The sequence below is a fragment of the Phoenix dactylifera genome, chromosome 3 (genome assembly GCF_051530095.1).
Source record: "Phoenix dactylifera cultivar Ajwa chromosome 3, Ajwa_hap1_PhDact_Kaust_v1.1, whole genome shotgun sequence".
NCBI classification, from domain to species: domain Eukaryota; kingdom Viridiplantae; phylum Streptophyta; class Magnoliopsida; order Arecales; family Arecaceae; genus Phoenix; species Phoenix dactylifera.
This window is the reverse complement of record NC_143192.1, coordinates 32,171,593-32,243,681: the sequence shown is the minus strand read 5'-3', so window position 1 is coordinate 32,243,681 and position 72,089 is coordinate 32,171,593. Positions and strand designations below refer to the sequence as shown.

General features: G+C 38.0%; 2 protein-coding genes, 1 non-coding gene and 1 pseudogene across 8 annotated transcripts; 1 reads left to right on the top strand and 3 right to left on the bottom strand.

The window, feature by feature from the left end:
- Positions 1–20,724: 20,724 nt before the first annotated feature.
- On the bottom strand, positions 20,725–24,191 carry LOC103719382 (disease resistance protein RPM1-like; annotated as a pseudogene).
- Positions 24,192–39,549: 15,358 nt separating this feature from the next.
- TRNAL-AAG (transfer RNA leucine (anticodon AAG)) lies at positions 39,550–39,630 on the bottom strand. Its single transcript has one exon. It is a non-coding gene; the product is annotated as a tRNA-Leu (tRNA).
- A 4,551-nt stretch (positions 39,631–44,181) lies between these two features.
- LOC120103871 (Pectinacetylesterase family protein) lies at positions 44,182–56,227 on the top strand. 5 transcript variants are annotated; one of them, XR_015976212.2, is made up of 14 exons: positions 44,182–44,833; positions 44,948–45,030; positions 45,109–45,238; positions 49,855–49,934; positions 50,859–50,945; positions 52,390–52,514; positions 52,615–52,675; positions 52,864–52,920; positions 53,003–53,080; positions 53,246–53,351; positions 53,859–54,004; positions 54,157–54,257; positions 54,403–54,501; positions 54,579–56,227. XR_015976212.2 is itself a non-coding variant. In XM_039118790.3 (14 exons), exons 1-13 carry the CDS (start codon positions 44,686–44,688, stop codon positions 54,457–54,459), a joined length of 1,269 nt encoding a protein of 422 aa, XP_038974718.3. In that variant the 5' UTR covers positions 44,182–44,685; the 3' UTR covers positions 54,460–54,501; positions 54,579–56,227. The 5 variants fall into 5 exon arrangements, 3 of the variants coding, with proteins under 3 accessions (XP_038974718.3, XP_038975998.3, XP_038974717.3); XM_039118790.3 differs by having other exon boundaries at positions 54,147–54,257; XM_039120070.3 differs by having other exon boundaries at positions 54,147–54,257; positions 55,720–55,894.
- A 1,165-nt stretch (positions 56,228–57,392) lies between these two features.
- LOC103719371 (uncharacterized) lies at positions 57,393–70,802 on the bottom strand. 2 transcript variants are annotated; one of them, XM_008808579.6, is made up of 3 exons: positions 70,489–70,799; positions 62,160–62,214; positions 57,393–58,074 (listed from the first exon to the last, which is right to left on the bottom strand). In XM_008808579.6, exons 1-3 carry the CDS (start codon positions 70,687–70,689, stop codon positions 57,761–57,763), a joined length of 570 nt encoding a protein of 189 aa, XP_008806801.4. In that variant the 5' UTR covers positions 70,690–70,799; the 3' UTR covers positions 57,393–57,760. The 2 variants fall into 2 exon arrangements, with proteins under 2 accessions (XP_008806801.4, XP_008806802.4); XM_008808580.6 differs by having other exon boundaries at positions 57,620–58,074; positions 62,160–62,205; positions 70,489–70,802.
- Positions 70,803–72,089: the final 1,287 nt, after the last annotated feature.

The window sequence follows — 72,089 nt, the reverse complement described above, 5'->3', positions numbered from 1 at the left end:
AATTTCCTAGGAGTTGCTTCTCTTTGAAACCATTTCAGCCTTAAAATAGCACCTGATTGTACTTGAGAGGGGGAGAACGCATGAATGAAATTTGAGGGTTTCTCTTATGTGAGAGCTTCACCTTTGTTCTTGGATTAGAACTTGATAGTGTTGGTTCTACCGGCAGGTCGCGGTTAGGGTCACGCTTCTTTTGATAACTTTGGTTCTACCGGCAGGTCGCGGTTAGGGTCAAGTTCCTCATTCTCTACCTGTTTCCAGGACGGTCCGAAGTGTGCTCTTATCACTATTTGCCTTAAGTCCCCTATTTTTTTTCTAGTGCCAGCGATCACCGCATGCTGTCGAGGCCAACATCGCGCTCCTGGCATACCCTGAGGCCTCATGACAAGGCAATGGTCGTCGATCGGCGAGCCGACCATGGATTGAAGAAAAACAAGTAGGGGGCTGAACCCTTCACCCCCTATTTTCTTCTTTTTCTTCCTCTCAACTACTCTTCACTAGTCGACCATAGTTGCCGATGATGCCCCAGCCAAAAGACGCCCTTAGCCACCACCATCTGGACCGAGATGCCCTTGCCCGCTGCCACCTGGATGGAGCCTCCCGTGGCCTTATTTTGAGAGGGAGAGAGAACGAGCTTTCATACCTCTCTTGTTTCCTCTCTCTTCTTTCTCTTTCTCTCTCCTCTCTCTACTTTTTCTCTCTTCTCTTTTGTTTTCCTCGCTCACTCTTCCTTTCTCTCTCTTTTCTCTCTAGTTGATCCAAACATTTGGTAGAAGGGATTCAAGGGTAAAAGATGGACCCCAAATGGACTCCAATAGAAGGTCTAGGTAGCAGATATTCGCTATATAATTTTCTTTTGGTGTTTGGGTTTGATTCTGCAGAGAAAAAGTTGTTTGTGCAAGAAGGCTTTGAGCAAGGTATACAACACCCTGGTCCGTAGGACATAATGCGACTATACTTACTGTGTTAAGTCTGTCTCAATAGATTTAAGAATCCATCAGCACAATCATCTACATGATTATGGATAATTTTGCATCTAGATCTATTCTATATTCATGATTTAAATAAATAATTTGCATTATGGTTTTCAAGATTACGAGTATTGTACGTATAGGTGTGTGTATTATATGCTAATGATTTCATGTTGCATTGATTATAATGTTACTTAGACTAGCTTTGTATAAAACTTATTAATTGGTGCTTAATTATAAAAATCGTATAGAGTGTAAAAAAAATAAAGAAAATTATGACTTTGATATAATGGTATGATGGGACATGGGCGGCATTTGGATTGGTCGGGTATGCAAGAAACATGGTGCATATGTTGTATCATTCTTGGACTGAAGTGCCGCATTGTATTTGGTCTACCATGGGCTGGAATGTGGCTATAACTAGTCCAATGCTGAAAAGTTAATTTTAGATAATAAATTGCATTTAATCATAGTTGTGATGTAATTAAATTTAATTTTGCATAATTGTAAGAGCGGGGAAGAAATGAGGTATCTAGATTGGCCGGCTATGTGTGAAACATGGTGTATCAGCTGTGTGGATGAGATATGATATTATGGTTGCCGGTCATAGGCGAAAGCATGGAATATGTTTGGCCTGCCATGGGCTAAAGCATAATTGTGACTAGTCTAATACCAAAATCAAATCAAGATGATAAATTGTGTTTAAAATGAAATTTTACATAACTACATGATCGGAAAAAAAAAAAGAAGCATTTGGCCTAGCCATTATGTGTGAAATGTGGTATATATGATATCAGTTGTGGTTGATATGCGTTATTATGGTTGGCGTCCACTGGGGAATATGGTGTATCTGCTTGGCCTGCAATAAGTTGGAGCATGAGTGGGACTAGTCCAAATGATAATGTTGTAAAGATCCAACTTGTATTAACTATTTAATGAAAAGCAGTCTCACTAAATTATTGTTGAACAAAATTAATTGCTAATTTGTGATGTGTACGTTTAATTGAACTGTGGTGATATATGACATGCATCTCAAGACTTCTATTATAGTGATATATATGTAGCTAAATTGATATATGGTTAAAACTTGACGTGTATGCTAGCAATGCTTATATGGTTGTTTTATAAATTATATACATTTGATTTGTTAAGCATTATTCAATTATCAGATTATTGATATATGAATCTTATTATTTTTCTATCAGCCATATATATTTGCTAAAAATTGTTTTTACATTTATGTTGGTGTGTGCATGGAAAATTCTTATGGAACTATAAAGCTAATTTCTCTAGGATGCTTAGTTTTGGAGGGTTTGGACATGAATTCAAGCAATTGAATTGTTAGTTAGCTAGTTCATTTTTTGATACCACGTAAAAAATTTCAAATTTTGTAATCGAATAAACTTTGCTATTTGAAGTAGATTTAATCAGTTGAATTATTATGGCTAAATCTTATGATTTTTTTAGTATTATGAGAATTATGTTTGCCTTATAGGCGTTGTATGTTCTCTAGGGTGCATGCAACCATATTATCGGGTCGACTCCATATGATGAGTTCGGGGTACAACAAAGTTGGACAATCTATTTACCGGGAAGTTCACGATCATTGTAGATGCTTCAGCATCTTATTACTTGTTGTTGTTTTTTTTTAGCCTTTCATATTTCACTAGACGGCTGTGATTTGACTTTTTAAATCGATCAACTCGCTGCAGATTGTGGTGAAAGGATTGGTCTTGATGTAAATATTTAATAAAGAAAGGGACTTTATTAACTCTGTTGAGACCTACGGATCTATCCTTCTCGAAGAACGACGAATGTAGTGCATGGCTCGCCACCTTGCTCCTCCAAGATTTTTAAAATCGGATCGGACAAAAAATCAGCAAGCTATCATTTCCAGGGTGTACCAGTCCGACTGGACAGACCAATCATTACGGTGCTCGTGGGGTTTTTTGCCCGACGTCGTAGCGCGTCGGTGGAGAAGAAGACCTGGAACCCCTCCTCTCCATTGTGATCTTGCAGTAGAGGTGGTTGGTCATCACCTTGGTGACGATCACCGCCTCCACGCCCATCCTGGACAAAATTTCCTCTAGCTCCATCTCGTCAAAGATGCTGTAGAAACTTTTCTCGACCCCTTGGTTGCCAGGACGGCGGCCTAGGTTGCCAGGATGAGGTCGCCGGCCCACCGCTCTCAGAGCATGGCGTAGTCCACTAGTTGGTGAGAGGGTGGTGGCGGTGGCAGGTGACGAGGGTGCCAGCGACGTGGTGGAGGGCGACGGTGGAGCGGAGGGTGGGGATGATGGGGGCGGCCATGGAGGCGAAGAGTTCTACATGTTGACGATGAGGACGGCATTGGCCTGTCTTACCACCAGAACTTGCACTTGGCTCCTACTCTAGCACCAGTACAGCAACCCGCGGTTTGGTATCTTCGAAGTGTGAGAATAGGGTCTTAATGGGCTGAAGTCGGCTGGCCCAGCCAGCTCCAGCCCTTTGCCCAATAGAAGAAGCAAAACAGGGGATCGTTATCGCAATCCCCTGCTCTACCTTTCTCGGGTGAGATGGAGCGGATGCGCCACGGGCGCTCCATGGCAGCCCTGCAGCTGTTTTGCGGCCACCCCATGGCCGCCTGAACGGCTGCCGATTCCGCTCAACCGCCCCACTCTGAGGTATTATGTTGCTTATTAAGCTAGTATAGTTAATTATTAATTAAAGAAAGAGAAAATTCAGAAATTTGTCATTGTTTTGATATGATCTGCAACCTTGCATGCCTGTATGGTCTGCCGTGCAGGCATGCGACGTCTGTCGTGCTCCGGGCTCGAAGTGTGACAGATTTAGTGGTATCAGAGCTTAGGTTTAAGATCGCTAGGGATCGTAATTGAAACAATCATATTTGAGCTTAAGTTTTAGGATCCTTAGGATTCGTCGAAAAGTTTGAGAGATGAGTAGAAATTAGGCAAGAAGATAAATATCTTTGTTTACTTTTGTTAGGGGTAAATTTGTGTTATCTTAGAATAATGTCTTTGATTTTGACTGATATGGATATTATTGTGTTATTAGTATGTTCTTCTATCTACTGTGAGAAAAAAAAAAATCTAACATCTCAAGTCTAGAATTATTGAAATGTTGGTTCCTGCATTAGCTGATCTTGGATTTGGAATGTTTTAGTATTGATCTCTTTTTTCTTAAATTTATAGTTATGCTTTTGAAAGAATTTAAGAATAAATATCAATCTTGAAGAGTTGATTTTATTGGAGATTGTAAAGTATTCATCTCGGTGGATTATTAATAATTTTAATTATCATCTTTGGATCCAAATAATAGATCTTATTCATGTCTATTGGAGATTATGTGATGTATATGAAACTTCAATTTAAAGTTTGAATTTATAAGTTGATCTAGGATCTCTTGTCAATATTGTTGAGGTTGCTGATAAAATCTAGTTTTGCATAAAGAATTTGAATTTTAGAGGCTTACATGGTTATGATGGAAGATTTTTGATAAATGCTAAAGATCTCGGTGAAGAAAACTCTAGGAGAGATGATTGAGTCGGTTTTACTCACTTGTATTGATTTAATTAGGACTTTTCACTTGGTGGAGCAATGAAAAATTTCTTCTAAATGTTTTTACTTATAAGAGTTGACTTGGAATCGTTTATTTGAATTAAGATTCAATTCATTTTGAATTATAGTAACCAGCCCATATGAGGGTTTTGAATATATTCATTGACTCAAGGGTAATTCTAGATAGATGTGCTCGAGGTAAAAAAAAGGAGCGAACTATTACAGAAAGGATGAAATATTTAATGAGTTTATGGTGTTTTGAGTAGGTTCTCTATGCTTAGTAGATTTACAGGATCCCGAAATATTTGCAGTATTGAAAATAAAAATATTTTACTTATTTGAGGAATCTCAATATAAAATAATAGAGCTTATATCTTGGTGGAATTTTCTGTAAATCTATAAACTAGATTATTAGATTTTTTGTGGAAAAATAATTATATCTAAATCAAATCCATGAGTTGATTATGGAGTTTGTATCACCATAGGAGAAATGTTAGAGAGATAAGATTCATGAAGGCCTCAATGAGTTTAATCTAGAAGATAAGATTCATGAAGCTTGAATGTGCTCATGACTAGGTTAATCTAAAATTTTTAATTCATCAGAGCATAGAATAAAAATTCTTAAAAGAGAGATAAATATCAAATTGCATAATGGAATTGTCAAGAAATCTAGAGATGTTTTAGCTCAAATTGGATCTAGAATATGATTACTTGAACATACATGGTGCAAATATGGCAATTATCTCAAGGGTTAATCATGTTCTAATATGCTTGGAAAGTAAGAATAAAAATTTTGCTTGAATTTATAAAAAAAAATGATGAGGACCTGGGATCATTAACAAATTTTGGAGAATACTGATTAGAGTTGTACAGCGAAAGTATGGTGAACTGAATCAATTTAAATTGATCAAAAATATTGACTGTGTTTTGTAATATGTTATGATGGAAGACTAGATTTTTCAATAATGAAGGCTTTTGTTAATAAGGAAAGGTACATACTGTTGATTCTCAGGTCAATCTTGATATGACTATATTATTTTTCTGATAGATTCTGCTATTTTTGATATTCTAAAGAAACATTTTTGAGCATTCCATGACTAGGGTGAGTTGATCATTGATTAAATATGATCTAAATTTTTAAGAAACCAAATAAGTCATATGTTAATTGCTCCCTCTTTATGATTTATAGATTTAAGCAAAATTTAAATCCTTGTGACATATTGAATCATGGTATCAATATTTTTGCTTTCTCGAACTTCCTCTTGTGATTTGTTGCTAATCATTTTCGAGATAGACCATTGCTGTCTAATCACCATCATTACATGTTCATTTTGTGAATCACATTCCTAGTCATATAATGATTTGACTCTAAGGTTGGTCATTATTCTTTGAGAGATCAGCACACTATCATGATAAGTGTATGAGATTTATTTCATTTCAAGTTCTACCCAGAATACAATTAATCCTATTGATCCTATTATGAGATGATCCCAATCTAATCTGGACTGAACTTGCATTAAGATGATGATTTCAATCTGAGATATTAGTTAGCCACTTATCTAGTGCTAATTTTGTTAGTTTATATGAAATTTTGGAAAAATGATCCAAAATTATCTATCACACTAATTTTGATCGAGGAGAATGAGATTTTGGATTTATGTTTCTTAATAGGCTGAGCATGTCTAAATTTGGAAGGCCTAGATCTCTAAAAATTCAAGAACGAAATTCTCTTAGGGGGAAGAATGTGAGAATAGGACCTTAATGCGCTGAAGTCGGCAAGCCCAGATGATTCCAGCCCTTCGCCTAATAGAAGAAGCGAAACTGGGGATCGCACTACTCTACCTTACTCGGGCAAGATGGAGCGGAGGCGCTGCGGGCGCTCCTGGGCAGCCCCGCGGCTGCCCCTCCCGGCCGTTCAGGTGGCCACGAGAATTGCGGTGGTGAATGAGCCAAAACCCACCTATAAATTCCTCTGTCGTTGAGCCACCACTGCTGAGCCTTATCTCCTCTATCTCTTCCTCTTCTCCTCCTCCTCCAGTGGCTGGCAAGCCACCTCGTCCGAATGCCATCCAAAGACCTTTTCGTGATCCATGTTTTCCTCCATTTAAGATCGGCTTCGAGCCACCGCGGCCGCCACCGTGAGATCTGCCGCTTGACCGCCGAATTGAGCTACCCTTGGCCGAGATCCATTCCCTCCATAGACTTGCCGGTGAGCTCCCCTTCTCCTTATTCTTTTATTCTTAGAATATTTGTTTCGAACCCAACCGAGATTGTTCTCGGTCTTCCTCCCCGCCGGCCCACCGCAGCAGCTGCTGACCGCCTCTATGCTCAAGTGGCCGGAGGTCGACGGCCACCTAGGTCTGGCCACCGTTGGAGCTCCCTTCCTCTTTCCCCTCTACCTTCTTTCCTTCTTCCTTCCTGTTTTCTTAAAGGGATGAAGGACACCCCCTGTTACCCATAGTGGGTCGTGATGGGCCATAAGCATTAATATGGGCCCTATTCATATATGGACCCACTTCAACCATTTTGGGCCCTCTTGGGCCATACCTATTGTGGGCCAAGCTTGGGCCCAGTTCAACCATGTTGGGCCATTTATCCATTTGGGCCGTGTTGGGTTGTACCCATTTGGGCTGTGTTGGGTTGTTTACTCATTTGGGCTGTGTTGGACCGTATTCCATTTGGGCCTTGTTGGTCCCTATTTGCCTATTATGGGCCCTATACATCCATTATGGGCCAGGCCCGTTCATCCATTGTGGTTCCGTTCATTCGCTGTGTCCTAGTTCATCCGTTGGGGACCGTTCACTCATTGTGGTCCCGTTCATCCATTGTGGTTCCGTTCATTCGTTGTGTCCAACCAAGGAATCATCAACCGTAAATGCTAAATTTAACATGCCCAAGATTCTTTCAAAAGTTGTCAACAATAGAAGAATCCACTGGTGAAAATTACATAGCTACCTTTAGATCATCCATAGAATCAACAACATTCTCCTGAAACTAACTCAAGTATTCCATCGTAATGCCTTTTTGATCAAATATTAATGATCTTAACCAGGTTCAAAATAAGTCAAACCACTACACTTCCGCTGCACACTCTGATTTAATTCATTTATATCTCTAAAGTCACAAAATGATTTCTGACTAAAGTATCACTTTGCATTGAGACTAAGAAACTCCAAATTTCAAATTTCCAAGTAGAACTAGAGCAAAACCTCTAGATCTTTTTGTCCTCAATTTATATAGAGTGTACTTACCATAACTAACCCCCGATCCTTTAGTCAAGTTTAAGGTCACTATGTGATCTCCACAACCTTTTTAGAATCCAAAATATCTAGGTTTAATTTAAAGGGGGTAATTCTTGTATTCCCTTTGCAATTTAATTAAAAAAAATCTACATTGATTTTCCTTCCAACAGAATTTACCTCAAACTCAATGGGTTAGAACTATTGAGCCAATATCACTATGAGTAGGAATTAACTCTATCAACCTCCAAATCCTTCTTTACCAAAATTCTTAATGTCTATGATCAATGCTATACATAATAACTCACATGAGCATCTCAAAATCGAAATTTCTACTCAATTTTGTATTTTACAATGACAAAGATTTCTAGTTAGATCATAAACCGAGACTTGAGTTCAAATTAACACATCCAATAGTCTCCAACAATTATAAGAAAAATTCAGTAGCCCAATCTGAATATACAAATTCAAGTAATTAGAATTCTCCACCAATTTGCTTACTAGGCTTAAAAATTTAACCCACCAATAGAAATACATCTATTTAAAATATCCAAACATATCAATACCAAATATAATCTCATATACAGATTTAACCTCGAAGAACAATCTGCTTTAATATTATGAAAAATCGTTCTTAGCTCACTCCAATGCTATAATAGATCCATGCACAAACTCTACTCTAATAATTACCAACAAAACCAAAAGTACTATTACATCTGCACCCATATCATGTTTGAACTTTCAGGTCACTTACACAACATCTAAACAACAACATTCTCACCGGATCAACTCACGACGAGGACTACCCATGCCATCCGGGCTGAAGCGCTTCCCTAACTAATATGCCAAGGCTAACCTTCCTATACTTGCCTTAGGTCTAATCCTCTTTTATCATGATCAAAGACAATTTATCTAGTCCTTCTATACTTGTTGATTATCAAACCCAATATTTATATTTTATCACAATGCCTAGTGATCTTATACATAAGCATTGAATTTAATTCTACTACTTTTGTCATATCCCAAGTGATCATAACCTTAAGCTATGATATATTTCCGTCATGATCCCTAATGATCTTAAACATCAAACTCTAATACCACTAAGGCTACAGTCCCTAATGGTCTCAAACCGTAGATTATAATATCATTCATGTCACAATCTCAAATGATTATAAACCAAATCTCTGATAGTTTTTTATCATAATTTCCTACTCACACTCACCTGAACCAAAATCCTAGGATACCTTAACCTTAAGCTCTGATACCACTCTGTCACGCCCCGAAATCCATCACCCGGGTCCGGCACGCGACCGGCCGCATGAGCCCTAGAGCAGTGCCCTAAAGATCATGCAAGGCCTAAGATAAACAAATAATTTTCAATAATTCCATAAATGCCAAAATTAATGATTAATGAAGTTAAATCAAATCCAACCAAAATGTACGGAATTATTACATAATTTTTCAATGTCCATAAACAAAAGATAAATTAACTTTTATCTATCTAGTAGTCAGACTCCATGCTAATCTTATTTTTCGTCCCACCCAATGGACTCTACAAATCCAGTGTCTCTGAAAAAGAAAGTAAGAGTAATATGAGCTTTTCCAGCCCAGTAAGAATCCCAACAGCCACACACAAAATATTAATAAAATAAATCAAGCATCAAATAAATGCTATTTCATCATTCAAAAAGCTCAACAAACAATAAGCGTATATATCAGTACATATACATAAATCCTCTTTCACATTATGTGATCCATTCACATATTACTTTGATTTCCAAGTTTAAAAGTTTTTCACTTCTGGCATTGGACTAACCAAGTTCATGTCCCAGTCCAAGACTGCACAAATCCCACGCATAAGCTCGTGGCAGCTATCCCACGCGTAAGCCCGTGGAGGCTATCCTACGCATAAGCTCGTAGAGGCTATCCCACGCGTAAGCTCGTGGAGGCTATCCTACGCATAGCTCGTAGAGGCTATCCCATGACAAGGTTAGTCCAACCCAATTTACATGTCTAGTTTTATACGTTTAATTAAATTCCAATCACACCACATATTTTCATAATTTCTCAAAAATATGTTAATTCTTCCCAATTTAATTATTTCAATATTTCCATAGCAATCAAAATGCACATCTCATATGTGTCATACAAGCTCATAAAATTAATATCAACATACTGATAAAAAATATATCCAAAGATAAAATTCCATACATGCATAAAAAGAGGTACTCAGTTGTAGGGATTCTTACAGAAATTGTAGACTGACGTTACCACGGATCTGAATCACAACCTACACGCTGGGGTGCTGAGTCCCCTGATCAAAATCTCCTGGCACCGCTGACTCTTCCCCTACAACATTAATTATAAATCACAAACTAAATTATTTAATATTAAAATATTCTGAACCATAATTCTCATTTGTTATGGGGTCCATCATCAGGTGCCCAAACATCTCAATCCTTCCAGATCTAGGACAGTCGGGATAGCCCGACTCCCACCTTGTACCACCAGCCTACGTCGTCGCCAGCCATAGCCACAGCCACGCCGCGACGATAATCGGTCCCGGTGAAGAGACCAAAAAGAAGGGGTGGATGAGAGAGAAGGGTTCTTCCTCCACCTCTTCGGTCCAAGGGCAACAGCCAGGGTGGCTGTGCCCTCACCTTCCCCACCCTCGGCCACCATTGGCCGAACCATCGCCGGCTGGCGATGGTGGCTAGCCAAGAAAAAGAGAGAAGAAGAGGTCTCCTCCTCTTCTTCTTCTTTTTCTTCTCCTTCTTCTTCTTCTTCTTCTTATTCCACCGACACTGTCCCCTCCCCCTTCCTCCATTCCTTCCGAAGATCCACTGGCAGTGGCTCGGCCCCCACCCGACAGCAACCCCAGTGGCCCCCGACCGCCACCGCTGTCGCCGCCGGTGGCCAGCCGACGCGAGAGGAAGAGAAGAAGGAGGTGGAACCGTGCGGGACGCCCTCGGTCCACCATCCCCATCCCCAATAAAACCCTAGAAATCCCTCACCCATCTCCATACAACCCGATCGACGCCCAAAACCATGGATCCCGGCCAATCCCGACGGTCGGCGGCGGTAACAACCGGAAAGAAGAGGCCGAAACAGGGGTACCCTGTTTCGGGCTCTTCTCCGACGATTCACCGGCCAAAACCTCGATCCAACACAACCCTATCCCTACCAAAGGAAACACAAGAGAAAGATCCAAGCTTACCTCGGTCCAATGGGTGCTCCGACGGCCTTTCTGGCGGGAAATCGAAGGAGGAAGACCTTCGGATCCCCAAGCTTCTTCGCCCGATTTATGAGGAGTCTTCACGAAGGGAAGAAGTCGCTTTGCGGCCGGCCGGATCTCCTCTCTGGTGCTCATCTCCTCCGGCGATCGACCTCACGCCGGACGCCGCCGCCCCCCCTCTAATGCCCTCTTTGCTTTTCCCCTTCCACGACCGTGCCTAGGGCACGATCGTATTTGATAGATGGGCCCGGCTTCTTCGGGCCAGCCCATCAATCCACACATTTTTTTTTTATTTTTTTATTTTTTTTTGGGGGGGGGTATTACAGTTTTGATATGATTTGCAGTCTTGCATGCCTGTACGGTTCGTCATGTAGGCATGCGGTGTCTGTTGCATTCCGGGCTTGGGGCGTGACACGAAGGACAAAGTAAAGAAGGAACTCACAATGCTAGACCTCATCCTAGAACAGCATGAGCCAGATCAAGATTGACTTGGGAGGATAGGAGCGACCGGAGTAGGGGGAGAAAGGCTCGAGATAGGAGAAAAGGGCGCAGAAGCTAGGGAAGCATGAAAAGTCAGGGATGACCAAAGTAGGGGGAGAACGACCGGAGAACATGGTGCTCGCCAAGAAGCATGGAAAAAGAAGAAGCTACTTCGCTTCTTAGGGTCTGTTTCGAATAAAAAAAAAGTCAAACTAGACCAGATCAACTTGTCTGACCAGTTGGTAAGGTTCTTTCAGGTTTGATCAAGCTTTGACCAATTCTAAATTTCTCTTAGAACCGAACCGAATAGACGACCGGATCCCAGTTCAACCAATCGAACTGACCGGTCGGATCTAGTTTAAAAATTCTTGTTCTCTCTGCAATTTTATTTTGTTGATTTGGATCTCCCTCCTCATTGTACCAGCTCTCTATCTTAACTCCCTTGCCCATCTGTTTTTCTTTCTTTCTTTTCTTTTTTTTTTGCTGGAATGGAAGTATTATACATGTTTTTCGCCCGAAAGAAGGATTCACCTTCTTTTGCATAAATCGTGTAAGTCATCAGAAAAAAAAAGTAATAGGTGTACAGTATCTTGCTTCTTGAATTCAAGTCCAGTCAGTTGGAGTATGCAGATTTAAATTAACAGATAAGATGGTTAAATTAACAAATAACGACTCCAATTTTACCCAAAAATATTACAGTACCATGCTGATTAATGGTACCAAATAACAAGCTATAATTCCATACAAGTGCATTTTTATTGGTAGTCTCACCAAGTACAATAAGATGTTGTAATATTTTACTTTCTAGCATACACACACACATAAAGATATCCACACGTTCACGTACACATACGCATATATACACTACAAGAATAATGGTCATTAGCGACGCTTTTTTTGGCCTTTAACGACGCTTTTAAGCGTCGCTAAAAACCATCCCGACGCTTTCGTAAGCGTCGGCAAAGCGTCGCCTATGCTACAGTGGAGAAAATGTATTCCGACGCTTTGAAAAGCGTCGAGAGATTTACCGACGCTTTTTAGCGTCGGCAATTGCAAAATTAGCGACGCTTTAAAGCGTCGCTAGCTGTAATTTAACGACGCTTTAAAGCGTCGGTAGATAGCGACGCTTCAAAGCGACGCTAATTGATTTCTGGTCGAAATTTTAGCGACGCTTTAAAGCGTCGCTAATTAATTTCTGGTCAAAATTTTAGCGACGCTTTAAAGCGTCGTTAGAATATTATTTTTTTTTTAAAATAATTTTTAAAATTTCTAAATATTATTTTTAGAAATTTCTAAATTTCTGTACCAATCGCGAATTTACACATCTACATAGGGCACAAATTGCCTTTTGCACCAGTTCACAAATTTGCTCAAAATTGTATACAAGCACGACAAATAAAAATAGAAACAGCAGCCACAGTAGCACTTCTAGGTTGCCGTGTGAATGCATCAATGATTGGCTTTAAGCCGTCAGTATTTCAATCCATGCCGTTCCACGACTGCTCACAAATAGTCAACCCTGAACCGAAATTGAGACTGAATGCTTTTGGTGTTTTAAGATTTCGGGAAGAGTCAAACCAAAATAAATCAGTACCAAAAACCATGTATCTTTCTAGCAAAATGTGTTCTAGTAGTATCATGCGATGGCTGTGTTCTGGTGGGAAACCAAAAAGCAAAGAAAGAAAGAAAGAAAGAAAAGAAAGAGAAGCAAAAGAATGATAACATGAACGAGAATGAGATTTAGAAAAAATATATCAACGAAAACTCAAGAATTGCATTGTTTTTAAACAAATCAACAACATAAAAGGATCATATTTATACAAGCAAAAGTGGCCCTCAAAAGCCTTGGACATAGGAACAGTAGGATGGCTGTAGAAGATTAGTGGTGGTATGAGAAAATCAAGATGGGAGTTCAAATGACAATTCAGAGGATATGCTTGACAAAAAAAATCTTGTTGATAATAGGGATCGATAAAGAAATTATGAGCAAGCCAATGCAAGAGAATGGGTAGGTCTCATAATGCTTATGGCATCACACCTCCATAATTTCCTCAAGACTGTTATCATCAACAAGTAATAAAAGCTTGGTCACAGAATAAATGAACATCATGCTGTAAGCCAAACTGTGTATTAAGCTGTGTATTTTCTGATAATTTGGGGTCATCTCCTGCCTACCGCTGCTGTGTGCTGATATTTGTCACATTCAACAGTAAATAAACAACCTGATACCAAAAACTCAGCTATATATAAAGCAGGAAAAGAACGTTAGAGTTGTAGTAGTAACATGTGTTTATGTTATTATAGTGCATGACATTGTAAGGCATGCAATTATTATATACTACCATATTTCATCACATACACAGATTACGAGTAGCTGAAGTTATCACACACATTGATAACCAGTTCCAAGGACATTCTTTATTATGATCACGCCTCCAGCTCCTTGAGGAAATCTGAGTGGTCGACCAAAACCTGAGAAGCAGCAGGACAAAATTAGCCATATATTGCCTGTCTGATTATAAATTTATTCTCATCGTACTTTAAGAAGATAGCAACCACAAATAGCGATATTTAATGCTCTTACATTCTCAACCAGATTATAAAGAAGCACTTTTGCCACGTACATTCAAATGGCGCCTTGATTTTAATTCTCCACCATCAATTACTTCACACCTGACTGTGTTGACAGTTTTTGATCTCACAGCCAGAGACATCATCCCTCCTATACCAAGAAGAATAAGGAAACCCATTAAACTTGATTTAGAAGCAAGCAATCTAGCATTTTCATATATCTCAGACAGGTGTCCTGTGCTGTGATGATTTGCAAAAATTGAGATCAAGTCCATCTAGACATATGAAGAAAACTAGGGCCTTAGAGAGGGTCATATGAAGAAAATTAGTAACATATTGTCCGAATTTGTCAAGGTTCACAAGAGTGTTGTGTCATAAGATAACATATTGTCCACCTAATGTGACCCCTTCTGTGTTATCAGACATCTCATTAGTAATTCTTTCTCATCTAGTCTACTAAATCCAATGGTACAAGTAATTGATTCAAGAATCTTGGTCAATATAGTCTTAGTTGTATCACACTCATTATACTTGGTGCAAGTCCAACCAACTTAAGACATCCTCAAAGCCTTCCCAATGCAGATCCAGTTAAAAAAACTGACTCTGCTCCAATTTCACAGTTATAAACATTTGCAAGACACAACGGAACTAGATCCTAAATATAAGCAGTCAGTTTATATTGAAAATCTGGATTTTGGTGGTTTGGATCGGCTAGAATCTTGCCCTACCTAGTTGAATGCACATCTTCAGGAATATAGATATATTACACTGATATGACTGTTCTCCATAATGTTCACAAAGGAAATAAAAAGGATGCCTTGGAAGTAAAAGTTACAATCCATCTAGTCTTGCCCATTACCCAATTTCTTCACCAAATTCTCTTCGTATAGATATCCTGAGGCAATATCTCTCACATTCTGACGTCAGCTAGCCTTAAAATTACATGCTAGTTTCAAAGTTAAACCAAGCATCAGATAATAGAGTGGAACACCAAATTAAAAGATATCAATGAAGTGCCAAAATTATATAATTATAATTCCAAAGTACAGCAAGTTTGAAATAGATTATATAAATATAATTCCAAAGTACCGGCAGATTAAAATTTATCCCTAAAAAATTAGAGTTGGCAAAGCATGTGTGAACAAACCGACCCTATCTTGACTAATGTTGATCTAGATAGCAGTTTGGAACCATGTCGGCGTGATGTTGGCGTGCTCCGAATCTAGCTGATGATTAAATAATTTGAATGAAGCAATTCTCTAATGCCAATAATTGGAATCTAAGGGCACCCTATCCATGTAAGATAAACTCCCGTGAGCGTTATTAAGATCAGGTCAAACAAAGGAGTCATGTTCTCACTTAGGTTCTAATTATTCTTAATGCATAATGCTAAAGCAAGTCGTATGCAAGGATTTTGAAGCAATAAATATTTGTCGCGAGCTCTATTAAGTTTAATAAGGTCAGACATTTGGACCCCAAACACGCACACATAGTTCTATTTTTAAGCTTTCCTTGATGTCCTTTATCATGTTTGCTTGCTTTCAGATCAAAACTCGGTGGGTTTGGTTGTTACAAAAGATCGCTGGCTTGAAGTAACCAAGAATATTTTACCTAATATGGGCTCATGAATATGGGCACCCAAGAGGAGTAGAGGTACCCCTATATTTACAACGTTCTAATTGCAACATATCAACAAACATGCCTAAACTGATGATATGACCTCGGCCAGTTCTTCCCTTAGATATCGATTTGACTATCAACCAACCATGCCTTATTCCATACTAAAAAGGAAATGGTAGTTTGGCTGCAGGAGAAGGAGGATAATACCAGCTTATTCCGCACTATCCCCAAACGAATATGGGGATTATTACAGGAGGAAGCTTGGGTTAGCAGTTGAACTCACCTGAGCAAAGACTCGTACGGTAGCGAGGATCGCCCCTTTCCAGGAGAGTAGAATCTTACAAACTCCTCCTATAACGGATAAATGAATTTAATGACCAGATTATAAATACATGAAACAGAGAAACTAGAACAAAATCCCTAAACAATCCGATTATAAAAACAAAAGAAAATCCAAAACATCCAAAATTTAAAGATCGAAGCAAGAGAAGAAGATCCCAAACCTGGCCTTGTCCCCGTCCTTGCCGGCTCCAAACTTCAAACGCCGCGTGAGTGCTCTACGGCGGAGGAGGTGGAAGATGTCCACAGAGAGGAGGCCAACGGAGAGGGGGAAGAAGGGAAGGAGATGCGGCGGAGGAACGCGATTTGGGGTCGCTCGGCGGAGGGAATGGCTGAGATCGGTGAAAAGGGTTGAGGAGGGAGCTGGGAGTCGGTCGGCGTGAGCTAGCTAGGAATTTAGGGCTGCGGAGGGTAGAGTTGGGCAACGGGCCGTGCCGGGCCGGCCCGGCCCAGGCCCCCCGGGCCCAAATTCTAAGCGGGCCGTGCCTGGCACGGCCCGTGAGGCACGGAAGGCCAGCCCGGCCTGGCCCCCGGCCCCTCTATTGGTGGGCCGGGCCGGGCACGGCACGGCACGGGCCGTGCCAGGCACGGCCCGTAACGGGCGCAAACGGGCCGTGCCAGGCACGGCCCGCAACGTCTCTAAACGGGCCGTGCCTGGCACGGCCCGTAACGGCTCCAGACGGGCCGTGCCTGGCACGGCCCGTCTGGAGAGGGGGAGTGAAAATAGCCGTTGGAAACGGCTATTTTCGTAAAAATGACCCTTTTACCCCTCCCAACAGTCCAATAACGGCTGAATTGAGGGGTATTTTGGGAAAAAAAATTTTTGGGCTTCTATAAATAGCCCATTCCTCCCTCATTCTCACCACACCAAACCTCTCATTCTCTCCTTCTCTACTGCTATTATTTCTCTCTTCAAAGTGCTCTTCTAGCAATTTAATTTTTAGTTTGTTCAAGTGCTACACAAGAGGAGGTTCCTGTTGAGAAGAGAAGGTCGCTTCTGTTGAGAGCACAAGAGGAAGCTCGGAATCTTGGCTCTGCCTCTGCCCTCCGACCCTCTACTCAATTCCTCCTTGCGGTTAGTTTTTATTTTTTGAATTAATCATAGATATGTCATCTTTTGAGGAAAGTCAGTTTGGCATTCCTGTTTCTGAGGGAGAAGAAACTAATCCCCAACCCCCTGTTCCTAGTTCCTCTAGAACTGGTGAACCGAGTGAAGGTCAAACCTCTTCTCGTAAGAGGACTAGTACTGTATGGAATGAATTTGATAGAGTTATGGTTGAGGGAGTCTGGAAAGCTAAATGTAAAAAATGTGCCAAACTTTATAGTTGTAGTAGTAGTGGGGGAACAGGGCATTTAAAAAGACATCAAGAGAGTCATAGGATGCATGATTCTCATGCTCAAACTCAAAGTAGCCTTAATATACAAGGGGGATTACTTGTAGGTAATTTTGCATATAATCATGAAAATCAAAGAAAAGCACTTGTAAAATGGATAGTTAAGGATGAATTACCTTTTAGTTTATGTGAATCTTTTAATTTTGAAGAATATGTTCAATTAAACCTACAACCTGCTTACAAAAGAACTAGTAGGCGTACATTTAGAAGAGTAGCTATGACCAATTTTTTAGCAATGAAACAAAATTTAATTGAAACACTTTCTACTTTAAATGTAAAAATTTCATTAACTTCTGATATTTGGTCAGCATCTGTAGGTAGTAATTGTTTTATTGCCATTACTGCTCATTATATTGATAATGACTGGCAATTAAATAAACGTATTCTTGCTTTTCGTGCTTTTGATTTTCCACATTCTGGACAACAAATTTCAAATATAATTTATCAAACTGCATGTTCATATAATATTAATGATAAAATTATGTCTATTACTTTTGATAATGCATCTAATAATAATTCTGCTGTTGTATTATTAAAAGACTCATTGCATCCCATATTAGATGGAAATTTACTGCATATTAGATGTGCATGTCATATCTTAAATCTTTCTGTTCAAGCTGGCATGGGCATGATTCAAGATGTGATTTCAAAAATTAGAAATGCAGTTTCTTTTATTCATGCTTCTAGATCAAGACTTCAAGAATTTAAGAAATTATGCATAAATCATGGTAAACGTTTTAAAAAATTTAAACTTGATGTAATTACTCGTTGGAACTCCACATATAGCATGATACATGATGCATACCCATATAAAAATTTATTAAGTGCATATATTAATGATCGTGGATTAGGATTTACATTGACTGAAACTGATTGGAATAAAGGAAAAATTTTGGAAGATTTTTTGCTTAGTTTTTATAATGCTACCAATGTTCTTTCTGGTATTTATTACCCTACTTCATGTTCATTTTTACAACAAGCATATATAATTAGTAAAATTTGCAGAACATAGATATGATGATGTTTTAATGCCTATTATTCACCTAATGGAATCTAAATGGAATGAGTATTGGGACAGGATATGTCCTATGCATAACTTAGCTGCTGTATTTGATCCTAGAGTTAAATTAAATGGCGTGCTAATTTTACTTGATGCATACGCTGAAAATATGAATCAAGATGCTGAATCTGCTAAAGATGAGGTAAGACAACTTCTTTATGATATTTATGCTATATATGATGAAAAAATTCGTGGATCTAGAACACAAATACAAACCTCTATTCCTCCTTCTAGTAGTTCTCGTTCGTCATCTATTTTTTCATTCATTGCACAGAGAAGACACACACATGCTTCAAGTTCCTCTTCATCTTCTTCATCTTTAAGTAGTGAACTAGAATTTTATTTACGAAATGATCTTCAGTCTGCATATGATGAAAATCAAATAGAGAATCTAGATGTATTATCTTGGTGGAAGAGTGTTAGAAATCAATATCCTGTTATGTCTGCAATTGCACGCGATATTTTAGCTGTGCCGATGTCTACGGTAGCATCGGAATCCGCTTTTAGTGCAGGTCGGCGTGTTCTTGACGAAAAGAGAAGTAGGATGACGGGCGAAACGGTGGAGATGCTTCTCTGCTTCAAGGATTGGCTGGATGCTGAGGCAAGACTTCAAGATAAAGGTGGACATAATACAACATCCTCTGATGATGATGATACAAACACTACTGAAGACTGAAGACTGAAGACTGAAGACTGAAGACTGAAGACTGAAGACTGAATACTGATTCACTGAATCACTGATGATTAGTAAGATTTCTTAATTTTTTATAATTGTACATTTTTATTGTATTCTGGAGGTCAGACCAAGGTCCAAACCTCGGCCCTTTCTTAGTTTCTTATTGTATTCTAGAATCTAGAGGTCAGACCAAGGTCCAAACCTCCCTTCATGTACCATTTTGATTTAAATTAATAAACTGGTAGGGGTCTATGCCAAACCCCCCACCATTAAGGTGGCTTTATATTTATAAATCAAGATTTCTTAGTGTTCAATATTTATTAATTTATTAAAAAAATTTTATCGGGCCGAGCCGGGCCCAGGCCCGGACCGTGCCAGGCTCGCGTGCCAGCCCGGCCCAGGCCCTTATGGGCCGTGCCGTGCTGGCCCGCGGGCCGTGCCATGCTTGGCCCGCGGGCCTAGACCGGGCCGTGCCGGCCCAGGCCCGAAGCGGGCCGTGCCTGGCACGGCCCGCTGGCCAGGAACCTCTAGCCCAGCACGGCCCTATCAAAGGGGCCGTGCCAGGCACGGCCCGCTTCGTGCCGTGCCGTGCCGGGCCGTGGGCGGCCCAGCCCAGTGCCCATCTCTAGCGGAGGGAGAAGGTCGATTGGGTTTTGTTGTGGGAGGGATAAACTCCGACGACGCTTATAAGCGTCGTCGTATTTTTCCGTTAAGCCGGCGCTTATAAGCGTCGGTAGATGTTTTTTTGCCGACGCTTCTATAAGCGTCGTCGTATTTTCCGTTAAGCCGGCGCTTATAAGCGTCGGTAGATATTTTTTTGCCGACGCTTCCTAGAAGCGTCGGCGGTTACTGTGGGGAGAAAAAATTTAGCCGACGCTTTTATCTAGCGTCGGCAATATAGAGTCGGCAAAAACTATTTTTGTTGTAGTGATAGGAACACACACAGACATGCACACCCACACATGGCAATAGAAATTCTGACTGATGGCTTCTGGAGATACATGCAAGCTTGCTTGGTGGATTCCTCAAGATGGCATACTAATTGCCCTTTCCAGAGAGATGCATCCGTCCCCAGTTTAAACCTAGCATAAATAAATAAAGTGAGATTTATCAACTAGTTTGAGCAAAATTTTATTTCTGTACGTTTTTCATAATCTGTGACTCTTCTGACTGAGGAAGCGTGCCAGATCTAACAAATTTAGACACCACAACACCAAATAGCAAGCCAGATGTCATCTGCTATGCTCTGAAAATTACCAATTAAAAAGTTTCTCATGAATTTCAGTTGACTAAAATTTGCACAGTAGAAAATAGAAACTCCTTTGTACCTGTACACTGTGCAAAGACTGAATAATGGTGAAATGCAAAGAAACTGCCTTCATGTTACCATTAGAATAAAGAATAGATATATATACACATGTAAATACACATGCAAACATACATAAGTTCATATATGTGCAAATGCATTCATATATCCATGCATGCGTGCGTGCTTGCATACATGCATACATATCTGTGCATGTTAGTGGACGTGTGTGGACTAAGTTCCAACTACATGGTTCCCTCTAGTTTGAAGATCTCTTATGCATGCCATGGGTTTGTCAAGCTCATGTGCACATTCCAATCGACTCCAAGTAGTTAGTATATCGTTGTGTACATCCTTCTGATTAGAACAATGATTATTTTCCTCACATTTAAGATCTAAGAACCACTCATGTCCCGAGGATGAAATACAGTCTTTAGATTATCATACATGCTTATCTTTGTTTTAAAATCAGGGCTTCAGATGAAAAGATAAACAAATATGGTGGAATTGCGATCTGAAAAGGGGAGGACAAAAAAAATAAAAAATAAAAATGCTCAACTGGAAAGCGTGACTTAACACACAGGAAAAGAGAAGCTGAATAAAATACTAACCTTTCATGTGCCAACATAAACCTTGATTGAAGAGGGTTTCAGGAAAGAGTTTCTGATGTCCACCTGTCTCCTCTCTTGAATACATGCTTGATTAGGGGGATGTGTTGAACCTTCTGTCGCTCCTCCGTGTTCCCATTCCCTCCACGCATTCTCTCTATGAATTCCAGTGGCATCTCCATCAAGAACAAAACTTGGAGGCTTGTTAGATGTTCAACGCCCTGAGGTAGCAGCTTAACTCCTCCGCAGCGCAGCAGGCACAACTCAGACAGGCTTGGCAATGCCCCTTCCTCCATGCTTATTGAATCGAGCTGCTTCGAACCACCCAGCATTAGGAATTTGAGTTTAGGGAACCCTCCTGCATTGAAGCACAACTCCTGTCCGTCGTAGGCCATGTACATGCCTAGAACAGCCAAGTTGGGCAGTGCATGCAGGCAAGGTAGCGGGTCTTCTCTCAACCTAGACCAAGACAATCCCAAATGCCGAAGGCCTGACAGAGAACTGAACCAGCGAGGAAGCGCCCCACCTTCTAGCTGCCCTCGTAGATCGAGCTTCTCATAGAGGTATGATGGTGGCTTTAGAGCTTCCAGCTGCAGCGCTTCTCCTTCGTCGCTGGCTACAATGTCCAGGCTGACCAGGCGGCTCATCTTTGATATGGAGGAACACAGCTCCACTGAATGCATGCCTCTTACTCTGGTTATTCTCAGGGTTCTCAGTTGTGTCAAATTGCCCAGGTGCCGGACCATGTCTTCATCTGCTTCAACCGATTGCAGAGTCTGCAGGTTATTCAAATTCCATATCCCTTTTGGTGCTTTAACACCAGGATCACTAGCCAACTCGGCAAATACTGGATCACGAACACTCTCCACGAACAAATTCCGCAGATTCTTGAGTTGAGTTATCTCATGAGGCAGCTTCTCAATTTTAGTATCATAAAGATCTAAGGTTTGCAGGTTTCGCAGTCTTCCCAAGGATCTGGGAAGCTACTTCACCAAGGTTCTCCTTAAACCCAGGTAGCGCAAGTTGAATAAAATGGCCACATCGTCTGGAACCGTCTCAATGGGAACACCTTCTAGATCCAAAACCCTCAAAAGTCTAAAGCTAGTTGACCTTGAAATCCATGACTGCAAAGAGAAACTAGTCAGGTCAAACACTAAGAAAGAGCGAACATTGGACATACCTCTGTGTGGCTCCAAATCATTGATGCCCTTTTGAACTAATAAGCGGCGAGCTTCACCGATCGATTCAGCTTCTTCACCGTCGTAAACCTTGCAGAAGTATTCTTGTTCAGATGTTCTCCTAGTTAACTCTCTCACAGTACCATGCATTCTGCACAACTTCGGTCTACCAAAATAATTCCTTCTCACAACTTGAAGCATACATCGACGAATGAGCTCATTGAGGTTCTCCTCTGCTGCCTCTTCGTTTGATATTCCTTTCCTTTTCCGAACAAAACCTTCTGCAACCCACTACCGGATTAGTCTCTTCCTCTTTATGAGATAATCCTCTGGAAAGATGCTGCAATATAAAAAGCAGTTCTGTAGATGATAGGGTAGATCTCTGAAGCTGAGCTTCAATATATTTCCCACCCTTTCGGAGAACGGCATACTAGTCTCTTCCCAATCGAAGCCTTGACAGAATATCCTCCCCTCTTCCTTCTCTCGATATGACAGCGCGCTTCCTGCGGCCACAATAGCAAGAGGTAAGCCGTGACACCTCTGCCAGACTTGTCTTGCCCAGTACTCTAGATCTGGAGGACAACTTCTGTCCGCATATCTCCAGAATGCTTTGTTACAGAAGAGTCTCCATGAGTCATCCTCTTGCAATGGCTGTAGCTCGAGAACACGGCTTTCAACTGCTAGTTTAGCTACATCATTGTTCCGAGTTGTTATAACAATTCTACTTCTACATCTACTATCTACGAGCACTCGACTCAATTCACCAGACCAAACATTTATGTGCCACATATCATCTAGGACGATAAGATACCTCTTTTGTTGCAAATAACTACGAAGTATCTCCGCCAAACGGTTGCAGGGCATTGTGTCAATGTTGCCTGGAGGAACATCACGATTTTCCTGGAAGAGGTCTTCGATGAGTCTTCTCATTAGATCTTCGGCTGTATATTTCTGGGAGACACGTACCCATGCTCTGCAATCAAAATGTCGCCTGACTTCTTGGCTTTCGTAGACATCATTAACAAGAGTGGTCTTTCCCAGACCACCCATCCCCCATACTGAAACTATGGAGCGCAAAGGTTCCTCATCAGTCAGCCATCCTACTAGCTGTTTCTTGTATGCCTCAAAGCCCACAATCTCACCTTCATCAGGGAAATAAGGAGCCTCTTTAAGGTGTGGGTGTCTTCCAAGAGAATCATCTGTGGAAGTTAGACCCTCTGGGATGCTGTAACGGGCTTTCAGCTCTATGAGTTTTTGAAGTTTGTCCTCAGCTTCTTGTAACTTCTCTCGGATGCCATGCCAGGCCTTGATATGCTTGCAGTGTCTGAAAGTTCTATAAAGGGAACCGTAGAATCCACGCTGATGTTGCTCTCCCACCAGATAGGCATATTCATCGATGATATCTTCGAACTCGTAGACCAGGCCCCTTAGAATGTTCACCCATTCTTTCCATCGCTCGTCAACATCTTTCATTGTATCCACATATCTTATGTAGGCTTTCATGAGTCCAAACTCAGTATGAAACCATTTCATTTTTCGGTGAATTTCTTCCGATGGTAGAACTGCTTTGAGTAGTTTGGAACATACAGGTTTGACGGGTTTTTCGGCGATGTCAGACACTATCTTTTCCATCACAGCCATTACGAGAGCTTCCGCCATGTTTGAGCTAACTGATCTCAGGGAACTTGGGTGTGTAACTATGGGAACAAGAAGGAGGAGACGTCAGCTTAATCTGAAGCTAAAGGAGAATTCCTCTCCCTTCTTTTTCACTTTTGTCACATGGATATATGATGAAAGTATGCATCGGTTCTCAACTTTTTCGCAACATTTTCTTCTTTGAAGGAAGGTATGAGAATCAGCAAAGCAGAGAGAATGGGTCATACCTAGCTTCGATTATTGGAATTTACTGTTGACTTTGAGACAAAATAAGGAAAAGAACGTGGAAACTAGAAAAGGAACATTACGGACTGGAAGGATGAAACCCAAGAGTGTCATTGAGGATCTTGCTTTTGCTTCCGTCTTCTTCTTTGTTATGCAGATGCAAAGAAAAGGTGCATTACTCTTGCATTGAGAAAGAAAAAGAGGAATAGAATAGTAAAAGCAAAGAATAGACGGAAATATAATTACCACATAATCAAAACCCAAGCTAAGCTTTGTTATGATAGAAGTAACTCTACGAGTTATTCGTGCCTTCGAGTGATTTCTTATATGTACCTATAGGCCTGCATACCGACACATCTTTAAACAGTTCATTAGATGCAGGCCGAGGTGGAAATTTCAACACTTTGCTGGCCAGCCTATTTTCGCACGCAGAACTGCTGGAATTGCATTTCTTTGATCAGGCTACGTACTAAAATATTCACATTCTACCGATCGTGAATCTCATTTTCCCTGAATAAAGTTTCAAATTGCATTTCCAGTTCCATTCACTTATTGTATCCTGCTTCAAAGTACCCAGTACTTGAACTCTTAAAATGGAGCGATTTGCATTTCAATTTCATGGCCACTTGGCACGTCATCTTAAAAGATGACCGTTGCAGATTCGAAAAATTGTGCTCTAAATCACCTCATACCATGGTTGCCTACATTTTAATTATATCATCATAGTGTTTCTAAGCAAGTAACATGGTGTCTATAAAGTATAAACTCTATCATGTAATATGAGCATATCTATTTATTTGTATATTGGGGGAAGTTAATGGGCCACCTTTCTACTCGTCCGAGAGATAGCCCCTCAATCTTAAAACGTTCTAAATGGATCTATCAAGTTTCCAGTCTATTAAAAATGGTCTTCCGGCTCCTTGACCAATGGTGTTAACTTGCCATTACAAATACCCTTACTTTCTTCAATATGTGGATGAACAATTAAAAGGGTTTGGTGTGCTTTGAGATCTATGCAGTGGATCAATAAAGGGACTCGGTGTGCTTTCACATTTGCATGGCGGGTGATCCTTAACAACGGGTCAAATAATAAGGGTGCTCTGAGATTTGTGCAGGTGGATAAATGAAGAGGTTTGAATTTCTTTGAGATTCATGTAGGGGTGATCTTTCACTATAGGCCATATACTAAGGATGCTTTGAGGTTTGTGCAGACATACGAATAATCTTAACTATGGGCCATATACTAAGGGTACTTTGAGATCTGTGCAGATAGATGAATGAAGGTAGTGTGCTTTGACATTTGTACAGTCGCTTATCTTTAACTATGGGTCATGTACTAAGGTTGCTTTGACATCTATGCAAGCGGACAAATGGAGAGGTTTAGAGTGCTTTGAGATCTGTGTAGTGGTTGATCTTTCGCTACATGCCATATTCGAAGGGTGCTTTGAGATTTGTGCAAGTAGATGAAAGAAGGTGTTTTGAGATCTATGCATTGAGTGGTCCTTAACTTTGAGCCATATACTAAGGATGCTTTGAGATCTGTGCAGCTGGATGAATGAAGGGACCCGGCATGCTTTGAGATCTGTGTGCCCCATGATCCTTAATTATGGGTCGTATACTAAGAGTTTTTTAAGATCTATCCTAGGACTTCACCCCACAAACAACTGATATGAACGACATTTTTGCCATGATACAATTTAATGCTACCATGTGATGGCCATATGACACCATTCTGTTAACGAAGATGAACGATAGGATTGATTTAGAATAATTTAGAAACTTAAAGGACCCGATTGAAAAATTTTAAAGTCGAGAGGGTATCTTTGGGATAAACCCTAAGTCCAAGGGTTATGCTTATAATTTTCCCAAAGTACTACATAGTGACCCTCTTGTGTAGAGATGGGCATTGGGTCGGGCCGCCCATGGCCCGGCCCGGCCCAGCACGAAGCGGGCCGAGCCCGGCCCGGCCCATAAGGGCCTGGGCTGGCACGATTCATGTGCCAAGCACGGCACGGCACGGCCCATAAGGACATGGGCTGGCACGATTCGTGGGCCAAGCACGGCACGACCCGCGAACCAGCCCGGAATGGCCCATAAGGGCCTGTACCGGGCCTGGGCCGGGCCAGGCACGACTCGTCCCCCTTAAAATAAATGGAAATAAATTTTTTTAATAAATTAATAAATATTGGGAACTAAGAATTTATTAATATAAAACCACCTTAATGGTGGGGGGTTTGGCATAGACCCCTACCAGTTTATTAATTTAAATCAAAATAGTACATGAAGGGAGGTTTGGACCTTGGTCTGACCTCCAGAATATAATAAGAAAGGAAAAAAAATAGAGATGACTCAATTTAACAATTAAAAAAATAAAAATGTGCAATTATAAAAAATTAAAAAATAAAAATAAATGATCAAAATCTTACTAATCATCAGTATTCACTATTCAGTAGTGTTTGTATCATCATCATCAGAGGATGTTGTATCATATCCACCTTTATCTTGAAGTCTCGCCTCAGCATCCCACCAATCTTTGAAGCAGAGAAGCATCTCAACCATTTCGCTAGTCATCCTACTTCTCTTTTCGTCAAGAACACGCCGACCTGCACTAAAAGCGGATTCCGATGCTACTGTGGACATCGGCACAGCTAAAATATCGCGTGCAATTGCAGACATAACAGGATATTGATTTTTAACACTCTTCCACCAAGATAATATATCTAGACTCTCTATTTGATTTTCATCATATGCAGACTGATGATCATTTCGTAAATAAAATTCTAGTTCACTACTTAAAGATGAAGAAGATGAAGATGAACTTGAAGCATGTGTGTGTTTTCTCTATGCAATGAATGAAAAAATAGATGACGAACGAGAACTACTAGAAGAAGAAATAGAGCTTTGTACGGAAAATCTAAATCCACGAATTTTTTCATCATATATAGCATAAATATCATAAAGAAGTTGTTTTACCTCAATTTTAGCAGGTTCAGGATCTTGAATCATATTTTCACAATATGCATCAAGTAAAATTAGTACGCCATTCAATTTAACTCTTGGGTCAAATACAACAGCTAAGTTATGCATAGGACATATCTTGTCCTAATACTCATTCCATTTAGATTCCATTTGTTCAATTATAGGCATTAAAACATCATCATATCTATGTTCTGCAAATTTTTGACTAATCATATATGCTTGTTGTAAAAATGAACATGAAGTTAGATAATAAATACCAGAAAGAATATTAGTAGCATTATAAAAACTAAGCAAAAAATCTTCCAAAATTTTTTCTTTATTCCAATCAGTTTCAGTCAATGTAAAGCCTAATCCACGATCATTAATATATGCACTTAATAAGTTTTTATATGGGTATGCATCATATATCATGCTATATGTTGAGTTCCAACGAGTAATTACATCAAATTTAAATTTTTTAAAATATTTACCATGATTTATACATAGTTCCTTAAATTCTTGAAGTCTTGATCTTGAAGCATGAATAAAAAAAACTGTATTTCTAATTTTTGAAATGACATCTTGAATCATGCTCATGCCAGCTTGAACAGAAAAATTTAAGATATGACATGCACATCTAATATGCAATAAATTTTCATTTAACATGGGATGCAATGAGTCCTTTAATAATGTAACAGCAGAATTATTATTAGATGCATTATCAAAAATAATAGACATAATTTTATCATTAATATTATATGAACATGCAGTTTGATAAATGGCATTTGAAATTTGTTGCCTAGAATGTAGAAAATCAAAAGCACGAAAAGCAAGAATGTGTTTATTTAATTGCCAATTATTATTAATATAATGAGCAGTAATAGCAATAAAATAATTACTACCTACAGACGCTGACCAAATATCAGAAGTTAATGAAACTTTTACATTTAAAGTAGAGAGTGTTTCAATTAAACTTTGTCTCATTGCTAAAAAGTTAGTCATAGCTACTCTTCTAAATATACGCCTACTAGTTCTTTTGTAAGCAGGTTGTAGGTTTAATTGAACATATTCTTCAAAATTAAAAGATTCACATAAACTAAAAGGTAATTCATCCTTAACTATCCATTTTACAAGTGATTTTCTTTGATTTTCATGATTATATGCAAAATTACCTAAAAGTGATCCCCCTTGTATATTAAGGATACTTTGAAGACGAGAATCATGCATCCTATCACTCTCTTGATATCTTTTTAAATGGCCTGTTCCTCCACTACTACTATAGCTATAAAGTTTGGCACATTTTTTACATTTTGCTTTTCAGACTCCATCAACCATAATTCTATCAAATTCATTCCATACAGCACTAGTCCTCTTACGAGAAGATGTTTGATCTTCACTCGGTTCACTAGTTCTAGAGGAACTAGGAACATGAGGTTGAGGATTAGTTTCTTGTTCCTCAGAAACAAGAGGAATGCCAAAATGACTTTCCTCAAAAGATGACATATCTAAATTGATGAATGCAAAAAAATAAAAACTAACCACAAGGAGGAATTGAGTAGAGGACCAGAGGTAGAGCCGAGATTTGTGAGCTTCCTCTTGTGCTCTCAACAAGAACCTCCTTCTCTTCTCAATAAGAACCTCCTCTTGTGTAGCACTTGAACACTTGCTAAATGCAAACTAAAAATTAAATTGCTAGAAGAGCATTTGCTAAATATTGCTAGAAGAGAGAAATAGTAGTAGTAGAGAAGGAGAGAAGAGTTGGTTTGGTGTGGTGACAATGAGGGAGGAAAGGGGTGTTGCCCAAGGTGACAAGCCAAGAGGGAGGGGTGAATTGGTTTCTCTAAATTTTTACTATCTTAATTTAGTCAATCGATGAGTGAGTGAAGTTAAAACAATACACAATGCAAACACACAAGAAGTATAGTGGTTCGGTGTTCTCCTAAGCACCTACGTCCACTCCCCAAGCGACCCCTTGGGAATTCACTATAATCCCGCGGATTACAGTTGGATTGTTTTCCGGGCTCACAATCCAAAAACCTTTACACTTTGGTTTTCCGGGATCACCAAAAATCTATGTTGGTTTTACGGGCTCACCAACGAACCTTCACAATTGGTTTTACGGGTTCACCAACAACCTACGTTGGTTTTACGGGCTTACCAACAACCTACACCGTTGGTTTTACGGGCTCACCAACAAACCTTTACAAGGTGATTAAAAGAGAAGAAGAAGAATGAAACTCCTAGATGAGCAAATATAACAATTATAAGCTATAAAGAAGAGTTTAGAATATAGTTATCGCTTGATGAGACTTCTCTCTTCTTTGTCAACATTGCTTCACTCTTCAAGGGTTGATGGAGCTCTTAATGTTGCTTAGAATCTGCTCTACCACTTCCTTTTGACTCTTGAGTGAAGCACTTGGATGAAGAAGATTAGGGCTCTTATCTTTCTTGAGTAATCTTTGATCTTTTGCAAAAGGATGCTTTTCTCTGATGAATAGTATCCCTTTAAATAGTTTTCCTCATCCATTGGACACCCCCCATTGGTTAGATTTCAAAAACTAGCCGTTACTTGCTGTTGGGAGGACAAAAAGTACTTCTGCAGAACTAGCCGTTATGCTTCTGCCCGTGCTTGGGTCGACCCAAACTTTTCTGGGGTCGACTCAAACCACTGTTCATTAGACTTGGGGTCGATCAACTTTCACTGGGGTCGACCCAACTTTCACTGGGGTCGACTCATGCTACATTGGGGTCGGCCCTCTCAGGAAATACAGAACCTTACATTTCAGCCGTTTTTTACTTGGATCGACTCAACTCTTTTTGGGTCGACTCAAGGTTTAGTTGGGTCGACTCAAGTTACATTGGGGTCGACCCTCTCAGGGATTCTAGAGAACCAGTTTTTGAATGACACAGCCTTTGGGTCGACTCATGTTCAGTTTGGGTCGACTCAAGGTGGGGTCGACTCAAGTTCCATTGGGGTCGACCCTCTCAAGGATTACAGAGACTTGTTTTCCTGAGGCTTGAAGATGGGGTCGACTCAACTTTTACTTGGCTCGACCCAAGTACTGTTCATCCGTGCCATTTTTGCAGAAGTGTGCTAGATGGTTACTTGATGTGCCGGGGTCGACTCCACCAATCTTGAGGTCGACTCATTCCACACTTTGCTGCAACTTAGGGTTAGATTCATCCATATAATCAATGAAATATACTTCAAGCATTTCTGAATATATGTCATGGTAGTGCTACATACTCTTAACAATGAAAATTACTTCATCTTCTTGAGAGTACGTTTTACTTGAAACTTTGCCGAATTAGAATTTAGAATTTACTATCCCTTTTATCGCAAATTTTATCTCATTATTAATCAATAAAATACATCTTGATCTCATTCTACTAATATACCGAGAGTGACGAACTTAGTAATGATGTATCATATTACCTTGTAATATTTAATTAGGTATACCCTCAATGGTTGTGTTAATCATCAAAATAACACTATCTAATTTACAACCAGCAAAATTTGCATCAGAATATGCAAGTAAGTCTAAATAGGAATCTCTAGAGTACCATAAACCTATGTTTGTGGTTGCTCTCAAATATCTAAGGATTTTTTTGACAGCACTTAGATGTGACTCCTTTGGATCTAATTGGTATCTAGCACATATTCCCACACTAAATACTATGTCTGGCCTACTAGCAGTAAGGTAAAGCAAAGATCCAATTAAACCTCTATAAAGCTTTATATCTATACTTTTTTCTTTTTCATCTTTGTCTAGCTTACTAGTGGGATTCATTGGGGTGCCTATTCCCTTGTGATTTTCATTCCCAAACTTCTTTAATATTTCCTTTGTGTATTTAGTTTGATGAATGAAGATACCTTCCTTAGTTTGCTTGATTTGTAATCCGAAAAAGAAATTTAATTCTCCCATCATACTCATCTCGAATTCTCCTTGCATTAAATTAGCAAACTCCTTGCAAAGATTATCATTTGTGGCACCAAAAATTATGTCATCTATATATATTTGTACCACTAGCAGATTTTTATCTTTTCTTTTGAGAAAAAGTGTTTTATTTACATTTTCTCTACTGAAATCATTATTCAGTATAAATTTGCTTAGTCGATCATACCAAGCCCTAGGTGCTTGTTTCAATCCATATAATGTCTTATGTAATCTAAACACATGGTTTGGCAATTCATGATTCTCAAAACCAGGAGGTTACTCTACATATACTTCTTCCTCTATAAAACCATTTAAGAAGGCACTTTTTACATCCATTTGATACAATTTGAAATCCATGAAACATGCAAAAGCTAGAAGTAATCTAATAGCTTCTAATCTTGCCATGGGAGCAAATGTTTCCTCAAAATCTATTCCTTCTTCTTAATTGTATCCCTTAGCTACGAGTCTAGTTTTATTTCTTATAACTACCTCATTTTCATCTAATTTATTTCTAAAGATCTATTTTGTTCCAATTACAGAGTTATGCTTTGGTCTCTCAGTTAATGTCCATACATTACTTCTTTTGAATTGATTTAATTCTTCTTGCATAGCATTTATCCAATTAGTGTCCTTTTCAGCTTCTTCATAAGTTTTAGGTTCTAATTGTGAAACAAAAGCAAGATAATTATTTAAATTTCTAAAAGAGGATCGAGTTCTTACCCTTTGAGATGGATCACCAATGATTAAGTCTTTAGGGTGTCCATGTGCATACCTCCATTCCTTCGACAACTCTTGAGATTGTGGTGGCACGTGATCATTTTTCTTATCTTGATTTGGCACGTCATCAAGATTCAATTTTTCAAAGTCAATAATTCCTGCATCATCATCAAGAATATTTTTTCTCCTAGAAGACTCACTATCAGACTCATCAAAAATGATATTAACTGACTCTTCAACTACAAGAGTTCTTTTGTTGAATACTCTGTATGCCCTGCTAGATGTAGAGTATCCTAAGAAGATACCTTCATCTGACTTGGCATCAAATTTGCTTAGATCCTCCTTGACATTGTTTAAAATGAAACATCTACATCCAAATACTCTAAGATATTTAGCGATTGGTTTCTTATTTTTCCAAAGTTCATAAGAAATTTTCTTGGTTATAGGTCGTATTCTAACCCGATTTAGAATATGGCAAGCAGTACTTATAGCTTCAGCCCAAAAGTACTTTGGAAGATTTGACTCGCACAACATTGTGCGTGCCATTTCTGCCAAGGTTCTATTTTTCCTTTCAACAACCCCATTTTGTTGAGGCGTTCTAGGTGCTGAAAATTGATGCGAGATACCATGTTCATTACAAAATTCTTTAAGATTTTCAAATTCAGTTCCATGATCACTTCGAATTCCTATTAAGGTGAGCTTCTTTGCAGTTATGATATTTTTATAATATTTCAAGAATGTTGAAAATGCTTCATTTTTATGTGCAAAAAATGAAACCCATGTATATCTTGAAAAATCATCTACTATAACTAGTCCATACTTCTTTCCTCCTAGACTCGCGGTTCTAGTGGATCCAAATAGATCCATATGTATGAGTTCAAAAGGCTTAGTGGTTGATACTACATTCTTTGATTTGAAGGATGATTTTGTTTGCTTTCCTAATGAGCATGGTCTACAGATTTTGTCCTTTTCAAAGATCAATTTTGGCACTTTTTTATCAAATCCTTCTTGACTAGTTTTGATATTAAGTCCATACTCGCATGTCCTAGTCTACGATGCCAAAGCCAACTTGTTTCATTTTTCCTTTCTTCATTAGTAATTAAACATAATCCATTTTTCTTGCCTAATTTATGAAGATCTACCATGTAAATATTTTTTTGCCTTTGTCCTATAAGTACAATGCTATTATCTTTGGAATTTGTGATTATACATACTGAGGCTTCAAATGTGACTTTAAAACCTTTATCACAAAATTGACTTATGCTAAGTAGGTTATGTTTCAAGCCATTAACTAATAAGACATTTTCTATAAAGGTAGATGGAGTAATAAAAATTTTACCCTTTCCAATGATAAATCCCTTTCTATTGTCTCCATAGGTTACTACTCCACCCTTCTTAGATTCCAAGGTGACAAATTGTTCTACGTCACCTGTCATGTGTCTTGAATAGCCGTTATCTAGATACCATCGTTTATCCACCTTATTAGCTGCAAGACACCCCTGCAATCAATATCAAGAATATGCTTTAGGTGCCCAAACTAAGTTGGGTCCTTTAGGGTTAGTATTTGATGTTCCTTTTGGAACCCAAACTTTCTTGAATTTTAGCTTATGATTATTACTCAATTTGTTGTAGCTAGACTTTCTATAGTTACACTCATATGCTTTATGTCCTAATTTATTGCAGCTATGACAAGTTATATTTCCATTTTTGGCTTTCACAAATATATTTTTTAAATATTTTTGTTTCATATTTGTTTTATATCCTAATCTAGCTTTATCATATACAGCTTTTTGACTATCAAGAATCATATTTAATTTAGTTGAGCAAAGTGTAAACTTGTCTACTAAGGATTTGTATTTTTCAGCATCTTCCTTTAACTTGACATTTTCAGCAATTTGAATTTTGGTTTCATTGGTGAATCTCCTACTTAATGTTTCATAGTCATTAGATAGTTTTTGCTTTTCTTTGATAAGAGATTGATTTTCATCTTTTAGAACTTTATTTTTATTGATTAATTTCTTGTGTTCTTCCATGAGTTCTAAAAATGCATCATGTAACTCTTCTACTGTAAAATCAAATTTAAGTTCAGAATCTACCTCATCGTCATTGGCCATATGACAGATTTGGGCCGTCTCTTATTGATCTTCCTCTTCCGAACTTGACTCCTCACTTTCACTCCATTCAGCCATGAAGTTCTTCTTCTTAAGTTTTCTTGCCATCCACTTCAATTCCGGACAATCTATCTTGAAATGCCCGGGCTTGTTACACTCATAGCAAATTGGCGTTTTCTTTTCCTTTTTTTTGTCCTTACCCTTTTCTTTGCTTGAGCTACCTTTGAAGAAGGGCTTTCTTTTATGAAATTTCTTCTTTCCTCTCATGAACTTTCTGAATTTTCTTACAAGTATAGCGATTCCTTCTTCATCATATTCCTCCTCATCATCAGATTCTTTTGATTCAGTTTTCTGTTTTGGAGTAGTAGACTTCAAGGCAATGGTCTTTCTTTTCTTGACCCCATCTTCTGAATTTTGCCTCATGGTCAACTCATGGGTCATGAGTGATCCTAGAAGTTCTTCCAATTGCAATGTATTGAGGTCCTTTGCTTCTTGAATTGCTGTTACTTTGGTCTCCCAAACTCTTGGTAGAGACCTGAGAATTTTTCGCACTAAATCAGAGTTAGTATAAAACTTTTCTAAACTTTTTAGCCCATTTATGATTTCTGTGAATCAAGTAAACATTTCAGTTATGGACTCAGTGGACTCCATTTTAAACAACTCATACTTATGAACTAATATATTTATTTTTGACTCCTTGACTTGATTAGTTCCTTCATGTGTGACCTCCAGTTTATCCCAAATTTCTTTTGCGGAGATGCTAGTGAACAGTAAAGTACATTAATTGCTTTAGCATTTAGTTGTGCTAGTCTTCTATCACTCTCATTTCAATCCATTTTTGGTTTGGGAATGATAGAGCCCTCTATACTAATTGTGGGTGTGTGTGGTCATCTAGTTATTATGATATACCACAATTCATAGTCTAGAGCTTGAATGAAAATTCTCATTCTAGCTTTCCAGTAAGTGTAATTGGTGCCATTAAACAGAGGAGGTCTATTTGTGGATTGCCCCTCACTCATAGAACATCCTACTTGGGTTGTCATGATCTTTGTCTCTTAATTGTGAGATCAACACATACTATGTGAGCACCTTGCTCTGATACCACTTGTTGCCCAAGATGACAAGCCAAGAGGGGGGGTGAATTGGTTTCTCTAAATTTTTACTATCTTAATTTAGTCAATCGATGAGTGAGTGAAGTTAAAATAATACACAATGCAAACACACAAGAAGTATAGTGGTTCGGTGCTCTCCTAAGCACCTACGTCCACTCCCCAAGCGACCCCTTAAGAATTCACTATAATCCCGCGGATTACAGTTGGATTGTTTTTCGGGCTCACAATCCAAAAATCTTTACACTTTGGTTTTTCGGGATCACCAAAAACCTATGTTGGTTTTACAGGCTCACCAACGAACCTTTACAATTGATTTTTCGGGTTCACCAACAACCTACGTTGGTTTTATAGGCTTACCAACAACCTACACCGTTGGTTTTACGGGCTCACCAACAAACTTTTACAAGGTGATTAAAAGAGAAGAAGAAGAATGAAACTCCTAGATGAGCAAATATAACAATTATAAACTACAAAGAAGAGTTTAGAATATAGTTATCGCTTGATGAGACTTTTCTCTTCTTTGTCAAAATTGCTTCACTCTTCAAGGGTTGATGGAGCTCTTAATGTTGCTTAGAATCTGCTCTACCACTTTCTTTTGACTCTTGAGTGAAGCACTTGGATGAAGAAGATTAGGGCTCTTGTCTTTCTTGAGTAATCTTTGATCTTTTGCAAAAGGATGCTTTTCTCTGATGAATAGTATCCCTTTAAATAGTTTTCCTCATCCATTGGACACCCCCCATTGGTTAGATTTCAAAAACTAGTCGTTACTTGCTGTTGGGAGGACAAAAAGTACTTCTGCAGAACTAGCCGTTATGCTTTTGCCCGTGCTTGGGTCGACCCAAACTTTCCTGGGGCCGACTCAAACCATTGTTCATCAGACTTGGGGTCGACTCAACTTTCACTGGGGTCGACCCAACTTTCACTGGGGTCGACTCATGCTACATTGGTGTCGGCCCTCTCAGGAAACACATAACCTTATATTTCAGCCGTTTTTCACTTGGGTCGACTCAACTCTTTTTGGGTCGACTCAAGGTTCAGTTGGGTCGACTCAAGTTACATTGGGGTCGACCCTCTCAGGGATTCCAGAGAACTAGTTTTTGAATGACACAGCCTTTGGGTCGACTCAAGGTGGGGTCGACTCAAGTTCCATTGGGGTCGACCCTCTCAGGGATTTCAGAGACTTGTTTCCTTGAGGCTTGAAGATGGGGTCGACTCAACTTTTACTTGGGTCGACCCAAGTACTGTTCATCCGTGCCATTTTTGCAGAAGTGTGCCAGATGGTTCCTTGATGTGTCGGGGTCGACTCCACCAATCTTGGGGTCGACTCATTCCACACTTTGCTGCAACTTAGGGTTAGATTCATCCATATAATCAATGAAATATACTTCAAGCAATTTTGAATATATGTCATGGTAGTGCTACATACTCTTAACAATGAAAATTACTATCATCTCCTTGAGAGTACGTTTTACTTGAAACTTTGCCGAATTAGAATTTAGAATTCACTATCCCTTTTATCGCAAATTTTATCTCATTATTAATCAATAAAATACATCTTGATCTCATTCTACTAATGTACCGAGAGTGACGAACTTAGTAATGATGTATCATATTACCTTGTAATATTTAATTAAGTATACCCTTAATGGTTGTGTTAATCATCAAAATAACACTATCATCCTCAAGGGGTATTTATAGGACTCCAAATATTTTTTTCCCAAAATAGCCCTCAAATTAGTCGTTTTATGATTGTTGGGAGGGGTATTTTGGGTAAAAACCAAAAATAGCCGTTATGGCAACGGGTTTTTTTTTTGCCAGATGGGTCGTGCCAAGCACGGCCCGTAACGGCTATTTTTTGGTAGCCAGACGGGCCGTGCCTGGCACGGCCCGTAACGACTATTTTCGTGCCTGGCACGGCCCGTAACGACTATTTTTTTTGCCATACGGGCCGTGCCAGGCACGACCCATCTCGTGCCAGGGCCCGGCACGGCCCGCCACCCCATGGGCCTAGGGCCGGGCCGGGCTTAGCGTTTAGGTTAAGCGAGCCGTGCCTGGCACGACTCGTTTATTAACTAGCCGGGCCAGGCACGGCCCGTTTAGTAACAGGCCGGGCCAGGCACGACCCGTTTAGTCTGTGGCCCGGTGAGGCCCGGCCCGGCACGGCCCGATGCCCATCTCTACTCTTGTGGTCTAAGAAAATCTCTAATCAAAATATGTAAAATGTGAAATATAATTGTGTACATTAAGTTAATAAATTCAATCAATTGTTGAAAAGTTGAGCAGACATGCTATAATGTATAATATCACAATAACCTTATTAAAAACCTAACATGTTGATTGTATTATAATTGTAATCTAGAAGGAGAAATAAAAACTTCAGGACACCAAAACATTTTGCTTAATTCTTTTAAGGTTGGAATTGTCTCCTAAAAAATTACAATATATAAATAAAAATTGTTGCTAAATCCTTCTAAGATTGGAATTGTTTTTTAAGATATATCATGCCCTAAATTTGGAACATACATGGGCATGCTATTGTGGGGTATTGTCCATGATAACATGAAGCCAACTATAGCAACTTGTACAAAAATTCAGCTCACACAAAATATAATAAAAAAGGTCTAAATTATTCCATCAATTAAATAAGAAACAAGTTGCTAGTTTAGAGCTTCTAAATCAAAAATTCAAATATTCAAAATTTCATAATTTCAAGAATCCACAATCATCAATTTCATAATATTATTATTCGACTAATAGACTAGAAATATGCTACAAAATCTTCCAAACTTCCTAATATGAACATCAAGAGAAGATCACTCTCCTGCTCTAGGCAACCTTACTCATCTGAAATGATAAAAATGAAAAGTGAGCTACACAACTTAATAAGTAAACCTTACACTACTTTACCGGATCAAGAATAAAATTTTCATGACTCTATAAATTATTTAGAGATAATAACTTTTCTTCGAAAATAGAATATTTTATTGTACATAATAAGCCAAGTCATAAAAGTCATAGAACCAATCATACTTTCATATGTGCATAAATCATGGACATTTCTTAAAAATGATTCCATGTTTAACAAATCACTAGAGTCATAAAGTGTATGCCATACCCATAACAAGACCATAATAATACTCTCAAACTTAATGCTAAGGTCATTCCATACCCATAACAAGACCATAATCAACAATTTGCAAACTATTGTAACTCACTGGCGGACCATATGTCAATTACTATAACCCGCAGGAGATGGCTGACTACTATAGTCCGCTGGCAAAGGTTGTATAATAACTAGTATAACTTGCTAGTGGGAGTCATATGCCAGCTACTATAACCTGCTTGTATGCCAAATACTATAATATGCTTGCAAGGGTCATATGCCAACTACTATGACATACTAGTGAGGGTTATATACTAACTAGTGCTTGCTGGCAAGGGTCATATGCCAACTACTATAACACACTAGCGAGAGCTATATACCAAGTAGTATAAGCTGCGAGTAAGAATTGTGTTGTGAAAATAAAGGGTCTCGAACTTAGTCCCACATCGACTAAATAGCGGAGAGGTCTGTTCCTTAAATGAAGGGGGGCAACCCCTTTCTCTTCAAAGGCACCTTTTGCGGGGCAAAACTATGAGGAAGGAAGAGACTATGAAAGCCCTCCCAGAGTAGACAATACCTCTGAGAAGAAGCAGTCACTTTCGCTATTTCAGACCGGTGGGGACTGAGCTCTGCGGTCGGAGGATATCCTCGACCTCATCAATGATACTTTCGTTGAGAGCTCTTGACCCCGGCACAGATCCCTCTGCTAGGGGGCTATGTTGTGGGAATAAAAAGTCTCAAACTTAGTCCCACATTGACTAAATAGTGGAGAGGTCTGTTTCTTAAATGGAGGGGGCAACTCCTTTCTCTTTAGAGCCGCCTTTTGCGGGGTAAAACCTTTTTGAGAAGGGAAGAGACTATGAAACCCCTCTCAGAGCGGACAATACCTCTGAGGAGAAGCAGTCGTTTCTGCTGTTTTAGACCGGTGGGGACTGAGCTCTGAGGTCGGGGGGTACCCTTGACCTCATCTGATTATATGCCAAATACTATAATATACTAGCAAGGGTCGTATGCCGACTACTATAATACAGAAGTGAGAATCATATATCAACTAGTGTAACCTGCTGGCAGGATCGTATTCCAACTAGTATAACCAACTGGCAGGGTCGAATTCCAACTAGCATAACCTGTCTGGTAGTGTCTTGTGCCAGCTACTATAACCAACTGGCAATGTCGTATAGAACTAGCTTCGGAAGTCGACCTATCCCATATTCGGGAGCTATATAGTGCTAAACCTTTTAAAAATATTTATGTTTTTTCTTAAAACATATATAAATAAATAAGTTGAAAAATTCTACCATAGTGCTCCCTAGTCGAACTCGCGCTCCATATCTAGCTGACATTGTAATCGGTGCCTAACAAAAATATTTTTCCAAAAATGAAAAAATAATTTGTTGAGAGTGGGATTTTCTACCACAGTGACTCTCTTGCTCCATGTCTAGCTGACATTGTAATCGATGCCTAACAAATTTTTTTTCCCAAAAATGAAAAAATAATTTGTTGAGAGTGGGATTTGAACCCACGCCCTTTCGGACCAGAACCTTAATCTGGCGCCTTAGACCAACTCGGCCATCTCAACTTGGACGGCAATTAGCCGAGGAATCCTTTCATCACGTATGCTTCCAACTGGTCCAGGCACTCTCCTGTACCACATCGATCCCAACCATCCTTTAACAGCAGCAGCTCAAGGCAGTCGTCATGCAGCAGTGGAGATTTCAGCACGTTAGTGCTGAGTTCGGCCAGATACACAGGGCAATCCATTAAGCAGTGGTGATTTATCTTATAAAATATTTAGTAATTTTTACCCACTTTGAGAAATTCATCAAACAACGCCAATCCACGGTCTCTTAAAATGGCAGAATATTTGAGCCACGTATTTGGCTGATCTGGTTCCTTGTATCCAAGCACTGCGTCATTTAATCTTTAACATTTTGTTAAACTAAACAGATATTAAGTATTACAGTCTACTGTAATGATTATTATGACATTAAAATGGATGAGGCACCTCCGGATATAAGTAACAGTTATCATTTGTTAACGTTACAATATTATTTTTGTTTAACATTTCTAAGTATAGCCACAGTATCATTATCTTTCCATACACTAGGTCTTTTCTTCTTAATTGAAGCTTCAAAGAAAAATAGATAAAAGATATACCATATAAGGGATAGCCTTTTACCACAAGGCTGCGGAGGTTATTAAGAAGTCTAAAGGATTTGAAGTCCTTCAATGATTTTGCGTGAAAATGATTGAAGTTGTTCTTCCACCCATGAGTATAGTAGTAGCAAAAAAGTTTGATCCTTGCAATCTATCGTGTGCTTTTAAGGGATTTTAATCATTTTCTATATTCTAATGCATGCCCTCATATATGCATCTATAATAATAAATATTATAAGTTATATTTCAATGAAATAAGATATAATGGTTGTTATAAATGAATAAGAATAAAGTAGAATAATCTCATAATTACTGAAAGAATTTCTATAACTCTTTTGGTTATCTAATTATAGAATCAATCTTTTTCTTAAGCAGTATTTTTTATGAGAAGAATGTACTAGACAAATCTGAGTGTTAAAACCGGTTGAAATAGAAAAAAAAATAAAATTAGAATTTTTTGCATGTAAACCCTCCTAAATATGTGAAATTGTATGAGTATCCTCGCAAAGTATTATTTACATATACACCCTTATAGATATTTCTTTTTACATATCTACACATTAAGGATATTTTAGTCATTTTTAATTTTAAACTGCTAATTTTTTGACGGCGTTAGATGGTATGGGCACAAAAAAAAAAAAAGAGTATAGATGCAAAGTAAGTATTTTAAAGGGTATACATGTAAAAATTTGTTTGAGGAGGGTATTCATATAAATTTCAATATTTAAAAGGATACGTATACAAAAAAAAAAACCCTCAAAAACAAGTCAACAGTTGTCATTAAAATACTTTTGATTTGCAGGTGGATGTGGAACTACAAACAAAGAGAAGAGAATGAAATCTACCAGAAAAGCAACCACAGTCACTGTGTAGAATGATTCAGAACCTAACTTTAAAGAGAATGATGGCACATATAAGAGAATGCAATCTTCTTTTTTCTGAAACTCGGATCATACAGAAAACAGGAAAAATAAATAGACTCCTCATGAGCTTTCAGCAAGTTCCATCATCATAGCTCTTCCTTTTATAACCGATACAAATCCTGTGCAACTGCAGCCCAACAGGAAACTAAATCCAATCAGCTCTACTACCAGTGGCTGGAAAAGCAATAATAGTGACCCCTTCCATAATCTGGCTGAATGCTTCACCGTGAATGACGATAATAAACTAATACTACAGTCTGTCTCTCGCAACATCCGGCAGAATATCATGATGGAATCTAGGCATCAACTAGTTTGCAGTATCTATGCCATGATGCCATGAAGTTTCAAAAATAATCTATTATCGTAATACGAGACCAGAATTTTCTCTTTTTTTTCCTATATTTACTTATAGAGATAGGCATCGGGCCGTGCTTGGCCCGGCCTGTTACTAAACGGGCCGTGCCAGCGCTTAACCTAAAGGCTAAGCCCGGCACGGCCCTAGGCCTGTGGGGTGGCGGGCCGTGCCTGACACGAGACACACAGCCCGTCTGTTTTGTGGCCTTTTACCCATTTTGCCCCTCCCAAGTCCCAACAGTTATAAAACGGCTAATTTGAGGGGTATTTTGGGAGGGAAAATGGTAACGGGCCATGCCGTGCTTGGCTCACGAATCGTGCCAGCCCAGACCCTTATGGGCCGTGCCGGGCTCAGCCCGTGGGCCAGAAATTCTTAACCCAGCTCGGCCCCCTTTTATGAGCCGTGCCTAGCACGGCCCGTTACTGTAGCAAGCAGGCCGTGCCGGGCCATGGGTGGCCCGGCCCAATGTCCACCTCTATTTACTTGTATTCCTATGTTCATCTATATCATAACCATGAGAAGGAAAAAAAAGAAAAATAAGACCCTTTAGGCCAGATGTGCCAATCCAATCTTTCTGCATCTTTCTATAAACATAGTTTCTTGTATCAGTTCGATATCGGCATCCGATACAGATGGTGTATCAATATTCGGTACATCGAAAAAATTTTGTACCATACCATATCATACCGATAAAAAACTAGTATGACACCGATTTGAGGTCCGGTACCTAGATGACGAACCTTGACTATAAAGCTATATTTGGTTACAAATTTTTATGGCACAAGAGGTGGAATAACCCTATTATATGTGGATGCCAACTAGTTTAGTTGCCAAAATGACAGAGAGATAATCCCAAACACCAATACGGGATTAAACACAAGTTTGCAAAGATTCTCTCATAGGTCAATGTTCGAGCTCCGATATAAGCCAATAATGAATCCCAAAAAGGCTTGTACATGTTCGTGCTCACTTTTTTTTTCCAGTGAATCAGGCTTAATTTGAATGGAGCTGCTTTACAAGAAAGACGAGAGAGAGATTTTCAAGATTATTCGCGTTAAAGCTAACTATTTAAGCTAGATTAGTGATTCCTTTTTCATTATCACGCTACAAAATAATGCTAATATATTCGAGTTAAAGATTATCCGTTACTAATTGGTGGGTACTTGCGCGCTTTTCGAATTTATTCTTCGCTCCGTGTGGTGGCTCCATTACTGCAAGCAAGCGCTGATTTGCATGAGCTTTAATTTCTCGACTGACGGCCGGACGAGTCATAGGCTGAGCCCGTCGTTAAGTCGCCGTTGTGGCCCGCTCGGTGGCCATTCCCCACGGGCCACGGCACGCCAGCCGAGAGAAAAGGACGGCAAATGGACGCTTCTGATGAGAAAGTTCTTGTGGGTCCATATCCACCCTGGCGTGTTCTTTTTGCTTCTTCGAAGTTACGCCGCCGTCCACCCCCAAGATTCCTCAGCCTTTAGCCGGATCCGGGTTCAGTTCGTCGCAGTCTCACTCTCTCGTTTGGGTGGTGGTGGTGGGGTGTCATTCCAAATTACCAACTAAAATTTGTAATGACCGTCCGAAATTGGCTATCACAGGAAAATCATATTTCAAAATATTATTTAATTTAGAAAGCTCGATTTTTTTTTAATTTTAATTGGTCCAGCACTAGTTGTTAATTCGGTGATTTTTTCTAAATTGTGATCTTTTCTAAATTTCAATTCAATATCATATTAGTGGGATTAATAAGTTTTAAAATTAAAATAACTCCCACCACACATAGTTAGCATATTGAAATTTGAGGTTATTTGAGTTTCAATTCAACACATGGTGTTAGTGGGCCAACTAGCTGAAGATAAACAATATCCAAAATTGAAATAATCTTTATCATAATATTCCATCATACATGGTGAATATCCAGTAAATTATGGTGAGAAAAAAATAAGGATGACATAGGAAGTGAATAATTGTTTTGGAAAAAAAAAAATCCAATCATTTTTGAAATAGATTTAAATTTTGTTTTAGGTTTAATTTGATTGAAACAAAATGAATATCTGGTAAATTTTGTTTTATGTTTAATTGTTTTTGAATGATTGTTTTATGTTTAATCCAACATAAAATCATTTCTAATGCTAGGCGATTAAGTTCTTCTTTATTTTATCTACCTTTGAATGCCATGATTACTTGCATCCATTTCACCAGCGAAAAGAGACATGGAAGAGTTGGAAATCACATTTTAATGTCTCTGATCTATGGAGCAGAAGAGAGTAGAAAGATTTGGGAAACAAGGTTGGATGCTCCATTATCTCCATTATCTGACCTAATTAACCTCATTTTCTTTAACCATCACATTCCATTTTTCTTTTTTTTTCCCCCTTCTTTCATGGTCCCCTATCTATGCATTCGCCTTTTTAGCTGGTATAACCAAGAGCCCAACTATGTATTCCAAGTCTAGACTCTAGACTTTTATCATCATCAGTTTCATGTAAACTAGAATCGTTTTCCCTGCTGATTCCTTAGATCAAATTAAAGAGATATCACGACTTGCACCATCCGTGTGTGTCTGCACGCACGACTCTCAAAGCAAGTGGATTTATATGAACCATATCCTTTTTACGTTCCGGAGCAAGTCCGCACCCGAATCCGATAAAAGCCCGACAAATGGCGCGATAAAAACCATTCATCCCCTCTTCGAGCCTTTAGTTCGCCATTTCACTTCCTGGCCGCCTGCCCTCCTCTCTCTCTTTATCCATCTATCTATCTATGAGCTACGAAATCATTTGGCTTTTCCTTATTGTTTCCGTTATCCTAATAACCCGAACTTTATTCCTCCTTTTTATGGCGACTCCATTTAGATTTTCTCTTCTTTCTGCCTCCAATTTCTGGATTCGCTGCTCTCACTGCGTCAAACACTCTTAAGACATTTATAACATTCCAGCATAACTTTTTCTTTTTTTCTCAATTTTTTCACTGAATCGCAGTGATGGATTCGACCATTTACTTTCTTTCCTTTTCTCAGATTCTTCTCAATTAGCCAAATTTGATTCATCTGTCACTCCAGTGCCTCACCACAGCTACTTAAATCACCAGCACCTCATCACCTTCTTCTTTGCTAAATCTTTGCTTTTCTAACTCCTCCATCACTCTCTTCTCTCTGTACCTCATCTTCTAGTTCTGGAATTTCGTGTCCAAACTCTTTCTCAAAATGAGAAACTCTAGTTTCTTTGCCATTTTGTTGGTGATTCTCGTGGGATTGGGTCCATGGAGGAGCATCCACTCCCTGGAATCGAAGCAGGAGATGAGACTTTCAGTTGCCATGACCATTGTTCCTCACGCTGGATCCTTGGGAGCAGGCAAGTTCTCCGACATCGGTCATATGTTATGCTTCATCTATATACTATTATTGAACAAAGTTTAGTATTATAATATATTAGAGATTCCGATCTAAAAGTTTGGTATTGCTGCAGTTTGTCTTGATGGGAGCCCCCCGGCTTACCACCTCCACCGGGGATTCGGCGCCGGCGCCCGGAACTGGCTCCTCCAGTTCGAGGTAAGACCGTCGATCACCATCAAAGCTTCCATCAATCCAGGCCGTCTGATCTAATGGAACTCGTCTTCTCTCGTACAGGGAGGAGGGTGGTGCGACGATGTCTCCTCGTGTTTGGAGCGATCGAGAACCCGGCGTGGGTCCACGCGGTACATGAACAAGCTCGAGGTCTTCTCTGGTATCCTCAGCAACAATCCCTCCATGAACCCAGGTGTCTCCTCAGACCATTCTTTTTCAATCTCAACCGTTGATTCCGAGATAAAAGTAATCCTACACGTCCCATTTGGTGTTTCCGCTTGTTTCAATAGGGTGTATCCGTAATTCTCTATAAAAGTAGGGAGAAGTTTTCTTCTTTTTTTTTTCACTAGGCGATTCATAGGATATATCGAAAAAGATTACAAAAGACAACAAATTTCGAAGTATTTTAGGCAACTTTCTCTTTCCGACCCAAAGAATATCTTTCGAGTAGTTAGCCACATATAAGGTCATCCAGCCTGCAGCTTCATTGACTTATCTGTATACATGTTTAGCTGAGCAGGAGACGCCGATGGTGGAATAGTGGGTTCTGTTTGATAGGCTGGGTATGGGCTGTGCTAAATCTGGCCTGTCCTTTCCAAGTGGGGGAGTTGAGGGGAATAGTGGGTCCCTTTCCGTTGAGATGTTCTGTTTCCTTTTTTTTTGTCCCCTCCTCCAACTCTATGAAATCGACGGCGGGGAATTGAAAGAATAAAGGGAGGAGTAGTTGCTCTGGAATCTTTATGGATTGGGTTGATAGCTGAAACTGTCTGCTTGAAGAAAAGAGGAAGATGAGGGGACGACACTGCCTCCTTTTTTTTTTTAGCTTTAAAGTTTATTGTTGCTGAAGTTTGGAAGGACGACGAGCCATTATTCTTTTTGAGCCATGAAACGGTCGTTAGGTTGGAGAGATCATGAGTGCTGTATTTGTTTCTCATAAAATGGTTGCTGGGTTGGCTAGGGATACCGAGGGTATCACACTTGGCCTACTCGTTTAAATGGGCAAGCTCTTGTGCTCTTTAATTCATGTCCTCCTTTGATCTTTTCTGACTAAATTCTCCACTTTGTTCTTCTTTCCAAGAATGATAGTTGTGTTTCACCTGCCTTCTATTAGCTCAGCAGTCTGATGTGGCAAAAGAGGATTGGTGATATCCACTATTGCTGGGCCAAATGCATAATTGAGTGGATAGCTAGTGGCATCTCCAAGATTCATTTATAGGAGTGGTGCAACTCCTGAGTTATAATCTAGCAACTAATTAAATATATGGATGATTAACAAGGGAAAAGCATTAGTGATGCATGGTCGAATGGAGAAATGCGAATTAGAGAGCACAAGCGTCTAAATTTGGGTATCGGTAGGTGTTATTCATTTAGCCTTTGGAATGCATTAGATGCTAATGACTGAAAAGTCAAATGCACCGGGCAAAAATTAGCACTTACATGACATATTGTTAAGGTTAATATCATAGTAAATTTTATATCCTTGTAACATGTTTAGAGTCTCTAGAATTTATTTCTTTAATGCTACTTGCATGATGATCACAATTATTGTCCTTGTACTTTAGATTATAGATAAAAATAGTCTAGCAAAGGAGCCACAAAACTAAAATGCGATCATGCTGGTGGTGCTAAATGATTAAGGAAGTCACTATAGAGATCCGGTGAGGTGGAGGAGGGTCAATATGTCCTAACTATTAGCTAGTTCAGCTAAGCAACAAAGTGCTAACAAGTCGCAATGTGGATAGCTTAAGCCTTACTTCTTAACCTATAAACTTGACCTAACCTATAATCAACTTGATCTTATCCGATTCATTATCGCCCTAATTGCTTTGCCACTTTTTCCATCAAGATATTCAAATGATTTCTAAGAAACTCATTTATGCAGAGGATGAAGATTTTTTTAAAAAACAAATGTAAGGTGAAGTACATATAAATTCCAAAAAAAGTTTTTTTGTTAACTACCTCGAATTTCTATCACCAATATTTATTTTCATAAGTCATTTTAAAATATGTTTATGCTGCTATTTTTCTTATATAGTTATAAAATCCAAATTATCAATTTTTTCTAATTAAAAAATGTGTTTCTTTGACCCCTCCCCTTAAATAACTCAGAAAACCAAAAATGCAAAAAGGAAACAAAACCTTAGTTTCCTCCTTTGATACCGACTCTCTCTCTCTCTCTCTCTCTCTCTCTCTCTCTAAGCCTTCAACTTTTTTTTTTTTAATGAAAAGGGAGGGAGAACCCACACTAGATTTTATTAAAATGAAAAGAGCACAAAAAGAGGGGAAAAAAGAGGAAAAAAACCCTACTTCCATCCAACATAGTAAAAAGAAAAAAATCAAATTTGAAATTTAAAAACCCTTTCATACAAAAATATCCTTCGAAGTTCAGAATTAAAATTCAAATTTCAGATATATCATATATATAGTGCCACGGAAGTAGAAAAAGGTTCATTATATCATATATAGTTCCGTGAAGTCATTTGTTTAATGGGTCCATAAGATGCAGCGAGACAATGCATGATGGATGATTGCCATATGGAGGTGCAAGGAGGTAAATTGCACAAAGAAGAAATCTGTCAAGAAAGACAGTGGGAAAGAAGAAATTGTGTATTAGTATTTCTTTAACCAAGCATGATATCATCACCATCATTGAAAGGAGCAGTAATATTTATGATTCCTCTATGGATATACTACTATCACAACCATCCAGCTTTCCCAACTTTTTAAGGTCGACTTCATATTTTTTTCATTCTCATTCACCAAGTATTCCTAGTTACAGGCATTTGATTTCATATAAAGATTTCTAATTGATACTTCTTGGAGGACCATAACAGAACTGAAACTATACACTTATATTCTTCTTTTTGTTAAGAAGCGGAATAAAGATTAGGTTGAAATATTGTATACAAAACTATGCAATATATGTTGATTAAACATCTCCTGTACGTCCAAGCTAATGTTAGATCATGCGGTGACTAGTGGCATTTCTAGCTACTGGTTAATTCTTTTTATTTTTCTTGCTTGCAGAAAGTTGCCATGTCCTGTATTTGGAATATTATAGTGGTTTTTTTCTTAGGTCTTATGTTAATGAGTCCCGCGATTAGATGGGCTATTGGTGACGGGCGATCCATTGATGTGTTAGAGGACCGCTGGGTGACAGAGCAGCCTATGAGTAGACTCCCGGTCATGGTGGATACGTCGAGGTTAGTCGGTCTCAGGGTCAGAGATTTGATGGAGCCTGGAGGGGGGCGTTGGAGGGTTGAGTTGATTAGAGAGGCTTTTGGAGAGCAGCTGGCAGAGATGATCCTGGCTCTACATATTCCTGCCCGGGAGGGGTCAGATAGACTAGTCTGGATGCCGACAGGGCGATCGCAGGTGCGAGCCAGGGACATTTCTATGTTATTGAGTCGAGAGCCTGCCCGACAGATAGAGGGAGGATGGATTTGGAGGATGCGGATTCACACGCGTGTCGCGCTCTTCATATGGAAGGTAGCATGGGGCTGCCTACCGACCAGGAGTGTGCTAGCACGGCATGGGGTGAGGATTACTCAGTGTTGTGAGGAGTGTACGGAGACTGTGGAGACGATTGATCATGTTATCCTGCAGTGCCCCAGAGCTAAGGGAATCTGGAGTCGTTCTCCATCCTTGTTGCCCTATTCAGCCGAGTCGACACAGGATTGGATTCATTGGTTGAGAGTTTCCATGCGGAGGCCCAGTACTGTTGAGGCCGGGATCCGGTGGGCTTATTTGACTCATTCTATATGGTTGGATAGGAATGCTGGAATCTTTGAGGGCAGACGGTTACCTCCGAGGGTGGTGGTGGACAGAGCTATGCGTCTTGCCAGGGAGGTTACCACTACTACCGTCAGGTCTTCTTCTGAGATGGCCGGGACACCTGGGGTACTCTTTCCGCTGTCACAGCGCCCAGGTTCGCCCTAGTCTCTTGGGTACCCCCACCCCTTGGTCATCTCAAAGTGAACTTTGATGGTAGTATGTCGGTGGACGGGGTGTCTGGAGGAGTTGGCTTTGTCATCAGAGACCATCTGGGTGGTTTGATAGCAGCTGGTGGCCGCCGTGCGCCGGGACTTACTGCTGTCGGTGCGGAGCTGCGGGCAGCCTGGGAGGGGATATCTTATGCGAGGCGGGTACTTCGTGCTGAGCATATATGCCTTGAGGGGGACTCCTCTGTGGTGATCGAGTGGATTCAGGGAGTGGACAGATATGGTGATGGTCATCCCCTCATCCGTGAGATTCGGAGATTGGCGCAGGAGTCCAATGATTTCCGGGCGTTACATGTTTTCCGGGAGGCAAACAGTGCAGCAGACTGGGTTGCCTCTTTTGTTGCCCGGCATTCCGGGGAGGTTACATGGACATCTGTAGGAGATATTCCTCCTACCCTGTATGCTTTACTTTTTTTTGATATGGCTAGATGTACTCAAGTTAGAGCTATATGAAATGCCGCTTTTATCAAAAAAAAAAAAAAAAAAAAAAAAAAAGAAAAAAAAAAAAAAAAAAAAGGGATAGAAGTCTCATTTGGCCACTTGGTCTATAATTTCCATTTGTTTCAGGATGGACCTTCAGCCTCAAAAAACTGGGCTTGGCCCTGGCCCATTAACATCTAGTCATTGGTAGCAATTAGGATGGACCAACAATATCATTTCTCTGCAGTTCTTTATCTATCCCATTAAATTGTTTCGACATGCTAAAGTTTGTGGATTGATTGGAGCACCCATGAACTATCTTATACTCAATTATATATTTGATTTGTGGTTAAGATTTTGCAAACTGACAGATATATCTTTTGCATAGATTTCTACGACTGGAATCGCGTAAAACTTCGGTACTGTGATGGAGCCTCCTTTGCTGGTGACTCAGTTTACCACAATGGTGTAAGCTTCCTTAATCAGTCCACATTCTCAAATTATTGAATCTCTATTATCTACGAGGATATTAATTATCACTTTGGGTTGGTTCAAGACACCCAAGCCTAAACTGACTGAAAGAAAGTTGGACCATCCCATATTTATGTACATTAAGCCCAAGTCAAATATGTGCTAAGGTTGTTAAAGAATCTAGGCCTTTATGGGGTCGAGTCCAGGCCAACTGATTAGTATAACAATCTAAGAGAATTAATCTTACCAAAAAAAAAATCCTATCGTCTAGAACTTTGAAATCATTTAGAAACTCAAGTAACCATAATAATAATATTGGCATGTAGGTTGCCCTGCAGCCCTGAATTTTTAACCAAATTCATTAAAAATCAGTTGAGTCTGTGAACTTATTGGGATGATGACTGATTCAACTTATTGGTAACTCACAGTAGAATATTTCATGCTGTTCATAAATGATTTAATTTTTCTGATCAATGTCCAACTATCTTCCTGTTTCAGTATATAATGTTTATGATCCATGGTGGGACTTGACCTTTTGTATTATGAGGTGTTTATTTTGAGCTCAACCTAGATCAAGTCCACAAGATACAAACTAACCATGGATTGACTTAATTATAATGTTAAGAGAGTCAACATATGCTACACATAAGCTGCAGAAAATATAAACATAAATCAAGAACCTGGAGTCATTACAGCATTAGATGGTCAACAGAATCTTGATATTCTGTCTATTCTTTTTCATAGTTCGATGAAAATAATATTGAAACTGCATTGACATCATGGCATATGTGGATACTGGAATTTGGGCTATGCAACAAAATATATCTAGATCAATTCCTTTTTTTTTGTGTGCTTTGGTGCTTGGTGGAAGATCACATTGTTTCTTTAGTTAGTGATGGATTTACTTGTGCTGATGAGCAGACAACTGTTCTTTACTTCAGAGGGCAAAGGATCTGGGATGCTATCATTCTTGACCTTCTTCCGAAAGGGCTGTCCCAGGCACAAAAGGTATACTTCAAGCATCTGAACTCTGAAGCACTGAATGTTCCCTTGAGTTTCACACAATTTCTCACCCATAATACTAATTGGCTGCCCATCACCTTAAATATTCTGCAACCATTGTTGATGGTATTAGGTCCTAATGCAATGCTACAACTGCACATAATTTGGAAAAAGTCCCTGTAACTTATTTTCACTTATCTGATAAAAGGGTCTCCTGTAAGGGTCCTGCCATGAGGCATGTGGCACTTCATTTCTTATATGGATCGCCTAGGGCTTAATGTGGTTTTGCTGATGGGAGTTCTTCATACCGTGTCTCATCATATCATTACTATTAGGGTTTTTTGCATGATTACCTTCCTAAATATTGGATTTTGCATGAATGCCCTTCCCAAATTAATATTTACATGTATACCCTCGTAAAATACTTGTTTTGCTATTCTACCTTTTTTTTATTTTTATTTTTGCATATATGCTATCTAACAATGTTAAAAAATTAACGGTTTCAAACTAAAATGACTAAAATACCTTTAATGGATAGACACGCAAATAGATCACGATTCCGATAGCAGAAAAGAAGATAGGGACAATAGTATAATTTTAAAATTTTATTTTATTTTTAATTAATATAAATTTGATTTTTCTTAACACCATTAGAACAACTGTTATATTAGGAGCATTTGTACAATAATAGAGTTTTTCAAAGGTATACATGCAAATATCAACTTTGGAAGGGTATTTATGCAAAATCCGATATTTAGAAGGGTATCCATGCAAAAAATCCTTATTATTATTACTTTTCATTGGAATTATCATTATTATTACTCGATAAAACATGGGGCCCTCATGTATTAAGATCAGTATAGGGTTTACATCAGATGCTGCACATATGCATGTGGACTAGGCGGCAGGGAGGGTAAACTTGGTTCACACCGATGTAAATGTGCATGCTAGGCATTCCCTTGATTCTTCATGAACTTGGAAATGGATGCTTAGCAAACCTTAGTTGTGTCTCAAGGACAATAAAAGATTCTCAAATTATTCTCTAATTCCTTATATCCAGCACTGCTTTTTGCTGAATTGATTTTTACACATCCTTCTGAAAAGTTATTATTCATGAATGACTGGAAATTATTAACTTGTGGTATGCTGAGTTTCAAAGCATCCAGACTTGCTTGAGCCACCTTTTCATTTGTTTATCAAGTTACCTTTTCCCTAACAATTCTTACCAGAGAATTTGCAGAAACACTTGCTGTTTCCTTGCCAAAATTCAGTCAGAATCTTGCTTTGCTTACTGTGAAACAGAAAATGAACATTCATCTGCACTGTCCAAGCTTTATGCACAAGAATCTATACACACATCTGTGATTGTTCTTTGGGCATAAACTAGTCTATTTCATAGTTTTCTACATGCTTTCATGTATTAATATTTCTTAGTTATTCAAATTACCAGGTGCTGCTTTCAGGATGCTCTGCAGGGGGCTTGGCTACTTTCCTTCACTGTGATGATCTTGCTCGTCTTCTTCCTAAGGCGACAACTGTGAAATGCATGAGTGATGCAGGATTTTTCCTTGACGTGTAATTTACTTATTCATGCACAATTTGGTTTAGTTTGTCTTAAAGAGCTTTTGACATTCCTAACAAGTTGGGTTGAAACACTTACTTTTTGATATGGCAGGAAAGATATATCGGGCAAAAACACTATAAGGTCATTCTTTAGTAGCTTAGTTACTCTACAGGTCTGCTTTCTGTGTTTTTTTTTTCTTGTCATTGATTTGTTTTGTGCATGTGTGTGTGTGTGTGTGAGAGAGAGAGAGAGAGAGAGAGCTTTCTGCTTCTGTTAACCTTATGCTTTAACCTTATGCATGCCAATTAAATGTAGTGTTGCTTGCAGCCTTCTTCCTGATTAAGGATGTTTAAGCTGCAGGGGGTACAAAAATATCTAAACAGAAACTGTGCAGGTTCTCTTGATTATCCCTATCAGGTTTGGTGATTTTGCTCACTTTTGTGACAAGATGTTATGGAATACAAAAACTACTGATTCTTATTCTGCAATGTTTGTGCAGTGTTTCTTTCCCCAGCATGCATTAACATACATCAGATCACCATATTTTATCTTGAATTCAGCATATGATGTATACCAGGTCAGGACTCTGCATAGCCAAAGCCCATACTCAATAATTTCTCCGTTTTTTTTTCATGATTTACCTTTTATTTATACCTTATAATTGGGCTTTACTTGATCCATGCTGTCTATAAATGAATTCTCATGTGTCACTAGTTGATTTGAAGTCTCTATGTTTGAACAGTTTCATCATATCTTTGTGCCACCTTCCGCTGATCCATATGGTCATTGGAACCGATGCAAATCAAATCCAGCAGCTTGCACTGCAAATCAGATAGCTATTCTACAAGGTTACTCACTCTTCCACTTAGGCCTAATGCTATTCTTCTTAACCTTACTAAGCTTTCCTAGCCATTAGAGGCTTGTCTCAATAAGTAATCTCTCTCTCTTGAGCTCTGTGACATTTCTATCAAGTAATACATGATTATAAAATCGTGGAAGTTTTAACTTCTGTTGTTTTTTTCTATTTTTGAAAAAAAATGCCTTCCTATCTTTGCATTTTTTCTTCTATCACAAAGTTCATAATGGTTGCCATTGCACCTGAATCAACAGATTGCTTCAATTAATTTAGTTCATTTTTAGACTACATTTATTTGGTCATTCCACGTCTTTTGACTACGTATTCTTCTCTTGCAGAAGTAAGAATTATGAGAAAAAAACCTACGCAACAAAATTTCTTTTCATCTCTCCATGCAGTCTCATTCATTTTACTACATTGATTTTTTCATTGGTTAAAATCTACCACTAGCATAATTTTTATGGTCCAATCAACTTACTTTGAATATATATATGTACAGGTTTCAGATCTGAAATGCTCACGGCATTAAGATTGTTTGGTGGCTCAAGAAATGGTGGGATGTTTATAAATTCTTGTTTTGCTCATTGCCAGAGTGAACTGCAGGACACATGGTTTGCTTCGAATTCTCCCAGATTGCACAATAAGGTAGGTAATATATAACACTGTAAGAAAATCTTTGAGGAGTAACGGTGAAGTAAAATAATCCCAAGAGCTTATTTATGATTTGCAAAACATTTTGACAAATTCTGCAAGATTTTACAGCGTTACAACCATTTCTCATGTTCAGACTATTGCAGAGGTTGTTGGTGATTGGTACTTTGAAAGGAAGGTAGCCAACGAAATTGACTGCCCATATCCTTGTGATCACACCTGTCATAACCACATACCATCAAGTCAGGTATGTAGACAGAAACAACTTGTGGATCTAATTGATATAGTATGTTAATGCATCAATAAATAGGTACATGCAAATGGTACGCATCTTATATTCCAGTGAAGCATCAATGGAACTAAATGGTTCCGTCCACACCATTTGATTATAGGCATATGAATGGCGCCTCAAAGAATTCAAATATGTGGACCTTCAAAGGATACCTTAGATTACTCAAAACATAAGGCAGTACTTTCAATTACAATCCAAGGTGATTTATTACTTGTGTACTATTAAAGGAAACAAGCATATTTCTCTAGCTGATGCTCTAGCTATCAATTGTTTTAGGTATTGGAGGAGTTATAAGTGTTTTTTGGCAAAAACAAAGTTGGTTCTTGGAAACTTCACCAGTTGAGCACCTTTGTTTCTGTCATGGAGTTTGGAAGCTCTTGACTAAGAATAAGTGTGAGAGCATCCATCAATAAACTTACATCAATATACATCTATCAAGTTGACAAGAGTTACTGCTTCCTTCTCATTAACAAATCCAGAAAAAGAACATGTACTAAATCTGCAAACATAGGGAGGTTTGCCTGTTTACTTTTATCTTTTATTCAGAAAAAGATTGGACATGTGCCTGTATTTATTTATTCATTTTGATTAATATCCAGGTTTTTTTATTCAAACACTATCTTGCCAGCTACAGTAACTATATCTGTAATCATGGCTGTTGCAAGTGCACTAATGATATCATGATGGTTGTTAAGAGTCTCAAGCATTCAAAAGTATACCTTGTAAGGTGTCAATGTTTCTCCTAAGTTTCCTTTTTTCTGAGAAAAGGGAGGGGGTTACCCCCCACCAGCCACCCTGCTGTAGGCGGGTCTAACCCAGGTCATTGGGTATGACAGCCCAACAACTTCACCAACTGTACTCCTTGGCACCCACAAGTTTGGTTTTCAGATCATGTGAGCAAAATGTGTAAGGTTGATTCCTTGGGAATTATAAGGGGAAAAGCAAGCACTTCATGGTTTGTCATTTCTATCATCATATGCTCACAGGTAAAAGCAATCTGAGTTTTTACCACAAGCCACCAATAGTTAAATTTTTTTTGTCACTAACGATAGTTAGCCTTATTTTATCACTTCCGGGAGAACATTACAAGATGTAACCTAATGATCTGTCAAATTAGTTGCTATTATCAAGAACAAGTTTATATTGTTTACTTGTATGACATTATAATTGGCTTGCTGAATCTAACTATGGATTGCTTGATTGACTGGTGGCAACCAGGGAGGTAATTAAACACCATCTTGAGTGGATCTAAAATATTGACATCATTGGAATTTAACCATGACCAAGGCAAACATATAATTGCTACAGTATTCTTGGATAAAGAGATTACAATGGAAGTGGTTGTATGAAAGTTATTTGATGAATTGCATGTATCTATGCTTGCTACTAATTTAGATTTCTACTCTTTTCCTTCCAGGAAGATGGCATATATGTCCCCCTTCATTACTGTATCATCATTAGTTTATTGCTAATAACATGCATGGTGTTGCCCTCCTCGTCCATCTAAGAAAGAAACCTGTTAATTGTTTTGAATATATCAATGGAAGAAACTAGGTGGCATGAACAATGGAGGCTGTCCAGAATTTACTAAAGCAGGAAATATGGAAAGATATCAATTATTTTCAAGCAAAACGCTCACTCAGGAGTATGTACTAAATATCGTGTTCTTCCAATTTTGATCGTTGATTGCTCAATGGAAGGGCGATAAGAAAAGGATCATATGTATTAATAAAAGCAGAAGCGTCGACATTTTGTTCTTTTAATGAAAAGCTTGCTGGGGTTCTTCTCCCCAAGAAGAAGCAAAAGTCTTTATGGCTTGAGAATAATATTTGGTTGAGTTTGTATATATTTTTGAACAACTTTGAATTTATATATTTGATGCTAACTTGAAATCAATGAAAAGTTGAAAGGCATAGATCAATTAACTAGTTTCTCTATTGATTTCTACTCTTTTATCCCCATGAGCCTATTATCTTCATTCTATATTACAAAATCATTTATGCGATAGGGTGTAGAGCATTTATGATTTTGGTAAATCTCAAAACTGGATGGAGCAGCAAACCCACATGATATATTCAGAAAAGCAGTGCCATATTCATGCACTATATCATGAAATATGGAAGAAAAAATAATTACTGCAAAATCATGAACTATATCATGCCACCATGTTTGGACTTTGCCCAATTCTTTTCCTTTTGTTTTCTTTGAACATAAAGACTATCCCACGCAACAAACTACATATAATTAAAAAAATCCTTTATCTGCAATTTCAAGCAATTCTCTAAATTAGCAATATCATGTACATCTAAAGTCAAAAGAAATGGTGCTTTCAGTCTCATTTGATTATAAAAACTAAGCACAGCATTTACCAGACTAAGTTAATATTGAATCTCCCAGGGGCCTCACAGCTACTAGCATAGTCTAATATTATGTGTTCAGAAAATCACATGATTTGGAATTATTGATATTATGGAAAATTTAATACTAATAATCACTTGTAATTATCACAAATCGGCAAGTATGTGGTTGCCATGTATACAAAGTATACAAGTTATCATGTGAATAAAATCAATTTTTCCTTGTAGTTTTTTAGAATTATATTAAAGTGAGATAACATACCACACAGATCACTGATGGTTCTGGGAATGGTGCTGGCTTTCCTTCGCCCCTCTTGATGGAACCTGGATTCTGACAATCTAAATCCTGCTGATGAAAATGGGATGCAAATCCAAGGAATTATACAACCAATAACTTTACCAGCAGATAAAGCTGGCACTTTCAAGTAATCCAAATCTTACAAGGAAAAATAATATCATAAACTCTCAATATAATAAATAGATCACACCAGACATCTAAAATGTAACACCATGCAAGTTATCCAGCTAAGTCCTGATGGAAGCCCCTCGCAAAAGACCTGCATTAACAAGCTCAAACATCTGTCGAACGAACTGAAACTCCAGCTGCTACATGGGAAAAAAGGCTCACACCTGACTCTGGGTACAAATATACGATATTACAAGCACCAGTTTATATTTATCATGCATATCCAGATTTCCCACAGTTCATGCTACCACATAAACCAGCTGCATATGAACCAAAATTTGAAACCACGTTCTAATAAAAGTTGGAATGATGCAAACTCAGTATCATAGTATCAACATTTTACAGGTTCGCATGAAGTACATGAGAGGGTTACATAAGACAGAGGAAGGGATGCCTTCTTTGACTCTCTTAAAATGCCAAAAGTACAGAGAAGGCATAAATATGATATGATTCTTCATGATTGAAGACTAACTACAACTCCCCAAATTTGACAGACACATGACATCATCCCTCGAGTTTCTATATCTCACTGATTTCAGGCTTTCAGCAGTTGGTTACTTGATTTGCCTGGTTCGTGCAGGCTGGTGAGTTCCAGATTCTCTCATCAAAGTTTGAAACTGACATCAGATTGCATTTTACTTGGCAGCTCGGCGTGCCAGAACATTGGCTTTTGTTACACCATAATAAAGTGGTTTACTTCCAGGGTAAACAAGAAAGTTCCAACCAACTGGAGATCCACCAATCATGTAAGTCTCCTGAACCACTTCTTCCAGTTGCTTTGCAAATTCTGTTACCTCCGTAACCTTTGCTCCTTGAGGTCTTTTCTGTGCCATGATATTGTCCGATACATTAGGTGCCTCACCAGATTGAGTTTGTGCTGCCCGCTTTTCTTCCTCTGCTGTTATATCAGTATTCAGTTGCTTTAACAATTCCAACATAATCTTCATCTCTATCAATGAAATGACAAGAAAAAAAGAATATACAAATGTCAGACATCATGCGCGAGCTGTAATGCTAAAAGCACGAAATTACTATATATGCAGCTTACCAACAGACAGCAATGCAAGTTACCGCAAGGTGTGTGAATTATGCCAAAAACGAGAATGTAAAATCCTAATATCACAATGAGTTCAAAAGGTTCGGTTATTAAAAAAAAAAAAAAGAATTGTTTTAAAAAGTCATGAGCTGGAATCAAACAGTAATGTTGCAGGTCACTAGCTGCCCGGTAACATTACAACAAAATCCAGCAATAATCTTTCAGTAACAGATAGAACCAGCGGCCACTGTCCAAAAGCAAAGAAAAATCTATCCTGCAGCAAGTTTGAAATGAAATGGAAAAGACCAAGTCCATTGATCAGCCATGAAGCCGCTTCATTACCAACGTGTAGGGACATAGTATTGTTTGATTGGGTATGGGATCGCATTATGTAGCATTATATAAAAGAGAAAATTATGAAAAGGTTGTTTAAATAAGTTTTCTTTTCTTTTCTTTTTTTGTTTGAAGGAGGGAAGGGGGTCTTTGGATGAATAAAAGGATGACAAACAGAGCAGGTATCTTTGCTCTAGTACCAAAAGTATGGAGGATCACTTGGGAGTGGCTTGCTCGAGCATGGGTGGACCTGCAGGTTAGGGAACTACAGTTTGAGCGAAGACATCATTTGATTCTTCTATCACCAAGAACAAGGTAGAAGACATGTCTTTTGAGTAATATTTGCAAATGGAGAGTTTCTAAAGATGCAAATTAGTTCCAACTGTTTTTGGCATGTTAAGAAACTAGATCTCAATACTATATGGGACTATATGAAGGTTTATTGTTGATAAAGGTTAGTAAATCTTATGTTTGGAGTCCGCAAAAAAGTTAAAATTCATACTTCAATAGAATCAATAACGAAATATTGGTAGAGTGAATGAAATAGAGGAAGGACATAAGTTCCATGATCCAATTACTTATGATCTCTAAAACCAATTTGAAATTTTAAATAAAAAGCAGCATATGTAGATAGGTCACTGCAATATAAGATCATACAATGATGAAAGAAGGTAAATAAGAATAGGCGAGACATGGAGAGTGCAGAAGAGAAATCTAAGTAGAGGAAGGAAGAAAGAAGAATAAGATAAAGAAAGGAGAGAGGAAGAGCAGCTAAACCTGGCTCTTGTCTTTTAAAGTTTTATTACGCATTTTCAAAATGAGCTCCTCCCTTATCAACCCAGTTGGGCTCCCCACTAATCCTAATTTAAGTCTCTGTGTAGGTTACATACAAATCATGAGCTATCGAATCTACCGGGACCAAGAGGATATGAATATCCCATCTATGGTGTTTACCTATTTAATAAAACAATAATTTTCTTCACATGAGGTTTAAATTCTTCCTCAGATTGATTCCTAAGGCTCCTTGAAATTAAATTATCAATTCAACAACATCTCAAATTTTTTGTCCCTATTTATCGTTTGGAGACCAAACTAATGAACTTAACTTCTTCTCTATTAAGAAATTTTGGCATCATTTTAATTTTTAATTTTTTATTTTTAAAAACAAAATTACAGAAACAGAGGCAAAGATATTTTTAAAAACAAAATAACAGAAATTGAGGCAAAAAAAATGTGCCATGCTATTATTTTTATTTTTATATTTTCAAAAATTATTTTCATTATTTCTAGAAAAATGAAAGTAAGAAATTCTTGCTTCCAGTATTTTTAAAAACAAGCAACTCATGTTTTTAATCACCACCTTCACCATCGCCATTATCGCTACCACCACCACTGCCATCGTCTCTACCATTACTTTCGCCGCCACTGCGGTCTCCACCACCACAACCATTGTAGCCACTGCCACCGCCATTGGTTCCACACCACCATCGTTGACAGGCGCTACCACCATCGTTGCCACTAGCACCTCCGCCACACCATCACTACCACCACCATCTCTGCCACACCATCAACTCCATGCCCTCACCACCCTCATCACTCACGGCATCGTTAGCACCCTTGCCACCATTGCTACCACTTATGGCCTCCACTGTCTCCGCCACCACTATCGCCATCCGGCCACCATCATCATGTTTATGCTTCTAACAATAATTGACTATACAAAACATGTTTATATTCTTAAAAATTTAAAAATAAAATAGAGACAAATTTTCTGTTTTTCTATTTCTGAAAATAAGAAAAATAAAGGTGATGCCAAACGGCACCTTAGCAATACAATAACTCCAAGTGCCGATATGTGCTGACAGCATAGCAGTTAATTTGCATCAAAATATAACGAAAGCATATAATTCATATCAAGATATGACAAAGTCAATATGAAAAATATAAGTGCCACAAGTTTATTGCAGCGGCAATCATGGAAGGAAGCTTTATCTATCTAGGCATAGACATGTGTATGGCCAAACTGAAGAAAAAAGACCCACAAACATGGAGATGGTGCATTTGTATTGGAAATTCGTGTGTAAGATTAAATAGAAATAGCACTAGTGTGGGAGAAAATGGTTTGTCAAGGGGCATTAGTTATCAGTAGGAAGCTATTTGTAGATGTGTCTATTGCGTATGGAAAAATAGTTTAAGGATAAGTGTTGGTACCAATTTGGAAGCTGATATGGATTCCAATGTACCCAAAGGATATTGTCGATATGAAAAAGTTAACGATGACATAGTAGGTGGCAAACATTTTATTTAACCTTAGCGATTATGAGATGGCAAAGAGATTTGGAAAGGTCTGCATTCCATCCGTGAGGTTCATGGACATTAATAGAAAAGATAGAATTTTATAAGTTTCTCAAATACTTTCTAGTTAATTTTGCATATCCGCAGGCATCAAAATTATAGCTAAACAACTCAGCAAAAGCAAGAAATCATGATTTGGGGAAATCCAGACAAAACATACTCTATTAATGCAAAAAAAGAATATTTGTTAAAAAAAGATATAACAAGAAGAAAATAACTTCTTTTATCATTGATTGCTCATGGCTATCATATTTTCTGTTTCTTGTATCATTTACAAGTCTCTCCAGGATTGACAACTCAATAATCAAAATATGCATGTAATTCATTGTGAATTCAATTGTCTGATATGCCAGTATATTTCAACTTGGGAACACATGCTGAATCATCTTATATTTGGGTGGATGCGAGAGAAGTCGAGGCAATAGCATTTGCAACCGAAGACCCAGAAAACTGATTTAAAAGCAGTTAGAACAACTCGCTAACTCCTAAGATGTTAAAAAGAATATCTTGTCTCATTTATACATATAATGGGACTCCATCTTATGTAATTAAGCACGTATCTCCAAGATATTAAAACAGTTTTCACTTTTTACTTGCAGGTTTCAACTAATTTTGTGGAATCATTTCATGCATGACTACAAGAAATGTGTTAATTTGATTCAACCCACTCCCCATTCTTAAATGGGATATTATTCATCCGTTTGTCGCAATTTAGAGCATCTGTCAATAAGAATTCTACTATTAGAATATTTGGTTAGATGCAGAGCGAGCTTAAAATATGTGAGCATGCATCGGTAAATTTCACTCAAAAGTTTTTGTAATATCTCTGACTTTTAATATGTATGCATTCACCTCAAAAGTTAACTTCCATTGGTTCTGATGTAATACCTCCTTTAAATGTGAGAACAGAGCCCTTCATGAATCACACTCAAGGATCAAGGTGATTCACAGGGTTGTCAAATCTTAACCTACACCCATCTGCCATTGCACAACATATTATGATCTCAATATGTTGCATTGTAAACTGTTTTACTATTTATAATGCCATGACTTTCTTAATGACTAGAGACTAATCAAGAATGTGAGAACACAGATTTCATCAATTAAAAAAAAAATAAAAGGTGCAACAAGAAGCCTACCAATCTAGAACAATATGCTCATGAATCCTATTACTTGAGGCACTTGATAAGTGAAAAATAGAATAAATTATATATACTAGTAGGAACATCTTAAAGAATCTCTAGCACATGGTTAGTACTTGAATAATTTTTTTCTGCAGGTACATATAGCTTGTATAACCTGGAACTTACGGTTTCGAATGTCATGAGCTGCTTTGCCGTTCCGGAAGTCAGGGGTCTGGAGAAGCTTTACAAAATAAAACAATAGGATTAGCAGAGTAAATTTCATGTGGATGCTGAAATTTCAAATACAACTTTTGAGATGATGCAACATTTTCAACTTTTATGTACTCTATAACCATTGTAGGAACAAGCAATTCCAAGTTGAAAACAAAATTCATCAATCTATATGGAAATAGTTAATTGAAGCAGTCAACAAGATAAAAATCCTCAAGAAGATGCACAAACAGTATTAAAATGATTGTAGAGGAAAGTAAACAAAAGTGGTTACGAAAACATCACGGTGTTACTCTTAGAAAAACAAGCTTCAAGATTCTGAATAGTTCAACATCAAACTTGAAATACAAACTACACATCAAATGCATAAGTTGTTTTCCTACTTGTTATATGACTGAAATTTCAAAAATGAAATATGAATATACTCTCACGCACCGAGCTTCCAGTCATATATGTAAGATTATTTATGTTATTTCAATAAATTTAGCACAATCTCATTTCAATTATGTCACTCCTCCGACCCGAGATCACGCGCCAGGGGTCGTGGCAACCGCCGCATACTCATAAGGAACTCTCCCCACAAATATGCAAGGCATCTCATCATGATATCATAAACATCGCAGCAGAAATAATTTAAATAATTATAAGCCATAATTGAATTAACTACCAAATCGAACTAACAAATAATAAAAAATTTTACACCAATTAAACCTTAAATAATAACCCGATACAAAGATTATAATAACACTAATTCTATATTATGTAGATATTGTCGAATCTCGCTTATAGTCTCACTCTTATAGTAGGATCTGCATTCAAAACTAAGTATCTGCATCTCTGAAGAAAAGAAGGGATCATGAGCTCGGCAGCCCAATAAGTAATGAATACCTTAACTAAATATCTCATAAAATAATATAAACTATAAATACAAATTACAATAAATTAGTATAAAAATATAATCAATTCTCTTTCAAGCATAAAGTCAGTAAAACTAATTTCTTACAAATATTGGTATACATAATCATACTTTCAATTCGAAATAAATTACATTCAACTCGACAGCACTATGGCCACACTTATACTCTATAGCTAGGTTAGAAATAGAACCATACTTATGTCTTGCGGAGGAGACCAAAATATCATATGTATATCCATTGGCAGGGCCAGAAGCAGAATCAATGAGCTCAATAATAATCAAAGTGCCAATGCATAACCCCCAATTGGCAGGGTCTAAAACTTAGTCAGGCTGAGAGTTCAAATATGATATATGTCAAGTTCTTTTTACAAATAACATATATATCATAATTCGAGCAAAATATGCATATACGATATAAGATCAATAAACAATATATCAATAATCTGAAAAATATTACTTCAAATTACATATCTATTTTTCATTCAAAACATCATCTCGTAAAATTCATAAATCACATATAAATCGGTTAACAATTTCTTTGATGTAAAAGTAAAATTATATAAATGAAAAATCTAGAAAAGATAGATCATTACTTACCTTGCACAAACAATGAGTAGACAATCCAACTAATCATGAAATCCTCCTTAAGAACATAATATCCAAAATTGTATTATTATTTTATTAAAACATAATCATGATTACTTTAAGAATAAAATTCGAAGTTCCGGTACCCTCATAAGGCTTACTAAGCAAAAGTGTCCAACACCCCAGTCGGTTTGATCAAAGAAAAATTCATCTGATCATACTCAAACTTAGGTAAAGGTAGTTCAATAAAGATCGGGGTTGACCAACTCTAACAGTATTCGAAAAGGGCCAAGGTGGGGCTGGCGCTCCGCTCGACGACCATGGATCAAGGCCCTTCACCAGGGTTGATCCAAAAATACTAAGAGAAGTACCATACTAGATCTAACATCTCTAGAGAGAGCAGAAAGAGAAAGTTCAGTAGAGAGAAACAAGAGAAAGAATAGAGGAAGAGAAAGCAGAGTCTCTCTTTAGCCAAGAGAGAAAGAGGAAGGAAGGGTGGCTACAATGGTGCCTGAGCTCCGGAGAGACACGGCCAGCCAACAAGCGGCCAGCAGTGACTAGTGGCCGACAGCACCAAAATGGATCAAAACAAGAGTTCCAACCCCTTAAATCATGGAATAGAGGCATTCCGACAGTCGGAACTTTGGCCATGGCCATAAGCCACCGTGGGAAACTAGAGGGAGACCCTGGCAACAACGTCGACAGCGGAACTAGCCGAAAACAAGAAAAAAAGAGGTTGGTCGATCAAAATAGGAGAAACAGGGTTGTGCCCATTTTCGGCCAAAATCCAGCGATCACTAGTCGGCATCGGAGCTCCAAATAGTTTGGAAGAATGAGAAGATGAGTAGATCAAAGGAGACTAGGTCCTTACCCGATTTCTGGCGGCGTTTGGCAATGGCCACAATGCAAATGACGCTCAACGGTCGAAAACAAATTCGAAGAAATCCTCTAACAAGAAGCTCCAATCGAGGCTGCAAATGTCCGATAAGTGGAAGAGGGACCAGGAAGGGGCTCTAAATAGCCTTGGTCGTGACTGAAATCCGACCCAGAGTCGGATTCCATCGGACGATCTCGAGGAGGAAAAAAACTCCCATTGGGAGTCTCTTCACTCTTCGCACATGCGCAGCACGTGCATTCCTTTTTTTTTGGGGGGGGGGGGGGGGGGGGGGGGGCAGTCAAATGGACCGGGCCCTGATATTGGGTATCACAAGTTATATATGCAAAAATGTACTAAGATAATAATGCTAACAAGTAACCACACTGCTCTATATGTAAAAATATATGGTGGTGAGTCAAAATAAAATTCAGAAGACACAGATCAGAGTCACTATTACTGCTCCATCAGTCCCATCCCCAATCTTCACTAGCATATGTGGTAGATCACCAAAAAGGTACCAGTGTTATGAGGCACTGCTGCCAGTGATAGTGTATATTGTAGTATAAAACACAAGACTCTGCCAACAAGATTGAGTAAATAAGGCAGGTAGCTAGTCCACAAAAACATATCCAAATCGCTAATTCTGTGCTGATTCACCTTCTTAACCAACATGATACACTTCTCAGCATCCTCAATTTAAGTAACTCCATCCAAAAAATCAGTGAAATAGCAATTCAAATAGCAGAGAAAAGTAATCTGTAAAGGCTACTAATCCAGATATTCTTCTCACATTATGATCAGGGCAACTAAGAATAGCTTTGGCTGTATCCTGGTCCACCTTGAATTCCACAAAGATATGACCAAGTGCAGGAAAATCAAACTGTCAGTCATGGTATCACATCATTTTTAAATTTGTCAAGACTCAAACACCTGCCAAAAATGTTAAATGTGCTGCTCAACATCCATGTTACAATCCACAATGTCAACTAATTATACTACAAAAACCTCCAACAAATATCTCCATATCTTGGTTCATTAGCCTCAAAAATATTGAAGACAACTTCAATGATGTTGACCGCTTATATGACCCACCCTTGAATTTAAATGGTTTTCCACCCATCTCTTACCTTGTTCTAATTGAAATGAAACTGAAACCACATAAGCATTGCTATTAAAACAAGCTAAAACATAATGATGTTTTGCTGTCATCTTGCTGATAGGAAAGCTCGCGGTGAAGATATGACAGGGGCATCCTTCTTTGGTGTCAACAAACAAAATTTTTTGTCTTCTGTCAACCATCTCACTGGATGCTACATTTTAGAGGCTTCCATCACCCCAACCGTTTGGTGTCAGTTTTATGGACCCTCATTAGCCAAGCATTCTTATTTAGTTCTATCTTCAATGTTACAAGCCCTATGCATATAGTACACACTACACACAATGTTGTGTATCTATTTATCAACTCCCTTAACATGAAAGTTAGAATTGCTCCTTGCGGCTAAATGTCTAAGACCTTATTTGGGGGAGCTGTTGGCAGTAGAGCTTTTGAAAGTAGAGCTGTTGGAAGTAGAGCTTTCTGAAGTAGAGCTTTTATAAAAAGCTGTTTGCTGTTTGGTAACTATATTTCTAAAGTGCTATGGCACTTTAATATGTGTTTGGTAAACAAACTGAGAAAGTACTTTTGTATGACAAAATTACCATAAAAGACATTGCATAGTATCATACAACAGAGCATAATAAAATATAACATATATTAATATATAAATATATGATATAGTATAATATTACTGTAATATAATATAATATTATTATAATATGGTAATATAACATTGTATACTATAGCATAATAATTTAATATAATTTTAAATTATTTAACATAACATATTAATGTATTATGATATAATATAATATAATATTATATTTATAGTATAATACAATAATAACAATACAAAATATTATAATTATTAGCATATATTAATTTTTCATAATATAACATAATATTAAATTATTTAACATACATATTAATGTATTATATATAATGTAATATAATATTATATTTATAGTATAATACAATAATAAAGGTATAAAATATTATAATTATTAGTGTAAATTAATTTTTCGTAATATAACATAATATTAAATTATTTAACATAACATATTAATGTATTATGATATAATGTAATATAATATTATATTTATAGTATAATACAATAATAAAGGTATAAAATAATAATAGAAAACAAAAATACCATTTTTTGCATGGAAGGAAATCTGATCTATGGCTAGGGTTTTTTATTAGGGCTCCATCAGATTTTTAGGTTTATAAAGAGACAAAGTATGTAATTATTATATTTTGTTATAGATATTTTGGTCAAAAAAACAGCTTTCCGACAAAACTCAAAATAGCTTTTTTGGAAAGCTCCAAAATGGAGCTTCTCCCAAATGGCTGTTTTTAACTTTCTGAAAAAGCTAAAACAACTTTTCGAAATTTTTACCAAACGCTCTTTTTCATCCAAAAGTGATTTTGGAGAGCTAGAAAGTGCTTTTTGGACCTCCAAAAGCTTCCCCAAATGGGGCCTAAATCGTCATCATGATCACTTGATGTGATTTAATCTTCCACCTCAATTATATTTACATCTTATTGGGGCCTTTCAACAAAATCCTCTTGAATTTTTTGTGGCATTTCAAAGACATGATTATCACCAAGGAAATGGAAGGTATAATTGTGATATCATTCAACATACCAGATTAACCAAAGTTAACACTTCAACAAGCCCAAGTGCACTAGGCAAGTTAGCTATTGTTGAAGATCAAGCATGCATAATAGCATATTTTTGTTGACACATCCCCAAATGTTCCACTAGTACAATCTGAACCTTCTGCAACATATAAACCAGCTTGTTCATTGTTCTTCAGTATTTTCATCTCCATAATAAACATGTTTTACATAATTTATTCGAGTCCAAAATAGCTACAATTATACTACACTGTAAATCTCCTATCACAAGAAAACAAGGTAGCAAGATATCAAACTCCTCAATACAATACATAAACTTTTTGATCAATTTACTGCTTGACATTTACAGCTTTTAGGAAAAGCATTAAGATAGTTCTTGGATACTTGAATGGTAACATCTATATCAACTCCATTCTTACCAATAATATTATGTCGAATCTCCACCTAATCATTTGGAATCTTCTTGATTCTCTAGCAGTAGGTTAATGATGATGTGATTATCAGGAAAAAAACCTTTGAATTCCCTATGTTCACCCTTAAAATTGAATTCCATAGATTGGCCTCTTTATCTGGCTCCTTACTCAAGACAAAAGATGGTTCATCATGATTTGTCCACAGCTAGTTATTTATTTACATCTGCTACAACTAGTCATTCCTTTTGCCTAATAAAGTAGGAATGAAACAAAGGCTCATCTCTTGGTCCGATCCTCATTACCAATAATATAGACTTCTCACAAGCAAGAGGTGATCAACTTTGATGATTCTACCTGAAAGGATGCACCAATGACCTATAAATATACACAATGCGAGATCCAGAAGAGCCCAGTGGATCAAGATAAAGTGTTGACCATTGAAACCGCAATGACCAAATAGCAGCAACAAAAAAGAGGAAAGCTATCCAAGAAATAGTATGACAAACTATATGAATTTGGGAAACCTTTTACCACAACCAATTCTAAGAATTTTCACATAGCAATGAAACCATAAGGGTGAGGCATGGCTTAAGCCTCCTTGATATCTTCTATAAGGAGGCCTTTTCACAAGGGAAATGGAAGACTATATCGGAACTTTTGACCATCTAATAAGCATGTTGGAAGAAATATGGGTGCACCATGATGTTTGTAATTTGATAGACAAGTAAATAAGAAACTTGATTAATTTTATTAATTAAATGTCTAGGGAAACTTATATTTGAGGCAAATTTATGTGTTAAATAAGATTTATGGTTGCAAATCATCTATACAAACAACTAGGTAAAGTTGCTGAAGGATTTAGGAAAGAAATTGTGGTTCGAGTGCTTCATAGCAAATTTTTTACTTATGTAAAGGCTAGCAAAGGTTGATGGAGAATAAGTGGCAGCTATTTCAAACTCGAACTCCTTTTGCTCATTGGCTCGATCATATGTTGGAGAAATTACAACATAGGAATACATCAAAAGTGTAATTACGAAGGAAAGAATAGTAACACCATTTATCTGCAAAAATCATTATAACATGCTTTATATTGAGAAATAAATGTCTCAAGAAACTCGCACAAGAAGAACTCATGGCCTTTGCAGTCGTAATGAAATCATACTTGCACAAGAAGAATCTGATTTTCTGAGAAATCACCAAATATATGAAATTAATTTCAAGTTTTACAAAAGTTTTTGAATGAGATTGAGTTCACGACCAAAGGGGCACTCCCAAGCCAAAATTTTCACAAAGGAAGAAAAATGTGAAAAAAAGAAAAAAAAACAATATAAAATTTTACTTATATCTGCCAGAAAGAGAAAAGGACACCAAACTTGCTTTTTCTTGGAAGGCTAAAACACTAGCAAAATTATCTATTTGTTGCTTTTCCAATACAACTAGTTATTACATTTCTTACTCCTTGATAGAACTATTCAGAAGATTTTTCAAAATGTGTGGCCTATTATTAAGCAAATAAAAGAAAAAATAACCCAAAATCAAAGCCTAATCATGTCAATTAACCAGATTTCAAGGATGATAACAATATAATTTGGCAAAAAAATATAAACAAAAGAAACATGGGTTAAGGTAACGTCTTAATATGTAAACAACTAAAAGATATGTATATATCTACTTCTACCTTGATACCACAACCAACTTATTTTTATTTTCTCTTTTCCTTTTTGTTTGCTCAGGAAAACTACAACTAACTTATTTCATCCCTAAAGCATATCTACTATTTCTTTTAAGGCTTTTTCATACCAATTTTTTTGGAAAACTAAAAGAACCCCTGAACCCTAAAATTTAATTATCTTCGACAAAATGTCTCATTGATATTTTTGATATTGAAGAACTTCGTTTGCATTTATATCAAGCTCCAGCATAATTTGAACTCCATTTAGACTTGTTCAATCTCCAAAACTTGATGGAGATCAAGGTTGCAATGTTTTGCAGAAGGACATCAAACCATGAAGAAACTTCCTAGCATGCACTGGTCTTATCATTCCCAATATATATTTGAAAATGGAATCGTCGAAGAAAATTGGACGATTGCCCCTTATTCTCAACTGAAATCAAAACCCAGATATTGGATCCTCTCAACCTTCAAGAATAACTTCAATCTTTTTCTTTTCTCCCTCTTTCTAATCAGCAGAGGCTCTTCTACATTTCATCAGATCGGCTAAATGTATTTTTATTACAGTGTATTGATTGATATGTTTTGACTCTACAATTCAACACTAATCTGATCTAAAATTCTTGCGCATCCACTACAAACTCTGGGAAATTGATGAGTAAATACCTCCATTTTGCTCTTCTGGTACAAATTCTAGTTGAAATCCGGCAACAAAATGGGGTATGCAGATACCTAAAGAGTTCCTCTTAGTCAGGGGAATTGATCCAATCTCAGTTGACATTTACCAAAAAAAAAAAATCTTGGTCATAGTTAAGAAAAATTTCCTAGGGTTTAAGAAGAATATTGAAAAGAAACCCCTGAAAAGCACAAATAACATTAAATGTTGTCTAATGGAGCCTTGATATTGATCACTGCAACCATTCGGCCCCAAGAAAGCAACAGAAGAACAAGAAAGAACCAGTCTTGACAGAGCCCCATCTCCTCATTTACAGAAAACGAATTTTCTCTACACCACGAGAGATGCTCAAACCGCGAAAGAACAAGCTAGAAGAACGAAATTTTAGAAGAAGAAAGTATGGATCACCTCGAGGAACAAAGGGCGAAGATCTCGGACCAAGGAGCGAATCTTGTAGTAGGGGGTGTTCCTGAACCCCCCATCCTCCAGCTTCCTCTTCTTTGCCGGAGGAGCCGCTGCCGCCGCCGCCGGCGGTGGCGCCCCCGCTTCCTGGTTCGGAGGGTTGGGGTTGGCGTTTTGGTTTGGAGAGAGATTGCCGCGTTCTTCCATGTCTCGCGTAGAGACAGAGAGGGGAAGGCAGCGTGGGAGCCGAGACAGCGAGCCGATAAATTGATACTGTTCGAACAGGAGGGCTTGGAGTCGTTCCAGAAGCCCCGTCGGAACCGAGAAAGGCTACCGATGCTAGAACGCAGGCTTTTTTTTGCCACGTGCGTTGCACGTGGGCATTAGAAAGCTTTCTGAAACATTAGTTTAATTAATTTTATGTTAATTTTAAATTTTCATTAAATTAATTGTATAGATAATTTTGATATGGTTTATAATTAACAAAAAATTTAATGTATTACAACACTCTTGTAGGCATGGGAATTAAACCTTGATGGAAAAAATAAATTCAATTAAATCTCTAGATGGCCTCTACAAAGTTCATACAACTAAAAACAAGCTAATTTCAAGCCATATTTTAAGGCTTATCTCAAAAACATGCTGAGTTCCAACATTTCTGAACTTGAGTAAATATGTGTATGGGTTTGGTTAAAACTATGATTGACAAAGCTTAAACAAATTTTTTTGAGTTTGGATGGACAATTTATTAATTTGCAGGTTAATGCTCAAACATGATAGTTTTTGTTAGCTGTATTGGAAAGAAACAACAAATATTTCAAGTAAATAAAATAAAATAAAATAAATCATAGAATAACTTATTTAATAGTAAAGAAACATGAAGCAGGAATAATTTTTTCATTCAAAAATAAGTATGTAATTAATAAAAAAAATAGCGGTAAAGCATCTAGTATCATACTTTTCCACAAATTCATAATGTTGGCATCCAACTCACTATTATTACACTTTTTTTTTTAGAAGAAAAGAATCTACATAATGCAATGGAAGAGCCAGAGAAAAGGGGTTACCCTTTTTCTTGAGATATTTTTTTCTAAAATATGTTGGACAAAAATGAATAATTGGATGATTCAGACCTTGAGAAAAGTTATATGTTTTGAGACTTTAGCTCTTTAAGCCTGAAAGAAGTAATCATTCACCAGCTACTAGTTTTATAATAAAAAAAAATTCTCACATCCTAAGTGCACCATAATCATCTGAACCCATACCAAAGAGGCTATTCTAGTTATACCATGCTCTTGTTGGGATAATTTTTTTTTTTTAAATAGAAGTGTTTTCTTTTGAGAGGAGTTTTGATAAAAGTTGGATTTCAGAATTTTATGTATTTAGATTTATTCTTTTTCCTACTTCAAATTATATGCTTTATCTATTTAGGTGCTCCAAACAAACTAAGAGTTAATTTTTTTTTGGTTAAGATTTGGGGGGCCTAGTGGTATTGACTTGGGATGAATATCAGGAAGAGTCCTGTGTTATAAAAAAGATTATAAATTATGAATATGATGGCTATTTATAGATTGTTGATGATAGAGCCAATTTCATAGGTGATTGGT

What these genes read in the sequence shown, in the direction of transcription:
- LOC103719371 (XM_008808579.6), bottom strand. Translation starts at nt 70,689, where the DNA reads ATGGAAGAACGCGGCAATCTCTCTCCAAACCAAAACGCCAACCCCAAC. An exon ending in TTCGCCCTTTGTTCCTCGAG is followed by an intron (nt 62,215 to 70,488) that starts GTGATCCATACT and finishes TATTTTGTAAAG; the next exon opens with CTTCTCCAGACCCCTGACTT. An exon ending in AGCTCATGACATTCGAAACC is followed by an intron (nt 58,075 to 62,159) that starts GTAAGTTCCAGG and finishes TTTCATTGATAG; the next exon opens with AGATGAAGATTATGTTGGAA.
- LOC120103871 (XM_039118789.3), top strand. Translation starts at nt 44,686, where the DNA reads ATGAGAAACTCTAGTTTCTTTGCCATTTTGTTGGTGATTCTCGTGGGA. An exon ending in CGCTGGATCCTTGGGAGCAG is followed by an intron (nt 44,834 to 44,947) that starts GCAAGTTCTCCG and finishes GTATTGCTGCAG; the next exon opens with TTTGTCTTGATGGGAGCCCC. An exon ending in CTCTTGATTATCCCTATCAG is followed by an intron (nt 52,921 to 53,002) that starts GTTTGGTGATTT and finishes ATGTTTGTGCAG; the next exon opens with TGTTTCTTTCCCCAGCATGC.